This window comes from Corvus moneduloides, chromosome 7 (genome assembly GCF_009650955.1).
Source record: "Corvus moneduloides isolate bCorMon1 chromosome 7, bCorMon1.pri, whole genome shotgun sequence".
Taxonomy (NCBI): domain Eukaryota; kingdom Metazoa; phylum Chordata; class Aves; order Passeriformes; family Corvidae; genus Corvus; species Corvus moneduloides.
Genome location: NC_045482.1, coordinates 12,603,306 through 12,664,253, shown reverse-complemented (window position 1 = coordinate 12,664,253; position 60,948 = coordinate 12,603,306). Strand labels below are relative to the sequence as shown.

Here is a 60,948-nt window from a genome sequence, read left to right as displayed (position 1 = left end):
CTTCCATTTTATAGCATTTGGAAGCAAAACAGGATTGTTCCAGTGGTGTTAGAGCTCCTCTTCCCCAGGAATACCTAAATGGTGTTCCTTGAGAAAATTATGTGAGTGAGAAAGGCATCTAAGGGCTATGGTTTAAATCTTCCAGAGTGTGTTGGCAAGTTTCCTTCCCCAGATCCAGGGAAAGAAGAAGAGATGTAACCAACAACTTTTTTGGTGGCATTTGGGAGTGGTTTTAGAGGTGACAAGCACAAACATGCTAAAGCCTGTATGTCTCTGCTCCACTAACTATAGTATTTCTGTTGTGCCCGGGGCCAGGAAGCCCCTCTCTATGGCACAGCAATTCTCTCAAAACACAGAGGGAACAAAGAATGTCAGAGTGAGGCAAAACTTCTGACAAGAGAGGAAAGGTCAAATGGATTTGTTGCTACACATAGTTGCTGGCCAAAACTGCAAGCCAAACTAGTACATAGAAGCAACACCAGCTTCTATGGCACTCTTCACAAGAGTGCTCAGTAGTTAAGAGAGCTCCTTCTCCCATGTTCAGAAGAAAGCCACAACTCTGTAGTATGGGCAGGCATTGCAGATTTCAGTTGTTTGTGACATTCCCAATGACTCTGCGCTAGCATCTGGTGTCCTGTCTTTGACATCCAAGTCTTGTCCTTGATATACATCACATATCCATCAGTGCCACCAATATTCCTGAAAGATCAAGCACCTAATTAAATTCACTGCAAGGCTTCAGTTTTGAAGAGGCTGTTAATGCAAGAAGAATCTTTCTCTGTTTAATCCAAACTGGTCCAGTCTTGCTGGGAGGACCACAGACTTCATTCCAAGTTGCAGAATACAAGTTGCAGAATACACAGCACTGAAAGTCCAGGAATCTCTCCTTCTCCCTTCATACAGTCTGAGATGCTTTAACTTCATGCACTCATGTTGTGGCTGGAGAGTCCCAGTTACCCACACACAAAACAGATCTGTTGTGGCTATTCTTAGAAAAGAACAGCATTGTGCTGAGCAGAAACACTGCACCCTCTGCCACACATGCCTACTGCCCAGGGCAGGGGGAAAGACAGAAAGGGTGAAGTGCAGGGAAATCAGCTGATGTAGAAAACCAGGTCAGGCCAGGCTGAGATAAGCACATGTATATCAGTGCTGATGTTCCAGAAATGGTACCTAATTATGTTGGTAATTGCTTAGCGCTCATCTACATTTAGAACTTTGGCACTGCCTCTCCCTTCATTCAGTGCTACCTTTTCTGATGTCTTACATGCACCATCTCACAGACCCCCTGTCTATGATTGCAGGGGCCTCCCCACTGCAATCCCTCTCTCTCCATTTGCAGAACAAAGCAATCCCTGGATGCTGGCTAATACAAGCTGAAAATGAATTTTTGATGTCAGTTGAAGAAAACAGTCACTAATGATTCACAATCCAGACCCTTCCCAAGAGTTTGGCTTTACAATTCACTGAAGACTGTCATTGATTACAGCTGCTAGTGATTTTATTACATTTCTTAACTTTCAGTATCTAATTAGAATAAATCCTCTAATTCTCCTATAATGCCAGCTTGAAAACAGCTTGGAGACTCTATTCTCTAATCAAAGGTAAAAAAAATCAAATTTCTGCGTACGTAATTTTAATGTAGACTTCAGTGCCTGCTCAGCACAGAAGCAGTAATACATGGTAACAGCCATGCTAAATGTTTAAAATTCTTTTAACATGCAAGCAAACCACCTTACACTTCAGGAAATATGAATTTTTTAATCACTGTCTTTGTCAAACTGCTGTACATTCTATAGTTTCTAAGGCCTTATTGAGCTGTCACATGAAAACAAGCTATTTGCTTTTCATAGGATGACTGAAAGCAGCTTTCTGCCAAGCTCTTTGTAGCAGTTACTGTTAACAAATTATGACATAGTTACATGTGTATTGGATGTGTGTGTGCACTGCATGAGGCTACACACACACACACACACAAATCTCAGGGGTTTTGCAGCCTCCAGAAGCAGAGTTACTTCCTAAATTTGCCATCTCTCGATGTGTACAGAGCAACCTGCTGCAGAAAGAACTGGCAGCATTTACAAGAACAGCTACTAATGTTTGGTGTCTGAGCAGGGTGCATTTATCCAACATCCATCTCTTCTCATAACCTGTTGGCCTAACTGGCATCATCCCTCCCAAAGCCAAGAACTAGGGAATGGATAGCCTGGGCCAGAATATATTCCTTCCAAACAGCCTGAAGAAGACTGGGAAATTATCTTCTCACTTCTAATGCTACAGAAGTAGCTGGATGACTTTGTGGAGTTCAACCAGATGCCATCACCAACCTCCCACCTCTGCTTTCTCTTGCAGTGCTGCTCATGAATTCCCCTAGAAATCTTTTGATCTAACATGGTAACACCTAAAAGAAAAACAGGGCTCACATCCATCTTCTATTTCATTCCTTGTTCTCTCATCTGCTGGATATAGGGATGGTGGCTGTGTCCCCAGCCAACACTCAATAACTGCAGCCATTGTTTTCCAAACAGCAGCACCCTCAGCCTATCTCTTCTGCTTGATTCGGTAGATGACGAAAATTTTTCAGCAGGGCAAAGACCTTCCAAGGAAGGAGTGGGCTCTTAATTATTATTGTCAGTTATCTACTGCCACTCAAACAAAAATCTGATAAAAGCCAGCAGAAAGAGTTTTGGATGCCCCATTCTGTGCTAATTCTCTACTCCTGTCTGACACTGCTTGTCCCTGTGTTAGTGATAATGTTATAAATGTGGATTAGAATGTCAAGATGTGCATTACCAATGAGAACCCACCATCAAAAAATCAAATAATTGCCTGCTTTCCTCATACAATATATTAAAATATCAGTTCACATAAATATAGATAGAAAATTTAAAAATAAAACAAATTAGAAATCCCCAAAAATGGTATTTTTTGTCCCAGTGGTTTAAGTCAATATGAGCACTCCTTTCTGGCACAAATTAATCAGACTATTACCTATTACACTAGGTAGAAATAGTCAGGTAAATATTATTTTCCCTCTGTCTCCCTTCTAATGGAAAACAGGAACTACAGATTTGAACAGAGATTCAATTTTTCAGCTTCTACTTTTAAAAAATGGAGCTTCAATTTTTGACTGCATCGTTTTTAGACTGCTTTCTCAAGCAACCCATTTAAACTGGGATGCGGTAAAATGACACTAAAAATTACCTTTAACTGAGTATGTGGCCCAACTAGAGACTTCTTTTCTGGCTTGGACTGAACAGGAACAAATTTGTGTGTGTGCTGCTGAGAAGGTTTTGGAGGTTTGTGATAGCATGTGCTCAGGTCCACAATGCCAGCTTGGCAGCTCATGCTCCAGGATTTAAGAACATGTTCCATGGGCTTCTCAAAAGCAAGAGTTAGTTTTGGTGCACATTTTCTTTGTGGTACAGACTTTCCTAGATCTTTCTTCAGTATTTTCCACTGCTTCTCTTTTAGAAATTTCTGACACAGCTCATTGTCACCTAGAAGAGAGCTAAAGTACTTGGTTGTGAAATTGCACTTCTCATGTAGCCAAAAGTTAACCATTCATTCTAAAACAGCAAGAAGGAATCAGAGTCAGTGCTGGTCAAATAGTCAAGAACCTAGTTCAGTTCTTCCTCTGTGGGCAAGGATGGTAAACTCTGGCTGACCTGTGCAAAGGAAGTTCTGCTTCAGATATCAGCCTTGGTGAATGCTATGCTTCAACAATGGTAACATCAAAAAATTGTTCCCCTCATTCCTCAAAACGTCAGTACTCACCATATTATGCCAGCTTTGCCTTCTCAGCAGCCTTAAATAAATCCATCTCCAGAAGACAAGGTTTTATCTAGACAGCCAACTCTACTAACCTTTCTGTAAATCACTTAAGTAATGGGAAAGAAAATTTTTTCTGACTAAGTTAGTAAACAATACTACTTCAACACAGTGGAAACAGCATGCTACTGGAATATACTGACAAAAATTCCCTGGAAAAATTAAGTGACAGAAACTGGAAATCTGAAAAAAGCATCCAAATTGTACTATTACCAATCTGTAATATTATTAGCACTACCTGATCCTGGATCCTATAAAACTCGGCAAATAAGCTTAACATTATCTTTTGTTACCAGACAATGCTATAGAGAGAGAGAAAAAACCCCAAACCAACAACTTTTTATTCCTCAAATATCTCAAGACACTTACCAGTGTAAAAATTTTAAACATGCCAGCTGTTGCCTCTGATTCTGGGTTTAAATGAAACATTTATCATGGACTCTTCTTTTATCATCTCACTGGTATGTCAGCAGCAAGACACTGAATAATGAACAAAGTATTCTAGGCATCTCATAACAGAGCAGGAAGCATCACTGCCTCACACCACATGGCTATGATGCCAGTCAGACTTCTCTGGAAACCTTGTTTATCTTTGTAACATTATGCCCAAAAAGTATGTTTCTCTGAGTGCAGAGGTGGCTCCAGCATCTCTTCTTTTTGGAAATTCTGGCCATTCAAAATTAAATACAATCCTGGTTTCCCTACTTGAAACCATTTTAGCTGCAGTCAAGAACCTACAGTCCATTTCAAAATAGTCATTTTATTGCTAACAAATGCTGACAACTTCAAAGAAATGGTAATTCATCAATTCCGAAACACAGATAAAAAGAGTGAATACAATGTGAAGTCTCTCTGAAATGTCTTGATAATTATCAAGAATATTCAACTTTTACTATTTGTTAGAAAATATATGAAATATCATATCTTGCAATGAAGTACTTGTGTCTTATGCTCTAAGTATTAACTATTAACTTATTTTAACTTACTCTGCATAAGAGATCAAATAAAACAGACCCTACACTGGATACACAAAGGAATGAACACCAAGTAAAAGCTTGACAAAGCCAACAGAAACCAAAACCACCACAGACTGACGTTTTACAAAGTGCTTTATTTCCCAGTTATTTCTGCAATGGCTCATAAACATTATTTTTGTTTGCAAGATCAGAATAAACATCAGTGTACGACCAAAAGTATTAGCCTGTGGTTAATCTCTGGAAGATCTTACCTTACTAACGTTAATGACGCTGGCTGACTTTATGGTACATTTTGTTAGCACCTGTCCACAGGGAAACTTTTCCATTTTTGCAGTTATTAGCTAATCTCACTAGTGATCCCTCATTCTGCAAAGGAGTTCAGAAGTCTGAAATAAGAGGAGACACTTTTGTTCATGGATTAAACTAGATGAATGAAAACATTTCACTATGAAAACATCAATCTTTTTACAATTGCAACTGATGAACCCTAGGTCACAGCTCCTGAAGATGCTAAATTTGGTTCCAGTGTAGTCTGCCTTTTTTTTTTTTTTTTTTTAAAGATGTCAGATTCACTCTGCCTGATCCAAGGAAAAATCACAAGATTATGGAGTACTTCAGCACAAAAGACTTTTGGGTAGTTATGGAACACGGATAATCATGGACTTTTCCAGAGCAGCTGGTGGCTAAATGCAAAATGAGGAATTCCTTTCCTTTTTATAAAACTTCCAGAGAAAAAAGAATTGCCATATGTATTATTTCTATTATTTCTTTTCTGACATGGCCAGAGAAGTTTAATGAATAAATTATACAGCAAATAAACAGTAAGACAATAATCAACAGTGAGTGATATCATTGGAAGAAATTACTTGATGAAGTTACAATGACAGTGCAATTCTTTCTGAAGCTCATCTAATTAATTATCAAAGAAGTCCTTTTCGCCCAACTCTTCATAAACAGTTTTATGGACAACTAACAATTCACCATGTTCCTTTTTTCTCTTTATGGTGAGATGTGAAGAAAGCGGAAGAAAAAAAAAGAGATTAATTTAGCTAACGTTAGGAAGCTATCCATCAATTTTGTATTCCAAACAGAGCCCCCAGTATAAACCAGTAAGTGTGTCATGTCACCTAGTACCCTGTCTAGATGCCCTTGGTGTCCAGTGCCAGGTATTTTCCAAAGGTGGTGTAAGAACATAGATATAAAACTATGGAACTCAAGGAAGTTCCCTTCTTATTCAGGAAAATAATCTCTGAAACGCACAAGAGTATAAATCTCATTCCCAAACTCTGTGTATTTCTTTTCCCAAAGTTAACAGCACTTTCACCAAAGATGCCACTCACTGCAAACTTTGCCCCACTCTGAAGCACTGCAAGACGTAACACCAGGAAGATGCCACACCCTTAACACCTGTAAGAACAGCTTTACCAAAGTAGATGAAGTAGAATCTACTGCTACAGCACCCTTGCCTCAGAATGATTCTCCCATGCTCAAAGCTGTAAAGATATGGCTCGTATTCTTTTCCAGCTGAAATGTAATGGATTACACATGTTCCTGAGTTAATTCTCCAGCTCAGAGCTACTCTAGTGAAGAGGTGAGTAAGCTGAACTTGAAAGGCCTAACCAGAATACATCCAGAAATGCAACTCCTGATTCAGACATGGTAAACTACTTCCTACACACAGAATGAATTCTTAAAAATCAAAATTTGATCAATTTTTTGTCTTACTTAAAAAATTGAAGGCAATAGTGACTTGCAGTGATCAAACAGAAATCAGGATTTTTTACCATGACTTGCATCCAGATGTAAATTTCAGTATTTGAATCAATATGAAGAAAACTAATTTATTGCCAATTAAAACAGATTACATCACTGAGAAACAAAGGAAAATTAAAAAAACACATTCCCTTCATGTTGCCTTCTTTCCTCAGACTCAACTTCACACTTTGAACACCCAAATTCTCTGTCTCCCCTTGTCCAAGGCAGCACAGGGCAAAGTAGGGTCAGTCTGTAACAGCTTCTTCCTATCGCTCCATCACGTGTCCTCTCCACAGGCCACAGTCCTTCAGCAGAAGCCTGTTCTGGCATGGCTCCTCTTCATGGACTGCAGTTCCTTCAGGAAAATCTGCACCTGCTCTGGCATGTGATCCTCTGTGGTCTGCAGGGAAAATACCTGCTCCAGCACCTGAGGCAACTCTTCCCTCTCCTTCTTCTCTGACTTTGGTGCTCAGAGGACTGTTTCACCTTCTTCCTCACTCCTCTCTGCCATGCAGCATTTTGCCCGTTCATACAGACACCTCCACAGAGGTGCCCCCAGCATCACTGACGTGCTCAGCTGTGTCCCGTGGTGGGTCCACTGCAGAGCTGCCTGGAACCAAATGTGTCCTGCACAGGGCTACCCACACCAGGGCACCTGAACTCAATACAAAAGCACAAACTAAAACCTGGACATTAAGAACTTCCTGGGGCCATCTCCTGTGCTCTCTTTCTTGTGCCCGAAGAGTCATTTGTGGGGACACAGTGGGGCAGACCCACAGACTGATCTGCATTCACAACAATAACTTTGTACTGATAATGTGCTGGTACACAAAGTGCAAGACACTGCTCTCATCAGCACAGTTCTGCAGTTGTGCTGGCCTGTGTGGAGATGCAGGTGCAGGAGCAGAACCTGTGGCAGGTGCTTCCTCTGAGGACTTCTGGAGTGAAAGGGGCAGTGGAGCTCACCCCAGTATTTCCCACTCCTTAAGCAAAACACAATGATATCTTACAGTTCAGTCATGTAAGAAATCAAACTCCAGCACAATAAAGCAGAGAGGAAATTAAACTCCAAAACATGAGAAACTGAGGATAGAGAAGTTTTTTAAGATCAGAAATTTGTTTCTGTGCTGCTCTGGGTATGAGAAAGAAGCAACAGAAGAAAAGCAGAAAAGTAGAAAATGAGAACATGTTAAAACGATTTCCCCACTCCCAAAATGCAATAAGCATGAGTACGAGTGGTACGAGACAACAAAAAATAAGGCTAGGCCAGTGAGAGGTAATTTTATGGCTTGTATTATATACAAAGTTAGACATACACTAGCACCTAACATGAAAAACCTGCACACCCACCAAATTATTGTGAGGATATTGATTTTAAACTGGTAAAGCCCTCTTTCCACAGATTATCTGTTCTCAGTAGAAGTAAGGTCAAGAAGGTTCCCACTTCCTCCATCTCCTTCCATGTACAGAACACCTCAGATGTGATAACAGCTTTGTCAACAGCCAAAAACATGGAGTTGTCAGACCAGTTTGCATTCAGAAGATAACTAGTGCACTGAAGATAAAAGCAAACATACAAAATTACCATTCTAGCTTTTATTAGATGTGAGCTCAGAGCATAAACAATAACAAAATCAACAATTAAAAAGTAGTATATTAAAAAAACATTTACCATCTAAACTGAGCCATTTCAGCCATAAGAAATTGCAATCTTGAGCTGTAACTTTGAGAACTTTCTATCTCCTGCAAGCAGCTTTTTGCAAACTTCTCTTCCTCTTCTGCTCTCTGCTCTGGTCTCTTGACAGTTATCTGGAGTACTCTCAGAGGTAAGTGATCCTGAGAAAACAGCCAATACATAGTGAACTAAGAGCTAAAAGTGGAAGACAAGGAGGAAACACCTGCACATTTCAGAAAACTGAACAGTGTCGTGGAAGAAATAAATAATTTCCAATTCTCTCTCACATTTAATTTTAGCTTTAAGAGAAATAGCTACACAGAAAAGTTAAATTTATGTAACTTAACAGTGACCTGACAAAGCAAAACTGAATTTAGATCTAAGATAGATTTTTTAGGCCAAACTTGTGATTAATTTGCAGATGCACTATTGAACTGTAGGTTGGCAGTGGGGAGAAACAGATTTGTTTTCTTCTTGCTGCTGACCAGTGTTTGTCAAGAAACATGTTTAAGAAAACGTATTGTGTAAGGGCAGTGCTATGTAAAGAGCAAGAATGCCTACTTTTACCATGATATTCTCCAGTTGCTTACTCCTTCTACCAGCTCCTATTCCTAAATTAAGCATGCTTGAGGGTGACTGTTCTAGGTGCTTGAGGGTGACTGTTCTAGGTGCTCCCAACTCTCTATATACAGCGTCCATCAAGTTTTTATACACAGGGACTTTATCTTCCCTTAAGCTGGAAAGCAGAATTCCATGAACCATCTTTCAAGAGATTAATATGAGCAGCTTTGCATCAGGTAGAAACACAAATGCAGCTGCTCTTGCAAGCTGGAAGGTTTTTCTTCTGCTCAAGTACTGCAGAACACAGGGGCATAGCGTCAGAATTTGTCCCTAGCTCAGACAGAGCTCAGATTAAGATCAAATTCACAACAGTTTGTGAGACAATTGTTTTTGACACCACTGGTTTCACCAAACCAATGCGAATTCCATGCACAAAGAAAATTCATCGCATCTAGAACTGATGTGATACAGATGTTAATAAACAAAATATGGTTTGCAGATATTTTAACCGACATGCTGTCAAGTGACCAGGTAGATGATGCAAATGAAAGAGTGTCCTCACATGATGGGATAGGTCTTAACTATGGATTCTGGTGTTATAGGCAAGACTGATCTTGCCTTGTAAATCACTGAACACAGTGATTTACAGCACAGCTGGAAGATCATCTACAAAGGAAGAAAAGTGCCAAACCTTTCAGGCTCTGGGCATGGTGGTTTTGAGGGGTAGTTTGGAATGCTTCATGTTCTGGATAAAAAGAAAAAAAAATTGAAAAGGCTTTGGTTAATTTAGGTTATTAAATGGTTAGAAATATACAACATTAGTATGTTAAAGCTTACTCTGTAAAAAGTACATATCTGAAAGGACTCTAGATAAAAGCTCTCTACTGTTTCTTTATAAAACAAGCTTTCATTTACTTTAAGAAAATGCACACAGACAATAAAAACGATCAGGAGGTGCCACTGGCCTACAGTTTCAGTATGACATGCAAAGATGGCAAGGTATGAATTAGTATTCATTACCATTTTGGGACACACTCATAAAAACACTGAGATCTGTCCAAACACTAGGCATCTTGTCGAGCAGGTCAGAGAGAGTCAGCAATAATACTAATATTCTGGAAAGGAAGATTTACTTTTATTCTCTATTGGAAAATCCTCTTCCTCCCACCAAAGAAAGTGTATTACATAGAAGTCACGTCATCAAACTTTAATCTCCTCTGTTCCATTCCTGCAGGTCCTCTCATAAAATCTTACACACCTTCATGCTCTCCATGTCCCTTGCAGGCTTGTAGAACTTCTTGAGTGGGCAAGCAGAAAGAACAGCTATGTCAGCACACAAAGGCAATCACTGTTTCTCAAGGGTGCTTTCAGGACTAGCACAGAGAATGTTAGTCTGGCACAAGGACACTCTGCCAACACACACCTCTCTGTTTCTGGCTCTCCTGCTACCATCTGATTGCCACACTTAATTACATTTTAAATAGTATCTACAGACAGAGACTGTTCTCCAAAGTGCAGAAGAATTCCTATGATCTTTCCTGGAGCCACTGAACTGTCAACATTTGACCAAGGGATAGAGCTGAAATTTTAACATTATTTTAGTGGCAGTTTATGCTGTATTGACACTGTCCTGCTATAGAAATCCAAGTACATTAGAAAAATGTCCAAATGGCAGATCCAGTAGCACGTAAGCTTTTGCTCTCTAGTTCCTTCCTAGTGAGGACCCAGAAATCAACTCTTATGAAAGCACTATACTACAAACAGATTTTCATGATGAGCCTTATCAATCCCTATTAGAAAAATGATGAGGAAGAGTGAGAAATTTAATTTGCCTAGAACAGCATGCTCTTGTTTAAACAGGCAGAATGTCATTAACAGAAGCCAGTACATGCCAAATGACCAACTGAGCTGTGCTGCAGAGATGGTTGTAGTAAGAACATGAATTCCAATTATCCACATTAAAAGATCTGATTACATGTGCCTGAAAATAGCTGCATCATTTAACCACAGCTAAGTGTAATTAAAACTGTTTTAAAGAACTATGTGCAAACAATTATAGTCCTGTCTCCATATGATTTTGCAGTACATATATATATATGGATATGTATTTTAAAACTATTAAGTATCCAAAGGTAACTTGCATAAAGAGGCTATCATATACGTGCTTGTTGCAAGGTTTCTTCTATCTAGCAGAGGCTAACCGACTACTGATGAGAATTGCTCCCACAGCTCCTATTGTCCAGGGAAGAGTCCTTAGGACAAGGACACTCAGTACTTGTCCTCATAAAGCTTTCCATGCTTCTAAAACCCCTTCTGTACAAGAACAGGAGGGGTCCTAGATGACAAACATGCACTATTACTTTGTATGATACAGCAGTACTATTTCTGCCCACTCCTTTGAAGACTGTCCAGAAAACACATCATTCAGAAAATAAACATGTCATTTGTCACGTGCATCAGAAATGGAATGGCATACTAAGATGTAAGAGCTTATATTGGGAAAAAAAAAAAAAAAGGCATGCACATACACTCTTGTTATTTGCTGCCCCCTCCTTCTCCCCACAATTCATACCTCAGTTGCTGTTGTTGGATAGACCAGCTGGATAGCTTCTGACCTAAAAAATCAACACCACCTGTTTTACACAAGGCTTGTTTCATTCATTAATGAGGTGCACTGTTGCTGGGAGAAGATAATTGTTACTGATGGAATAGGCTCTGAAGTCTATTCTATGAAAGCTTTGCTCAGAAAGGCAGGGCAGATCAAAGATGATTTTCTCATCCCAGACCCATAAAGAGCAGTAACTTTCCCCAGCACCATCCTCAGCTATATCACACTTTCTATCCCTAATGGAACAGATTCCTCCTACCTAAACATCTGAGAATGTATCTGCTTGAATAGGCTTAAGGGAGAAAACTGTACATTTGCCAACAGACAGACAACTTAACAGGCAGCTACCATCCACAGCCAGAATCAGGAATTCAAGTGGTATGAAAGAGGCCAACCCTAACAGCTGTCAGAAACCATCCTTTCCTCCTTGTTTTATCAAATCTTTTCCATTGCTGTGAATGTAAATGGCCTGTGAAATGGGGCTCCTTCATATTCATTCCAGTAATGGTGATAAACCCCTAAGCAAGCAAGTAAAAAAACTTCAATTTAAAGTAACATATCTACTTATGATAGTGGGTAAAGAGGGAGAAAAACTGATGGGGCAAGGCTCACCAGTGTTTACCTGTGCAGTGAACGTAGCAGCTCCTTCAACAGTCCAACACTGAAACACTGAGAACTGCAGGGCCTGAGGGCATGGGATTTCTGTGGAAGCCTTAAGAAGTGTGAAGAAAGAGACATTTGGGCAGATGCTGAGCTGCAGTCAGTGGGATGAGGAGAGCAGCAAGGTAATTCAGTTGGGAAGAAAAGGCTTGTTTTCCTTGGTAACAGGTAAAGAAAAAGTCTCTGGCCCTGAGCTAAAGCTCCAAGAGGAGTTTCTTCTTCATATTAGAAGCTAAGAAGGGGCACCTCAGACTATGGGGAGTCATTTATCTGCCTCCAGTACTCACCAAAACTCAAGCAGCTTTTTTATTTTGAAGGGCAGGACAAGCTTCCCTTTTCTTCCATACCTTTAAATTCCTACCATGAACTCACACTATCCACTACTGGCATAGAGATAGACTCAGGAACTGCACTAAACCTTTGGGCTCTCAACCCCAAAGACCCCCCCCACAGCACAGTCCCCATCAGCATTCCCAGCAGGACCCTTGCTTTTCAGGAACTTCTTCCACCTGGTCTCCCTGCAGTTATCCTACTTGTCCTCCATCATCCCTAAAATCCACTGCCCTGAAGGAGCTCTTGGATTTCTCCCCACGAGCCCCCATAACCACAAAACAGACCATTACTTTAAAAGAACAAGTTGTTAACATTTGAATAGGAATATTATACATTAAGTTACTATAGAAAAAAAAATATATATACACATACATATGCAGACATTTGTGCCTCTAAATTTTGTAGAAACTGCAATAATTTTGTACCACAAAAAGCACTCATTACCAGTACTGGTTTCCATCCAAGAGGCCTCCAGCCTTGAACAAGAGCTATGGATGTGTACCTTCTTACATCTTCTCTACGTTTTACCAAAAGGTTATTTTTGCATGCACATACAGAAGCACAGCTCTTCTTGTAAAGCAACAAATCACTCTTACAGACAACCAACAACAGGGATAACTGGAGAATCAGTTGTTCATTTACAGTACTGTTGAAGGTCAGGAATTCTAGGTTTGCAAAATAAGTGCTTGCACACAACTACCACAAGGAAACAAAATAAACATCAGAAGAACATCTACAATTCCAACACAAAGTAATAACCAACTACTTTGCATCAAGCTACATAGCTTATGCTGAAAAATCAGCCTTGAGTATTCTGTTTAACAACTTTAACCATTGAAAGTGGTAGCATTTACTTCTGATTTTTCTCATATACATAGCAGTCTTCTCTGTAAAATTTAGATGGATATTAGTGAGCAAAGGCATTAAATTGAATACAGAGACTGGACATGGGGGATGAGTTCATGTTCCTCCTTTAGCAACATGCACAAAACAAATGTAAACATACTCTTTGAAAAAGAAAGATTACATTAAATTACAAAAAACCAACACAGTAATAAACCGAAGTATGTATTTGGAAGACAAAGAACTGAAATTCTGTGAAAATGAAGAAAACTGAGGACAAAAATGTGAGTATTGGCTGAAGAATCATCTAAAATAAATTTTTCAATAAACAGAACTGCAAGTCTAATCCCCAGCTTTTAAAAACAACTAATTCTTTATTGCTTCTTTAAAATTCTTCCAACTTTTTCTTCTATTGTTTTCAGACTACCATACAAATCAGGATTGAATACAAAATTCTTTTCAGAGCCTGCAATTCAAGATGGACTAAAAGAGTGTTTTCTCCAGCTGTGTGCACTAGGTCAAAACCAGAAATACCATCAGAAATACTGTTCGGCACAGGATGAGACTGTAGCTCATGATGGAAAGAACAGGGTTAAAACCCAGAACTGTTAATGAGGGAACTAAGCAAGAACTGATGGAAATGTAACTTGTCTTTCCCTAAGCTTTTACTCCAATCACAAATGTATTGTCTGCTTTGAAGAGAACTAAAATGGAAATAACCTCTTGCTGGTAATCTTTAGCTGTAATTTATTCTTTTGGAAAGAAGCATTCTCAACAATGAGGAAAAAATCTCAAAAAAAGAGCAATATAGGGAAAGAGAGTATCATTTGGAATGCACTCATTTAAACTTTCAGAAAACTGATGGTGATGGATTATTGAATACAGCAAGGTGATGGATTATTGAATACATACAGATGGATTATTGAATACAAATTATTGAATAAGCTGACATACCATTCTGGTATGCAGTTTTTGAGTTGGAAAAGAGAAGGGGACTGCTGGCTGAGTACTCCAGAACTAAGACTGCAGCAGAGAACATCCATTTGGGAGATATTTTCACAATTAGCAAAACAACCAACCAAAAAACCAATGAACAATCAAATAAAACAAAACAAAAAACCCCAACCAAATAAAAAAAACCCACAGGTAAGTCTTGGGGGATTTTTTCTAGCCAGAAATGAGTAAAGTTTACCACAAAACAAGTCAGTGTTGATACCAAATATGAGAGGCTCCAAAAAACTGGAGACTTTTTTGCACTCTTGCATGATAAAATACTGGCTCTTATTTAGTAAGAGCATGGTCCTGTTGGAAAATTCTAATGGGACCTAACCCAGAAACATGAGCTTTAAACAAATAGTGTTTACAATGTTACTTAACCTCAGAGAAGTTAATATATGTTAAGACTAAGATATAGGATCTAACTAACAGATTTTGCACATAAAGGCATTTGGAACACAAGTTTAATGTAAGATTTCTGAAAGCTTTAGCTTTAAATACTCAAAAGAAAATGAAAAAATCATTTTAAATGACCACTATTTAGAAGATGTTTGTGAATGCTTGATTGTAAGTTAAATGTAACAATTTAAAAATGTTAATATTTTGGTTCATATAATATTCACACCACTTTCTTCTCTACATAAACTAATAATTTTCCTGGGGTTCTTTGCTTATTTGTTTTCAAGTCTGAAAAACAGAAAAGTCCTCACACTGAATTCTTCCACAGCATGCAGGAAAAAAAACCCTAATTTTATGATCAGGCTCTCGACCACTTAGTAGGAACTAGTAACAGAAAGGCTCCTACTGCTGTATACAAACTACTCTGAATGTTGCTCTAGGAATTCAACACCTGAAGCAAACAATGCAATTGCTTAACTTGGTATCTATGTTGGCATCAGTTTCATTTCATTTCATTTACAGCTTTAAATTGATTCCAAGTTATTTGTAGGTGCAATTTTTTTTCTTAAAGAAACGTCTGTCACACATTACACAGCTCAGTGCTTGTCACTTGTTACGGCTTTGATTTAAATATTTCTGAAAGATAATTTTTATCACATTCAATTTTCTGAAGATTCCTAGTAAATATTTTAATTGTATGGACCACATTAGTCCTAGAATATGTCACTTTTGAAAAAGATGAGTTTGTTTTCTGAGTGTTATGGTGACAGCACACTTGGATATATTGCTTTGATTACTTCCTTTGTTTTCTTAGGTTTCTCTTTGTTAGGAATGTATCCAAAAGCCCTACATCACAAACAGCAGCAGGTTAAATCACATTTATCTGAGCTGATAGCTTTAAGTGCACAAAGCAAGAGGCAGATAAGCTGAAATGGCAGCATCAATCATTTTCCACGAGAAAGACTCCTGCATTTAGTTGTTATGACCAACTGCAAAGGAAGGCTGCATGCATCAATGAACCTCATTATAAAGCCAGAACTTAAGTTCAAAGATGTCAAAGTCAAAAACATTCACCATTACAATTGACACACTTTTCTTTATCATACAACCTTATGTTCACCTACCAACCTCACCTTTCTCCTCTCCTTGATCTTCACACCATTAACATTATGATCAGGTCAAAGTTGCATTTTCTTAAGCATCCATGTCCTTCATCACTTTGAAGTTTAGCATCCTGGACCATCCTTTTGTCACAAAACCATGGCCATACTGATCCACTTTGCTGTTGGATTCTGTGATCTTGGAGCTGACAGATTCTATGGTCTCTGTAGTGCAATAAGAGTCAAGGGTCTCAAGGAGAAAATGCAATCCCAGCATTGTGATCCACATTCTAAAGCTAAGGAATTAAAATGTGGAAGACCTTCAGAAACAATGAACAAAATGGGCCATTTGGACAGAATCCAAATTACTCAAAACTTGAAACAGAAGAGAGAGGTGGTGTTCCACAGGGCAACTGAATGACCTGGAGTTGGCAGTGAGCCACATCAGTCAAACCAAAACAGCTTTCTGTCAGAACTACTATAAAATATGCTTAGTCTGAATGTCATAATACAATTAAAAAAGAATGGCAGTACTTTGAGAGCACCTGCATTTCCTTCCAAGACATTTAGAGTTCTCCAATTTGAAAAATCCTCCCAGGCTTCACAGGTGAAGGCGAGGAACTATGGTGAGGAACTGTGGCAGTCTCTGATTTTACCTATTTTCCATAGACAATGCTTTTTCTCTTGGTTCTTGTTTAACTTGGCTCACACAGGTAACAACACCCTCTGTATTTTCTTCAGCTTAAAAACAAAACAAAAATCAAACATTGAAGTTCAAACTCCATTGACAATGCTTCAGCCCCAATAACTGTGCATTTAAAAGAAAAGTATTTCAGGAACTCAAGCTAATAGGTAAGGCACATAGGAAGTTTACTGCTTTTTAGCTGGTCAGCCAGTTGTGTCACCTACTGTGCTCTAAGCCATTGCAAGTTGACATGAACTTACTGGAGTAAGGCCCCCCTCAAGTAACAATATTTAAACCAATTTATAAAAAAAAGTTTGGAGATATAAAATCACTTTCACACAAAAGGTCTTTCCTCTTTCCCATGGAAAAATAAAGCTGCCATCTTAATTCTTGTTTTTGTTATGAGGGACTTTTTTTTTGAAGGGGAATGAAGAAATAGGGGTGCTATTGCTGAAAAAATTGGCTCTAAAGCACGCTGGTTTACAGAATGACTTACACTTCAGGCACAATTGGCCACTTCTTTTGAGTAAAACAGGATTTCTTTAAAAATTCACTTACAAGAAACATTTGATAGGTTCTCTGAAATTCTTTTACTCTGCAAAAAAAAGAATTTCTCAGGAGAGAAGTCAAATTCAATTATAAAATGGAAAGCAACCAGTTACACAAACTTTTTGAGTACAAGTAGAAAATGCCTTAAATTTAACTTTGACAATACTGTCACAGCAAAAGAATCCATTACTACCTTAACACATATAAGTTTCAGTATATTTCCTCAACTACCCTTAATTTATACTAAATTCTGTAATATTCTGAAAATGAAAATCTAAGAATACATGAAGAAATAAAAAGGAATAAAGTTTTGCTGACCTGCAAAAGTCATTGGTACTTATCGAGATGGTAATTACTGCTATGTCATTATGAAGGTGTAGCTATGATCTAGAACATCTTTACCTACATGTTCCTGCAGAACTACTCAAGATCCATCTTTTTAGAAGTCACAGATGACATGAGAAAATAATACAGAAATAACAAAGCATTGCACACAAATGTTTCAGACTCTGGGTAGGTAAAAGACCATGTTGTGCTGATTTCTATGTGCTCCATATCTAATAGGTCTTCTTCGTCAAGAATTAACAACCAATCTGTGAGAATGCAAGCACCCGTTCCCAATCAGTTCCTATGGCTGAGAACTCAAAGACTGTATTTATATTTGATAGCAATGGTTTTAAAGAGCCTTCCATTTTCACATAAAGCTATTTATGGTGTTTATTGTGTAGTTTTTAAAAACTGTTTTCAAGCAGAAGTTTGAAATTCCCAGCAATTACATACAAATTTATCTGATCACTTCTAAAACATACTGATGACTACAGAATACTATTAAAACATAATTGAAAATTTTCAGAGATCTGCTGGGATTGTGTAAACAAAGAAGCCTTCAAACCCCCCATATTTCTTTCCAAAGAGTTCTAACTAGATTCAATATCCATTATTTTCTATTCTTATTTCTCCCTAAAAAAATAATTTTGAAGATCATAATTACAGCTAAATACTAGGATTTCTGGCAAAAATACTGTGCTTAACATAGGAGTTGGTATTTGGTCAAAGAAACTGACTAGCATCTTTTTACAGCAAAAAATAAGTTTGGGGTTTTTTGTGGGTTTTGTTAATTTATTTTGGTTTGTCATTTTTTTCCTTTGTTTTAACAGTAATAACTAATTAGAATTGTCTGAAAGAAGTCTGTGTTGGAGTTCTCCACTATCAACACATTTATCTCCTATCTTCAAGATACACAGAACAAAATCCACTGTATTTTCTATATTTACATATTATTGAGAAAACTGCAACTTACTAAGTGCTGGATGGCTGTCCACAATCTGTACTGGAATAGTCTGTACATCTCCTAAGAGAATCTGATGGACTCCTCCTTCAAGGTTTCTGGAGTCATCCACCCCTCCAGCTGGTACCAGCTGGCCCATGGCAACCAGACTCTGATCAGAGCCAGGCAGAGTCCCAAAAGCAGGAGCAGCAGCACTACGCTGTGTTAGGCCAGCACCTGCTTGCAGGCTGTGCCCCTGACTAAGTGCTAGAGAATGGCTGGTTATTGCACTCCCTAGGGAATCCAGGAAACTCGAAGGGCTGGGAGGGGAATGGTTATTTACAGCTATCAGGGCCGTTGATCCGTTTGTTGAGGTAAATGTTGACTGCAGCTGTAATCCCTGTGAAAGAGAAGGCAGAAGTACCAACATACCAGTATTTACAGCAGAAGCAGCTTGCATTTAACAGCATGTATTGTATTTATTGGAACTAGATAGCCTCTGACTTTCTACTTATTATCTCTTTTGAACACTCAATCCTAGCAACTCTAGGCTCAAAATGTGCTTGAAAACAATTAAGACAACAAAATCCAGCAGCATTTAGAAGACTGCTGATGACCATAAAGCTCTAATTTTGGATTGATATGCAGTTTCAGATCACTCCCCAGTACTGCCCATTCCCACAAGAGATGGGTATTATAAGCTAAGCACGCTGCTTTAAATAAACTGGTGTGAGGTAGAGCCAGGCTGTCCTCAAAAAGAAAGGGAAACAGCAAGTAGAACAGAATCTTACTACAGACTGTACTTCTAGCAAAAAGATCATGCATTTTATTGGGTTTCAGGAAATATGAAGGCAGCTTTTCAAAGCAGTTAAGGAAGAAGGATAAGAGAGCCAGCTTCGAAGGGAGATGAGCTTTAGAAGAAGCTCTTTTAGCACGACATTCTTATCCCTCTCTCTTCAGCCCTTCAACCTGCAAGTTTAAAGCTCTGAGCTAGGAGCAGTTTCAGGATTTTAAGGTATTTTCTTGAGAGGCTGGAGAAGGATTTAAAAGGAATAAACAAGACTGTCTCATCTCCCCACTGTTTTGCAGCATTTTCATTATAAAATGACTGGACTGTGTGGAAAATGAATAGGTACTTGGTTTGAGGTAGAAACCCACTACCTTTATCCTCTTGGTTTTGCCTTCACAAGGGACCCTACCTTCGAAGTGTCAAAAGATAGTAGTGGGATCCCCTGTACCACAGCTCTGTGCTAAATGTGATGTGCAAGAGCGACCAGACTAAGAGCTGACAGCTACCTCAAAGTCCGTGTTATCCAGCTATTGTCTGGCATCAGGTGAGAGGGAACTTGCTGTTCTCAGCTCGCCTTCAGCACTTCCAGCACAGCATGTTTGATGTTCTGTAAATGACTTGACTGTACCTGAAGTTGTGCAAATATCTTGGGCTGAAGTGAAGAGAGTGAAGACAACAGCTGAGCTGTTTCTGGTGTCAAGGACTCCCCACTCTGGTTGGATTCTGCTTTGGTGATGACTGACTCCCCTCCTGAGCTCCCTACAGTGTCAAAGTGAGGAAGCACACAGTTATGACAAATCTCTTCTGTTTAATAAAAGCCACCCCTGTGGACCAAACAAACTCCCTTCAATCTCAATACAGATATCCAGAAGACACATATATACATACATATATATGCTGTTCTCTTTGCAGAACTTGGATGCTAAAGAAAGAAGACTAGGTATGACAAAAAGACAATACTGCAGGAAGATTGTATGTATCTGTACAGACCAAAAACCAGAGGCACCAATAAATCTGTTCCTGAGAGCAAAGTAATTGCACCCTACACCATGCTTTGAATTTGTAGTTGTAACATAAAAGCTGAAACATTTCTAGCAAAGCAGCAAATAATTTGACAGTATCTACACCTCAGTAAGGGCTTAATAACAGACAGGTATCAAAAGAAAGGATTGTCTTCCAAAATAAAAACCTACACAGGAAATTTTCTGTCTCACCACTCCCTTAATATCTTTGTGAAATTAGCATAACTTCTATGCAATATCATCCAAAGTCCATCTATCTGGAGGTCTTTCAGCCTACAGATTACATCATATCCTCAAAATTCTTATTTAATGCAAGAATGATGGACTTCATTTCCTGAAGGTTTGTGAAAACTGGGATTTGCTTGTAGCGATTTCTGCAAGAAAACTTCTCATGAGATCATTCCATTTCCTGTCTGAGCCACCCAGAACACTTTGGTTAAGATTTATACAGATGCAAGCAGACATTGCTCAGCTTCTTACTTCTCAGTTTCACTGCTATGGAGGTAAAAGAAGAACTTGTCCTGTGAATGCAGATTAGTCTAGTGAATGCAAAAGATTTGAGAATGGTCAATGGCAAACACTATCAGAAAATCATAGAGAAAGTTTCCAGCAGTCTGAGTGGATGTAGATTTTTCAACATACATACTGATCTGCAGACTCTTAACAATTGTAACTGACTGGAAGATACATATAAATCTATAAATCTTCTTGAATGCAAGTACTTCAAATATTTACACTCTTTTTAATATTATACAGAGATCCCATATGCATATGTGAATGTTCACATGCAGGAAGAGATAGTAGTTCTCTCCCTAGGTCGTACTCTACAGCAACAAGCCTAGGAAAAAAGGTAATAGTTCAACTCCTCCTCTACCCACTACAAAGAAAGTTGTATCACAAGGAGATAGGGAGTTCTGCACAAACAAGTTCTGTTCTTGCCTGATTTCTTAAATGTATAGTTGTCTCCATCTGGCACAAGTTGAAATTAAAAAAAAAAAACATATACAAAGAGAAGTCTGAAAAGTTAATGCTGTTCTCCCTTGCTACCTCTTCACAAACATTAATGAGAGCTCATTTTTAGGAAGTCAGGCTTCTTTTTTGTAATACAATTATAAACATGTGTTGAAATGTCTACAAACACATACCCACACATATAAGGAGAGAAGAGACATGCTGCAATTAGAGTTTCTGTTTATATTCACTGAGCTGGTTCACATGTGCAGAAAACTAAACAAATCCCATTCTTTTGCTTCCTGTAAAATTCAGTATGTCACTGGATGGATGTTTACACATTTGATAGGCTACTTTGTCTTAGAAAATTATCTGTGTAAAACAAAGAAAGCAAGAATTGGTCTCTTTCTGAATGTTCTCCAGCACTCCGTTCATACCAAAAGTCACCCCTGCTGAGCTCTATCACTGTTGAAGCTGTTGAAGGCACAACTATTCTGTGTCTCTCCATAAAAACACAGTAATGCCAATATTAACACAGGCATGCAAGCTTACGCACAGTAAGTCTGTTCACACTGCAAATTTCTTTTTTTCCTAAAAAACAAGACTTCCTTAAAAAAGAGGGACACTGTTCAAGCTGAGTCTAAACCTCTTGTTCTCTCACAGTTGTAAACACTGGAATTCCTCCCTAAAGCACCAAGCATACATAATGCTTTTCAGTTCAAATTAATCCATTGCAGCAGCAGCCAAAATAAGAGTTAAAAAATCCCAAACAAAACAGAGCCCAACCTTGGCCTTGTTTTAAACAGTAAATGCACTGGTGTATGGAACTGTTTCACATAAATCAGGTAGACCAAGTCATTTAGGAGAACTCATGCAGTGAGCCAAACCTCTGGGGGTTTATATTTCCTGCTACAACAAATAAGAAATTGGCCCACGTCACTCCCTGACCTAAGGGGAAAAGGACACAAATGCATCAGCAGGACTTCTTCAGCAAGAACCACAGGATAACTGTTGACACAAGTAAATCCTGAACATGACAACTGTGGCAGTGCCCCTTTGGTCCCTGTAGACTTCTCTGTCATCTGTCTAGAACAAAATGTACCCACCACCATGTATCAGTTAAATGCAGAAACCAGCTGGCTCTGCTACTGAGATTAAAAACATCTGTGAAGTCTGCAGCATCATCTGAACGTGTGCAAACCATTAGGCTCTTCCACCTCACTTCAATCATATCCCTGCTAAAAGCCACAGATAGAGTTCTGATGAGTTTCACATCAAACCTGTTAAACAAAGGATGGGGAAAGCATCTACAAACATGAAGAAAAGTTCTTTTGGTGTCACACTAGACAAAATGTCCTTGAAACAAGGGTGGGAAGGACAGAATAATCTAATTATTACCAGCCACCATAATCCAACAGAACATCTTAGCCTACGTGTAATTGTAACTATGTGGGTAGCAAGTAGATCTAGTTACAAACACCTGTATTTTGTCTTAGTACGTGTTTTGAAGTTGAAGTAATAATAGTAGCAACCCACTTTCAACAAAGGAAGAACAGCGTAATATCTTGAAAAAAAACAGTCCTTTGACCAAGAATGCATAAAAATAAGTTTATATAGAAATCTACCATATCTACATTCTAGTTTTGCCACAGACTGGGAAGAAGTTTAACTGTGGCTCAGCAATCACTGGGAAGAGATGATACTTGGGTGCCACATTAATAAAGAAGTTACATCACAAAGAACTGAAGAAACACATCTCTCAGCCCTGCTGACACTTAACACCCGTGTTTCTATTTCTATTCTAAGCATCAAGGAAAAATGGAAAGGAGCGCTCTCAATTCCAGCAACAGAAATATAATGTTTGTTGTTCAGGGCCTGATCCTAGCACTGGAACTCATCAAGCCAATGACTTTGTGAGAAGCAGGAGTCTCAATGTGCATCGAAGTCCCTTTCAGCAAGATATTTAAGCATATGTGTAGCATGAGACATGTGGGAACTCAAGTACCCAGCTGGATCCTGGGTGTTGTGTCCCCTGACAGACATATCTGTTCAGTAGTAACTTAATTCTCTCTAAACAGGTGTTATTAGCACCCTCATCCAAGGTAAAATGTTCTTTCCAGATAACCATCCCATTAGAATTTTTGGTAGCTTGAAGATACTAAATAAAAGGCAAATTTATAATTTTAATACTTCTGCCAACAACATCATGATTATGCTCATTTTTTCCACACATGCAGTCAAATAGTTAAAAAAAAGTAAACCCACATAGTTATAGCAAAATAATCCTTCTTAAGTTCACCTGAGCAACGGGACATGACAGCAACCTCCCTGGAAGGAAAGTGACTTTCTGTGACATAGCTAACAAAACACACTTAGAGACAGACAGGTTATACATGCAGTCCTACCATCTGAAGGCGGTGCGGCAAACGCAACAGTCACTGTTTCTGTGAGGACATTCCCACTGTCTGTGGTCCATTGCAGCTGAAAGGAAAAATATCTCAGTTCTCAGAAAGGGTACAAGCTTGTCTACAGGAACACAGGCTCAATATAGGACTGATGGAAAAGTGTCTAAAACTACACTTTCTTATTTTCTTATAATTATGCATTTTTTGAGCTCTTGATTCACACACACAAAAAAAAAACTACTGTAAAAGATTTTTAAACGTGCAGTGTATCAGGAAGGTTAATCTGCTTTATCTGCTCATGACAGTTTAGTGACTTTAAAGTAGAAAATAGTCAAACTATTTGGCTAACTAACAAGCACACTCACTCACCTGGGCTACAACAGTGTAGGGAGAGGGAAAAGACTGATGACACAGCATGATTTAACAGTGCTGTTTGTCAAAGCTGATTTTAAATCAGCAATTTCTGAACAGTCAGTCTCATAACTGAGAAAACTAGGATCACTGTGTACCCTTTATTACTCAATACATGGAAGAAAATTATGGAACAAGATTTAAGAATTACTGAGCATTTGGAAGACTCAACTCCAAGCTTACTTCACTGGCTACAAACTGCATTTATTACTATTTACACATCCAAAATGTATTGTAAGTCCTAATTTAGACTGCACCTGAGACACACTTTTTCCCCATTTTTCCAGCTACTGAAAAGGAGTAGTAACTTCTTCAAAACACAGACAGTGGCAAAGTAATGAATAAAATTTTATGCCACATGTCAATTTTTCTACACCAGTGGCTTCCAGTTCATGCAGTCATCAAGAAGTGCTAGTACTGTGTAATTTGTCAATCAACTAACAGCAATCCAATGCTGATGAGATAAATACCGAATAAGGTCAGAAGGTTTTATTCACATTCAAGCCAATCTTGCTCAGCCAGAGATTCCACTGAAAATATTGCTGCTGGAAATATAAAGTCACAGAGAATTCTGGATGAAATACAGCTAAGTGGTAAAAATTAAGATTTCCAGTATTTAACTCCAAAATCCAAAAGGATACACAAAGGCCAACATACCGTTGCTGGGATACTTTCTGAATTATACACCATCTCTCCATTCCTTAGGGACTTCTGCACTTCATGAATGTGGTTCTTGATGTCATTCACAGTGGGGAAGAAGGACAGGTTATGTCTTTCTGGCACTTCATCAGGCGTGAATAATTCTCTTTCCACATATTTTCTGTCATATGTTAAAAGACATTTATTACCATATTTAAATATATTCTGCTATTTCCCACTGTTAAGAGACACTGCTACATTCTCCCTCCCCTTGCTGCAATGACAAGACAAAAGCAAGCTAGATGATCTTCTGAGCCAGTTCCTTGTGCATCTGCTACAGAGTTTGGAATTTAAAACCTCCATTTATTCAAGTAACTTTACAGAGTACAGCAGCTCTTAGTGGCTAACTACAATGATATGGAGAGATATCAAAGGCTGGGAGAAACAGACTCATGACATCTGGGAAATAGATTCAGTAATGCATCAGCAGTGCCCTTTAGCTGGAAACCAAATTAATCAAATGCAAAAGTAGATACAGTACTATAGACTGAGAGCATTGCAGACAGTTCTGTACCTTAGCTGCTTCCTCACTGCATAGACCTGCTCTATTCCCTGAGACACCAGTTCTCGGATCTTGTCTGCCACTTGAGGATGAAGTCGAGAAGGTAGAGTACTGTTCTCATCTCTAACAACTTCCTCCTCCTCCTCAGAAGACACAGAAAAATGGGAGGGCGAAGGAGGGAGGCAGGAAATTTCCATTTCATGATATTGGTGGGCTTGCTGAGTAGGTAACTGTACATACCACCTAGCAAGAAGGAGAGAGTTTATACACACAGTTCTCAAACAAAGGCGAAAAATTAGTGTCTTGGGGGAACAGTCTGACAACTACCAACAACCTAGTCAGGGCAACTTAAGATTTTACAGCCCCTGAGACAGAAGATGTCTTTGAGAACTCAGGGCCCTCACACACCTTTCAATGCAAAATGAACTAGATCAAACTCCAAATTAATACAACTATTTCTATCAATTCCCTGCATGGAAACACCTGCTGAAGTTCCATAGCTTAGTGCTTAACACATTTACTGAATTAATACTTCAGTGCCACAGAAGTCTTACTGACACTGTGAATTTTTCTTTACTTTTAATAAGTGACTAAGTGAAAAAAAAAAAAAAAAGAAGACCAAGTAAAATACTGCTCTTTTCTGCTTCATTTGTGAAAATAAAGAAAAAAGTGGAAGTTTCACCTGAGGACTCCTCCAGCATCTATCAAGTTTTTCTTCAGCATGTTGAACGCTTTCTCCTGCTCCATTCTTATGATTTTCTTGTCAATTTTAGGGTCAGTAGGAACCCTGTATTCTGGAAACTTTTGAACCTTTTTAATATAGATCCTTCCAAGGAGGAATAAAAAAAATTCTCCATCAGTATACTTTGGCCTTGGGAGGGGAAAGGCAAAAATCCCACTTCATATCAGGCATTAATATGGAAATAGTTCAAGCAGAGCCATGTAGGGTGTGAGTAGTCTCTAAAAGAATGGTAAAATTCTTAAGGGTAAAATTCTTAAGGATGCAGACAGACACACTTCTGTTCTGGTCTGGAAGCCACTCAGCCAGAGTGATTTTACTCCTCAGCAAAAGCCCTCATCCCCCAGTATAGTAAAAGCACAACACCAATTGTGAGCAGGCTGCAGTTCACCCAGCTATGCAGAATTGAGCACATACAGACCTAGCTGCAACTATTCATCAAACGCACTCTTAGCTCAGTAAAAACTGAACAATCACCCAGGAGAATGCTCAAGGGTGAGGAAAAAAAACCCAAAACATTAGTGTTGAAGGAGGAGAAAATCCCCAGTGAACAGGAAGAACTGTAACTCCTTCAGCACATAGGACACGTGCTAGACTAGGATGACTGACTGATAACAGAGCAATTAAAAGCCTGAAGAAGAAACAACAAATAAGATGACAAAGTTTTAGGAGCAGAAATAGTCACTAAAGGACACCACAACAACTCATGAATGCTCAGGTAGATAATGAATCCCACTTGTATTTCATTAGTGATGTACTGCTACTTTGCATCCAGGCAACCTACCAAATTTCAGCCTGATTCAGTCAAACGGGACAGCATTTTCCTCCTTACCTCTAAATAAGTATCAACCTCAAGTTATCAAGGAGATAAAGCTAAGAGAGCTACAGTGAGTATCAGCTACCACCCCAAACCAGTGCTCTGTCACGGCTCACAGAAAGAATGCTTTATAGATAATTCTCACCTTGCCGGACAAGTGGCTTTGTACAGCTGGCCAGAGGTGCTTTCCTGCTCACCAGCTTTTTTAGGCTGAAATCCTTTCCTCCTTGGCCCATATTGGCACTCCATTACAATGGCTCTGCTTCCTGGAAACAGGAAGTAATACACTCTGTTCAAGCAATCACTGAATTCATTACAGTGAAATACTAACCACAGAAGAGATGAGGGTTCTGAAGCAGTAACTTCTGTTTGCCATCAGACTCTTCAGAAGGCAGAGCCCTAGTAATACAGTGCAAATGCTTCTCTCCCAGCATGTAAGAACACATAGCACTTTAAACCATTTCTCAACCTTATTACACCTCACAGAACTTCTGCAACATATGTGAAGGCAAAATACTGGACTTTGCCCTGGTGAGCACCAATACTTTACAAGATGAGAAGTCTCGCAAGTTACCAAAAGAACACAATACTGGTAATAAACACAACAAGCAGAACCCCCAAAACAACGGAGAAAACCCCCGGCTGAAATCAAAGGTGTGATGGTTCTGGTTGGGATAGAATTAACTTTCTTCACAGTAGCCAATGTGAGGCTGTGTTTTGGATTTGTGCTGGAAACTGCTGATAACACAGGGATGTTTAGTTACTGCAGAGCAGGGCTTACACAGGGTCAAGGTCTTTTCTGCCTCTCATCCCACCCCAACAAGGAGGAGGCTGAGGGACACAAGAAACTGGGAGGGGACACAGCTGGGACAGCTGACCCAAAATGACCAAAGTCATATTCCATACCATATGGAATCATGTACAGCATATAGAGCCAAGGGAAGCAGGAGGAAGAGGGGGACATTCAAAGTTAAGAGTGTCTTCCCAAGTAACCATTACAAATGATGGTGTCCTGCTGTCCTGGGGATGGGAAGTTGTGAGTGAATCCTGATTTTGATTTACTTGTGTGTGTGGATTTTCCTTTACCTTTTAAATAGTCCCTATCTCAACCCATGAGTTTTCTCATGTTTACCCTTCCAATTCTCTCCCCCATCCCACTGGAGGAATAAGTGAGCAGCTCTGTGGTAATTTCCAGCTGGGGTCAAACCACAAGATAAGGTCAGCAGCCATTTCCAGCCTCCTGGCTTAGATCAACACTTCAGACCATGCTGTCCCATAAAAGCTCAGCCTTGCAGTTAAGAAGTCATAACTGCTAAATAACAGTTTTAGCACAGCACACCCACGCAAAGCCAGACAGGCTTAAATAAATACTGTTTTGCTCTGAACTCGAATTAAGTGACTTCTTCCAGTCAGACCTCTAATAAAAGGGATTGACAAGTAAAGCACTGAAGTGGTCAAGAAAGGAACATCTTCCAAATTTCTTCCACATCACATTTAGTTACCTTTTATTTATAGTTCGCATACTCCAGCATGCAGACAAGGAGCTGCCTATGCCACAAGTGATAAACCCAAAAACTTTTAAAGTATTATAACAGCAACATAATGTGTTTCCATAAGATACCAAATGATCTAGATGAAACTAAAGACGTCTGATATGCATGTTCAGGAAAAGAAAGGGTATGTTGCTTTGATTTTATTCTTAGTTTTCTTTTATCTCACAGTTTATGGCTGAAGCTTTAAAACTGGTGCTAACATTTCCCTTTTTCAGTAACTTTCAGGAAAAAAAAAAGAAAAAACCCCAAACATAACCTACATTCCTGTCACTCATTTTCTCTATGCAGCAATTAAAGCCCGTTCATTTTATATCCAAATTAAACTTAGTAATTTCACATATGCACCGCATGAGCTAAATATGTAATTACCAAGCTGTGAAGTTTGCACGTACATTTCAAAAAAACTCCAACACCAAAAGTCTCTCTGCTGAGGTCTGTTGATGTTTATGTTGTTTGGCTTTTTGAATTTATTTATTACTTTAAAGGTTGCAATTTGAATAGTTTATTGACTCCAGTGGAACAAACTCTTCTGAAGGTATTCAAGTTTAATCAAACAAGCTCTTATCCTTGGGAGAACTTTCATGTCCTAATAGAGCAAGATGGGACCTCCGCCTAAAGACCTCATCACAAGAACCCCCATCAAATGGTACTTAGCTAATTTCTAAAGGACAAAAGGAAATCATCACAACAAAACATAAAAAAGGAAACAAACTCCTTCAGACGCTCACAGCAGTGTCCCAGCTGCTCCCTTTTTATGTTTGTGTCTTGACCTTATCAAAACTAAGGAACAACATGAAGCTGCTTCTTTATGGCCAGTTGGGAGCTGATGTTGAAATTTTGAAAGTAGTTATTAAAATAAAAGTTAGTTACCTGCATTGACAAAGGGGATCCCATCATATGGGACATACTGAGATTTCCACATCAACCGTGTGGCAGGTTTGGCTGGGCTTGGAGACTGGCGCGTCCCCCACACACTTTGTGTTTGCTGCTTGTGTAGCGTGAGAACACTCTCTAACTCTGTCTCGCTCACACAATAGCCGCGGTACGAGTCCCCAATTCTCTGCATAGAAAGGACGGGAAATAATAGGATTATTCACCCACCTGACTGCTGAACATTACACAAAAAAACAAAAGCAGTCAGGGACTCCGGCAGGTGAGAACATAGGCCCAGATTTTTGCATTCCATGATTTTTGTCCCCACAGTAGTATCCTCATAAAGAGATTTACTACAGGATCTAACACAAGAGCAGTCCCCACTGAGGTCACGAGTTTGTCAGCCATCCAAGACCCTAAGAACACAAAGAACCCCTGAAAAGGTTACAGTCACACACACTACAACTCTGATTTCCAGAGGACAACTTCACTCCTGAGGTTTACCCCCAACACACACTTCAGTGGCAGTCACTGACTAGACAAATTACTGTTAGATGAAGTTTTTCACTTGACTGCCATAGAGAATCTCTGAATCACTAATAATTGTCTCTGCATCTACTGCAACACACGCACACTGCACCAAGCTGGAGCAGAATGCACCCGCCCACAGCACCAGTAACTGTCTCGCCTACTTAGTGCACTAACTTTGAACTGAATGTCTCACACAGCATCCCTCCCAACCTTCGAGGCACTCTTGATTCTCAACATTACACAACATAATATACCAGATTTGCCACGTGCAAACTGATGAGGATGTCAATGAACTCTGCTAATGTCTGGGCAACTCCACAAAAACTGCATCTAACTTGACTCAAAGTAGTTACCCAGCTACTCAGTGCCATCACAGTTGGTTCAGTGCTGGTCTACCAGGGCCAGCCAGCAAGCAACAAAATTACTGGGACAGAGAAGAACTTTCCATCAAAACCCAGAATTCCATGCTTGCTTCTGTTCATATGCAGCTCAGGGTCAGGCTGTAACCAACTGTAACAGCCACAGTAGTTTGCCAGCTCAATCTTACAGTGTATCTGTGGGATAAACACACGGTGAATGAGTACTAAGGTCTGATAGATTTGCCACCTTCAGTGAAAGAACAGCCAGATGTTTAACTAATACTGACAGCAAAAGGAGCAATGGTGTCTCTCCAAGATTAGCACACAGATACCTTAGTGACAACTGCTTAAGACCAGCCTCATGCCTTTCTAAGAAAAACAGAAGGTCTGTGGTTAGCAAGACCTAAAGTCAACGAAGAACCAGTGAAGATCTTGTGAATGAACTGGGCCAGCACAGTGCTGCTGATAGTGCAAGGCCAGACGCAGAGGGTCGTGTGTGCACCAGGTGTGAGTCACTGAGACATGAGCTGCTCACACCTCAGAGCTCGCTGCTCTGCAGGCACTGCTGCAGCAGCTAACCAAGTCAGCACAGGCTCCACTCACGGCTGTGGGGAGCAAGAGACAGTGGCAACTGTTTAGCCAGAAGTTATAAATAACACTTCTGTCCAAAACTTGACCTGAAAAATTCAGGAGAAGCAAAGCAGCCTGAGAAGTACCAGAACTTTGTTCTTTCCAGAAACCTGGGACACTGCCTTTCAGAAGAGGGATTACAGCACCACTGTACATAATAAGTACTGCACAACCCAGATGTGATTTTTTTCCCGTATCTTATACCTGTCACTATAAATAGGTCACTGACCTTATTCTAGAGAGATGAGAAGACTGATAAAACTGTTCTGCCAGAAAAGCAGCAAAAGTTAAGGCACTCTCTCCTATTCTGGCTTTACTTTTGCACAAGTTAGATCATTTCCCCTAAATTGGTGGGAGAGGAGGAGGAGGAGAAGAAAACCATAAAGCATGTAAGATTCCTGCTTTCTACAAGCAGGGAAAAAACAGACAAATGAGACTATCTTCTTCAGACAAATAAATTAACCTTATTTTGTACAGTTAATTAATGCAGTTTTCAACAACATTTTATTTCAGTATGCTGATACATGCAGGAAATGCATTCTGATCGGACCACTGAAAACTAAATAGGTTATTGAAAGTAACTGGTTTGAAATTAACTCTCTAACAAGTAATTACCTTGAAGTAATTGCATTCTCTCCAGCCCTTTAACTCCAAGGTTCAAGCCAAAAAACAGGAGCAATTCCTTCCCTCTCTCCTGGCCTTGCCTCAGCAAAGGTACATACAAGCTTACCCTAAAGTACACACACCAAGACTGCAGTTTTCCTCAAGGAAACTAACAGCAGCAGGGTAGCAGAGGCATTTTGCAGCCCAGACACAGCAAGTGTAAGCTGAACTTTTCAAGGCAGTAGGGAACTGACACCAAACACAGAGCTTGGTGGTAATTTGGATGACTGCAGCTTTTACTGCTGTTTGCCTGCAGTACTAACTGCTGAAGGAGTCACTGCCCTTCGGAGTGCAGCGGCTTCACCTGCTGACATCTTGTGTGAGTCACAGAGACCTCAACACTGTTTTAAGTTTGTTTCAGTTCCGGCAGACAACTGAAAGAGTAGAGTTGTGAGCTGATGTATTCACCGGCATCTCTCCAAACTGGATCTCCAAATTCAGTAGGACCCTTCAATTCTGTTACTAGTAACAAAAGATTTTGACACCTAAAAGATAAACAACACCTCAAAATCCCAGTGTCTCCAGTCTGTGCCCCAAAAAAGGCACATACACCCCAGCTCTCTCCGGTGGATCAGGGAGGATTAGCATATACAAGCAACAGTTCTGCTGAGCAGCAGAGGGAAATGTTTGTGTCCTCAGAACACATTCAAACAGACATTACTTCTATTTCCTTTTCTTTAAAAATAAGATCTTTTCTGTAAATGCTGCTGTGAATTTTAAAGCACAGCAGGTGAAATTTCTTGTAATAGATAGACAAAGCAGATCATAAGTCCTCCAATAATACAATACCAATAATAAATGATTCAGATAAGCCACATTGATGTTAAGACAGGAAAGAATATACCACATAATGCTAAAAACACTGTGAACTTTATCAACTAACTGGCCAACTGAATTAAGAAATTGGTTCTATAAAAATGGTGTTTCCACCATGGAAAAATTCATGCTATTAATTTTCTGACTTCTTAACACTTATGTGGACATAAGAGTGGACAGTACCATTTGTATTAAACAAATGGCATAACACAAGAGAAATAGATGAATATATTTATTTTAAAAATTGTTTCTAAGTAGATTGAGAGAAATTCAATTTCTAGGTCCCTCAAACTGCAACTTCTAGTTATCAATGGCCAAGCCAATAGGAAGAAAAAAAAAAGAAGTGGTAGAAATATCAAAAGAGATTAAGCAGCTAGAGAGTATGAGCTTTCCTTCTAAAAAGTATTAAGAGAAAGTAAAATAAACATCTATCAGGAAGAGTTTGATAGTAGGAGGAAGGGATAGTTGATCTCTCAGGAAACTTCCCATCTCCCCTGCCTTCCTGTTAAGTGACTTATGATGCATTCTAGCTGCTGATAGCATCCTAGTCATCTGGACAGTTCTGCAGACACCTAACAATACGCAAATAGAGGAAGAGTTCTGTTTAGGTCAAAAACCATCACACAGAATAAAGACTGAGCATTTTTTAACAAAAGAGAAAACAAACACATGTAACCTAACCTGCTGGGACCAAAAAAAAAAAAAAAAAAAAAAAAAGAAAAATCAGCAAGAATATCTAAAATAGGAATCCTTAGTAAAATATTGATATTAGGGTGCATTAAGTCTCAGACTTGACACTGGCCAGTCATATGGATTTTGATTTCTATGGGATAACACAAACCAATATGAACAGTTGCAGAACTCAGCAAAGTTTGCACAGTAGCTCAGGAGCAAACTCTACCATGGCGCACAATGGCTCTTCCCAGCACTACAAGGTATCAGGTTTTCAGCAGCACTTTTTTTACTTCAGGAGCTGGTAGTGGTCAGTTGTTCTAAAATTCTCAAATTAGAAAGGGATTTCACAGCATTTTATGTGTTTAACTGTTCTAGCAGTCCCGGTGCTATATACCAGGAAGCTTGAACACTTCTACAGCTATGACCTATTCCTTTCACAGAATAGGACCATTATCTTAGAGCTAGATGATAAAACACCAAGTCATAATTCTTTGTGGCCCACCTCACAGCTCCTGAGACGGCGCGCCCATGCAGGTGTGTTTAGTGGCAATGGTTGAAGAGGGATAGGAAAAGGATTTTCCACTACCCTGAAAAAAACAAAAAAAAATAGAAGTTTATACAGACATTCAGAAAAGCTACAATTTTGACTAAACTACAGGTAACATCAAATCAGTGTATTACGTATAACCCTAGAGCATATGATCAAACTATGGATATTTTATCAATATGCCTTAAAAACCTGTGGTTCATTTTCTTCATATTCTATTTCACTGTTAAAATAATTTACAGTGAATCAAAGTATTAAAAAAACCCACTGTTTTCTACATTCAACTTCTCCAAACATTCAGTATTCTTAGTACTGCTACCTGACAACAGCAGACAAAACATGGTGAAATAGACCAGCTGATTGTCTTGATAATTTTCTTATGCAAAATGATGGTAAAATGCTGAAGATTAAAACCAATATCCAACACTTGTCGCATGCTGCACATTTTAATTTACTTTAAATTACTGAAAAACAGTTCCAGTAACTATTTAAACCTAGTTTCTCCATTCCCTAAATTCTGGGGCAGAAACAATGATAACTCACTGCTTATTACTCCAAAACAAGTGTATTGCCTCCTGTCTACACAAATATATCTCACTTCCAAGATTATTTTTCTGACATGCACAGACTGTGTTCACACATCACACATTCACAAACTTCTCTCTTTGTTTTACATGTTTCTTGAATATATATAATTTCTGTTTTAGTGAGATTACTCTGATCTTTTCTACTACTTGATTTCTAAAGAACATAAACCAATGCAAACCCAGCTTGCAGTCCACAGAGCAAATGCCTTCTTTGGGAGTTTTTTGTTGTTGTTGTCACTTTTCATTGTTGCTGTTCCTTTATTTGGTTGGGTTGAGGTTGTGAGGATTTTTTGAAGTAAAAAGGAATTCCAGAGTATTCAGAATTAAAACAGTAGGCAACATTTAGCATGGGGAGAGATTTGAGTGGATATCAAGTGAAGAATACCTAACAACTAACAAACTTTGGAAACTTAGCTGATCAATCTGCCTAAGCATTTCACCAACACACACCATTAGCAGCAGCTTTCTCATATTTTATCAGAGGACACTGAAGAAGTTATCCAGAGAACAAAGATGAGGCTCTCAAAGTTAATGACAGCTATTGAAAACTCCATCTAAAAAATTCACCTCTACAAGTAACTGTTCTTGTGGAAGCATGGTTTGTATAGGTTTTAGTACATTCATCCAAGAAACTCTACTCCCTCAAACATCAACTTTCCCTGCAGTTCCTTCACTCGGTCACTTTCAACTCCAGGCAGGCAGTAACAGTATCTGTTTAAAGTCATTTCAGTAATTGGCATTGATTTACTTTAAATGTCCACCTATTGCTGTGGTCAGAATATATCTCTGGAATACAGGTACTTGAACTGCTTTCCCTATTGCGCCGGCACACACAAAAGCTGCCTGGAAACACAGTTAGCTACACATCACTCACTAACACTGCGGGTTCATAACCTCTGTTCCATGGTAATTTTGTGATAACCACTGCAAAAACAAACTGCAAGAAAAAAAGGCAGTGGTAGCACTGGATCAAAGTGATTGTTCATCCTTTTAACCCCTGACCTACCTGGTAGTTGTTTTTTTCGATACAGTGAGAGATGCCTGTGGATGTAGAATGTAACTGCTTGCACTGTCTGCTATAGAAGCCACCACCACAGTCTGCAGATTCCCATCACCACACTTCTCTTCTGAAATATCTTTATAAAAATAAAGCAGCTTCTTGGTTAATAACTGAATGTAGAATGGGGAAAAACAAGCTATGATTAAACTTTGTGTGCTGTTAAAGCAAGCCTTTTGACATAGGAAATAAGTTTTATAGGTGATAAAGTAATCTAATCGTTGTGAATCAGTGCTCGAACTCCTGGCACAAATATGAAGATACACTTGATAAGGTTGCTTATATTTAAGGACTCCGATAGCTGTGCTACTGCTTATGAATCCTTCCACAACAAAGCAAATAATCAGAACAACTTGCAAATTACTCTGCTTCCAGGAATCCACATACGATTGCCCAAGTATTTTGTTCAGCTGCAAGTCACATACTGGTTGCTTTTAAAATAAGAAAAAATGAGATAATGATACTGCTTTGTACTTAGAAAAGAACACTTAAACAAGAAAAACAGGCCTCTTGTAATTGAATCTGACATGCTGTTAGAACAAATGTTTTAGCCTTTCTTGGTAATAGGGAGCAATCCACAAGCCAAAAATTGCTCCTAAATTGAAGGCTGTGTGTACAGTTAAACAAAAACATAATGGAAAACTGTGAAAGCAGACGTTCAATATTTTGGTCTCAACATAAACACACAAGGTCTCTTTAGATGAAGGATTTTTGCCCTTCAATTATGAAAGCTTCCTTCCCTCATCCAGAGAGAGAGTGGTAAGCTATTAACACAGTACAGAAATGGATCCACAGGAAAGCTCTATAAGAAGATTCATAAGTGCGCACTCGGATTAACACCACTCTGGCTCAAAGCACAGGCTCCTCCCACAGAGACGTGCCCTTAAGACACTACAGGCTACTCTGAAGTCTGCACCCTTCCATGCATTACCACCATGTGCAGACAAGTGAAACAGGCTGACAGGCCATTCTCCTTCCTCTTTCACCTCCACAGTAAACTGCTGACCAGTCTTCCTAACTGTCTTTTAAAGACCAAATAACTGCAAAATCTTTTACTCAGTATGTCACAAAAAGAACCAAACAAAACAAACAAAAAAAAAATCCCACAAATGACACCTGTATCACTGTTGTAGAACATGTATTCAAATACTGGGATAGCAAACCCCATGTTGAATGAAAAATGGAAATGCAAAACTGCTATTTAGTACTGGAAGTTAGTGCTTTCAAAGAGTAGCAGCAATTGTTTTGTAACTAAAGGCTCACAGTTGACTTCAAAGTAATGTAAGAGTCTGCTGTAACCAAACTTGGTCTTACCCCTGCAAGAGCTGGAGACGGAGGGAAGGTTGAGCATTAGGGCAGGAACAAGCCTTTCAATGCAAGGTCATGAAACGATATTGCAACCCTAAATGATCACGCCTTGAACCTCAAATCTTTCTTCTATCCACCCAGCACCAGGACTCTAGTCTTACTGTGAGCTATCATTCCACAGGAACACTCAACCAGTGCTCAAATTTTGAGAATTTTATAGAGAGAATGAAAAACAGTTTAAAAAACATTTGAGAGTTTAACAAAATGTGACCACCTCATTCTCAGTCTTACTCTGTGAACGCAAACTAGTACACAGTGTTCTGCCATCCAGCAAGGATTGCAGATGAATAATCAATGCTTTCAGATTTCAGTACGTCCATTTTCTAGAGAAAACCTGAAAAGTTGCACTTCTAGTTGTGCACATGCTTAAAATGTGACAATTAACACATTCCAATGAATGGAAAGTTACATCTCATTTTCCTTGACTGGGAACTGGATTTCTACCTAAGTGATTCATTCCTAGCTTCACAAAAGATGCATCATCACCAGTGATCTCTGGAACAGAAGATTTAATGTTCTTCTGGCCTGTCTGCACTACAGGAATTAACGACTTCATTCAAAATGAAGTAAACAAATAGTGAAAATTTGAAGCTGATAGGACAGCCAATGGCACAAATATCCTTATTAATGGTAAATAAGGCAAGAAACAACTCTGTGCTTGATATGCCAATCTACCCACCACGTGCCCTTCAGAAAAGTGGTATAATAGCTCTTCTTCAATAAGGTTTTGCCCAACAGAAAGTGTGGTGTGTGAGGTACCAGATTCATAATTCAGAAAGCAGAATCTGTGTGTATTTTGTCTTAAAACTGACCAAGGAAAGGAAACAAGGTGCTTAAAAAAGACCATGCAGGATGTGCTTACTCACAGGAGCACAAACCCTCAAGTCCCACAGGTTAAACTCACCCTGTGTGCTGGTCACATCCAGAAGCTGACCTGGGGGAATAATCACTTGGGTCACTCCTGGCTGGGCAGAAGGAATGACATGCAGCACCTGTCCATTTTCTGACTGGCTGGCAACAATCATCTGTAAGGCAGTCACAGAGAAGCATGAATGGCATTAGTTTGTATGGTGATCATGCAGCACAACTGGGTTTGATTATTACCAGAACAGGAAATATTTTGCTTAGAATTAGGGCCTGTATATTTACTTGATTTTACATAATAAAAAAACTATCTCTTTATTGTCCATTTCTTAAAATCAATTTCCCCTTTTAAAATAGCCCTTTAATTAAGGAAAGAATAAAACCACACAACCTTATCCGATTCTACAATGAATTACACATTTATTTGAAACTTACAACACTATTATTAAAGCTATCAAACACCTGAAAGCCATTCATAGCTGGATTCACCGTAACCTCATTCATGGACTAGCAGAACTACTCATAACGTAAAAATTTTGACCTTTACTCCTAAGAAACTGACCTCTATGGGCAGCACTTCATGCAAAAGCAGAGGAGAAGAAAAGCTCCAGGACTTAAAAAAAAATACTAATTAAATCACATTGGATTCTGAAAAACTTAAACAACTCCTTATGGTATATTTACCCGTAATTACAAAGGACTCTGGGGGAGAGAGTTATGTTTTTTACAAAATAGATGTTACAAATTACAAAGCAACATTTTAAGAAAATTATTTGAGGGCTGGGGGAAATGTGAGATGTAATGACTTAGCTTACTGCTAATGTTCTGATTTCCCAAAAAAAACCAGAGTGACTTATCCAGGGAACATAGAGAAAACAGCAGCAGCAGAAGTACAAGATCTTATCACACTACAGCATCCAGGCTTGATACTGACAAAAGACATCAGCTGTTGTTTAATAAAATTAGTAATGGCTGCAGACAGAACGTGCCTACCTGAAGAAGGGCAACTGGAGCATGAACTGTACCACTGAAAAGCTCCACCTTGTTGCTAGAGATAAAGTCTGAATCAGCTGTTGCTACAACAAAGCACCACGTAAGAGAGTTCTTCAAAGAGCTCCCTCATCTGTGAACACAGCCCCAGCCCTGCCTGCAGACACACTCACCATGGGTGCACTGGGCCCTCCCAGGGGCTGCAGCTCACAGAGGGGCTGCCTGGGCTGCTCTGCCAGCTGGAATTCCTCTGCACAATGGGACCGTGGCTGGGGCGGCCGCGCCGGCACAGCCAATGGTGGAGAACTGCCCGAGAGAGGCACTGCGATGGGCAGGGCTGTGGGAGAGTCGCTCTGGCCAAACAACGGATCCCTGGAATCCATGCACGTTAGTTGCTTTCACAGAGGAAAAACAGTAAAATGTACTTTGAGTAGCAACCTCTATGAAGAAAAAAAAAAAAAAAAAACAACAAAACAAGAAAGAGAAAAGAACATTTAAAACCAGTGTGCTATACAGTATACTCAGAGGGAACTCTTGTCCTTCTGATCAAGAAGCCAACATTAGCAGCTCTACTGTTGTTCTCCATTTCCATGCTGAAAAAGTATTCATACTCCTGCTTCCTAGAATGAAGCCTCTCTACCAAGGCAAAAGAAAATCCCTTTTGCTCAAAATCTACTTCCCAAAACCACTTATCACTTTAAAATGTCTCAAATCTGCCCAGAAACTGAGAAGACTTACACCAAAACCAAAACTGTAAAATATTCACCAACTTAATTTGACTTCAAAAGAAATCCCAGATACTATTCCACTTGGCCTTTCCATACGTGCATTTAGCTATGAAGAAAAAATCTCTACACAATTTTTACATTCTTTACCACCACAGAAACACAAGCAACACAACCTCCAATTCAAGGCCAAGAATGGTACAGCACAAGGCCAAGAACCAGACAAAATCTTTTAAAAATAGAGCTTATCCTCATCAAATTTGCAGAACCAAAGTCTTAAAGTACCTCCCATTTTCATTAAATTTAAGTGCATAGGCACAAATATTTGTGTTGTTGAAACTCTGACAACACAAACATTAAGCATGTAAAAATAATGGAAAAATAGGCAGTCCCTGTGTACAATAACATGTCAGACTGTCACCTGGCCAGTGCAAGAAGGGCTGCAATTTGTTGTATCTCTTGCAGCAACTGCACAAACAACTCTGTCATTTTTGTGACAAAAATTAATACACTACAAATCAAAGAATGAGGAAAAATGTTTCTAAATTTTATATAAAGTCAGATTTGATCTAAATAACTTAATCAAAAATTCTGCAGGTATAAATTTTCTGTGCTGAAACTGTCTGCTGTGAACTACACCAGAAAAGCAGCAACAAACAAATGGCACTTGTTGTGTTAAAGACGTTGTGCAGACACCATAAGCACACAAATCACTACCTGAGTGACATTTTATGTTAGAAGAACATTCTGCAGAAGAGCATTCATGCACAGAAATCTCCTTGAATAGAAATATCTGGCAATATCTGATAAAAAATACATGGAAGACTCCTCTCCCCCAATACCTACACACATCCTGTGTCCCTGGACTCTTTGTTGGTGACATTTGGTCACTAAGCAATGTGACCTCATTTTCACCTGTTCTGAACCTCTCCTACTCCAACACGTTATAAAGTATTCTTTTTTTTAAAGGGTTGACAAAATAAAACATGCATTTCTTCAGCACTGTAACAGGACATAATTACTGAAGGTTGTCATTACATGTAACATCTGGGTATGCATCAGTTCAAAACTGAATGGCACAGGAATCCAAGGGAAGGATGTACATTCTTAAAAGACATGATGTATTACTCTAAAGGCAAGAAAAGACCCCTGCACTGATGAAATAGCATATTTTAAACTCATCAGAGTGGATGTAAAGGAAGCATCTAAAAGGACAAAGCATTTGTACCTCACCTGAAAAACCTGATCGTTTGTTTCTGAGTCTTCTGTACCATGACAGCTGCCTATGAACAAATCGTTAGATCCTTCCATAGCAATGCCATGGTCAGCTCCACTTTCTTCCATTACAAGGTGACCTGAAAAGGTTATAAAAGGTTATTTTTGCCTCCTGCCAAGAGATTGCCATAGGTGTTGTCTTTAGGTCTTACAAATTTAGTGTTACAAGTTCTAATGCTGTTGCAAGATAACAGCTAAGTTCTCAAGAAATCCTTGCCTCCTTATCACTTTATTACTCACTGCAGAAAAATTTCAGCATGTTGCTCCAGGAGTACAGCTTAGCCTTTTATATGAGACAATTTGCTTGATTTGTCATTGCATACACAGATACAAAACACACATACACCCTCCCATCATTTTCATCTGAGTATGTCCAAAAGCACTGAACTAACAACCACACACATCTAGAAAATACTTGATATTTAAGCACATGCCAGCAGTGCTTTATAAATATATTAGTCATCTTCTTACACAATCACCAGACAGAATTTGCATTATGCAACTCTGTCATGCAGACATCTTGAAGTAAATCAATTTGTTTTAAAGGCTTATAAGACAACATATAAATGAAATAAAATTACTATTGTTAGTCTACAGTAGTATGCTTCGGGCAGAAAAAAACACCAGATATGTGAAACAAAATTTGGCACTAATCACATGATGAAATTCAAAAAGACAGAGCTCCCGGCATTTTAGAAATCTACCTCCTATCCCAAAGAAAGCTTCAAGATGCTCAGTTGCCCACTACAACCCTTCAGGTAGACAGATAGTATTGGACAATGAACTGTCACAGCCACATGATAATGCTCTCATGCACACAGCACATTCTTTAAAGCAGCGACCAATCCCAAATATTCACAAGCAACAGGACAAAACGACAATTAACTTGGTCCCTACCTAACGAGAGTATACATATACTAGACTACACACATAACATACCCAACTGAATAGAAGAAAACTTAAGTCCTGACATTTGGGAGGAAGGAGGGGGAAGGGTGGTCAGGATTTTTCCCTTCAGTATTTATTTTAAAGACAGGCTGCATTACATTAGCACATGACTCCTACCAGCTGTATCTTCTTCACCACACCACGCAAATAAATTCCTCAAGATGGACCTTCTTGGCTGTGGTATTTCAACTGTTTACAGCTTTAGTAAGGAGACTGTAACAGGCTAGAGGGTAACTTCAAAAGAACTGTACAACTCTTAAAGCACAGATTTATTCTGCTTTGCAAAGATATAAAGGACACAGGCAAAGTAAATCCACATCTCCTTGGCTTTTGAAGCTGAATAAAGCATCCTGCTGATACAAACAACATTGAGAAGTTAAGCTGCTCATATGCTCAATATATTAATACTTTAATCTAAAGCAGATTTATTTTTCCATTCAATTTTCAAGTGATGACACTCCAGACCAAGTTCCAAATGAAGTTACTTCATGTTTACCAAGTACTTTTGAGCTTCGGATCTGAGAACAACTATAAGATGTTTCAGTTAAAATGTCTGAAGCATCTTAGCAGCAAATGAAAACAAAACCCAGAACACTAGATTTCATCATCACTCAACCACTTCCTCTCAGTTCAAAGATGCAAAGAAGACATGACAGTTTTGCAAAAGCAGCACATTTAGTTCTTTGAGATAAACTGAGTTTGTTCCAGAGATACTGATGACACGGACTCTGAGCATGCTGGAACCCGACAACAGAACACAAGGACAGCTCTATGGGGACAGACCAATGACCCAAGCAGCCCAACATCCTGTATCTAACAATGATTAATAACAAAGCTCAGGAAAAAAAATCCAGCAGTATGGTAAATACACGGTGATATTTATCCAGCTTCCTTTCATAAGCAGCCCAGAAATATCTGAATTTTCATATTTGTGTTTAAAATAATTCCTGTGGTACAATTTTGCCCCATGATTTTGTCTAATCACTGCTGTAACCCAGGCAAACCACTGGCACACACATCACTTGAAAAATCGACTTCATGGTTTAACTATCCAGTTTCATTAACCTAAGTCCTTGTGTGCAACCACAAAAAATTATTATTTTTTGTCTTAAAGAAATATGCTTCTACAGAGGTGTACAAATACATACACAGTTAACAAATCTTACACTCATATAAATATTGCTAGCCAATTCCTCAAACAGGAAAGTTAAATCCTGTACATTTATGTATAGGTATGGATGTTTTGTCATTAAATAACACATAAGTATCTCTTCATAAACACTAAGTGAGCACCACAAAAATTCCCACTGCTGTATTACACATTTAACAGTGGGCTGAAGGAGAAATGTGGAAGTTTAATGTCAGTATAAAGTAGGAGCAAGAGCTGCATCCTCAGAGCACACAAGCAGCTCTCTATACCTCAGATTTAGCTTTAACACAACTCCACCCAAACCACTTTACAGGCTGCTTCCCGACTAAAGCACTCAAGGGCCATTTCCAAATCATGGGTTAGCGTATTTTAACGCCACAGGTCAACTTCCTTCACCCTGACTCCATTTGGGAAGAACTTTCCTCAAAATAAAGGGAAATCTATGGCCATTGTTGTCCTTGGTTCACCTCTACAAAGAGAGCAAGCAGGCACAGAAACTGCTAGCGCAGGCGAACACAAGTAACCACCATGAGCACACCATGCAGGGTGTTGGTTATACTTAACAGCACATACATACAGTTGAATGCTTCACCATCAATCTCTTTTGGGTCTTCTGTGAAATGTCTCAGAGGTTTTATAAGAAGACTTAAGATAATTGCACAGCTTACTACTATGAAAACACACTCTCTGCAAGAGCTCCCTCTGAGGGCATTTCTCTACAACCATCCACAGTGGCATAAATTCACAAGAGCATGAATTACAGTAAAACATATCAGGGAGGAAATTAGGGCAGAGTGATACTCTCCAGTAAAGGAGTTACACTTAACTTTGCTAACTTGCACCAGGTTTGAGATTTAGCGTTATCTCTATCATGGAAGAGGAGGCAGATGCGGTTAAGAATACACAGAAGATCTGGGCACTCCCACTTATAAGGTTTCTCAAGCCATTTTTTTCTAGACCTGTGTCAATTTCAATGCACCTGTGTCAATTTCACTGACAAACAATGTCAGGTCTTTGAAGCATGCTTAAGAAATAGATGAGATTTCAGAGTCTCACGAAACAGCAACATTCAACACCCGCCCGCCCCAACAGGGGAGTCACCACCCAGGGAAATCCCAACTGATCCCCTGAGGCCAGGAAGGACTGTCAAACAGGTGGGGGGGAAAAAAAAAAAAGTGTGTACAACGCAAGCACAACAGCAGCTCCTCACACAAGCAGCCTTCTCCCAAAACACCAAACTCACTTACAGCTTCTTTTAAAGTCCACCGCGCGTTGGGTTTATTACTTCTAGTAGGCAGTTTATTGTGGGTGTGTCGCTTGACACGCGGAGAAACACAACCCGAGTGACTCCACGCGGAGAGCGCCACTCCAGCGACCCTGGGCGCCCCACGAGGCACTGCCCCGCTCGGGCACAGCCGGGCAGCGCGGGCGGCCCCCCTCAGGAGCCGGCACAGGAGCCGCTCCGGCACCAGCGAGGGACTCCCGGAACGCACCGCCCGCTCTCTGAGGAGCGCGGAGGGCGCCTCAGCCCGCGCCCGTCGCGCCCGTCGGCGCCACAGCCCCGCGGCAGGGGCGGCGGAACGCGCCGGCCGGGGCCACGTCCCGGCGGCCCGGGGGGAAATGCCGGAGGCGCGTTACTCCACCTGCGCTCGGCTCCCGCAGCCGCGCCGCCATGCGCGCCTCCGCTCCGCGCACGCGCGCCCGCCCTCAGCGCGGAGCGGGGCGGGGGCGCGCGGGGGGCGCCGGGAAGGCGGCGGCGCGCGGCCTCTCGGGAGCGCGGCGGGCGCGCGGCACGCGGGCGGTGCGCGGTCCCGCGGGGGGCTCGGCCGGGGCGCGTCGCGACACGTGGTCGGTGCCGGTATCGGCGACAGCAGCGGCGGCGGCGATGGCGCAGCTCACGGCGCGGTTCCGCACCGAGAACCGCAGGTGAGGGGCCTCCCCTCCCTCCCGGGCCGAGGGTGGGATCGGGAGCGGGTGGCGCAGTAGCGGTAACGGCGCGCTGTGCCCGCAGGTTCGCCGTGGAGGATGTGCCCTTCTCGGTGCCCGCGGCCTCCGAGACCACCGACCTCAGCCACCTCATCAACAAGCTGCTGGCGGCAGGGCACGGTAGGTCTCGCGGCGGGGGCGGCCCCTCGGAGCCCGGCGTCCCTCGTGTGCGGCCGGGCCGGGCCCGGCCCCGCGTGGGCTGTCACAGCCGGGCGGCACCCGCAGGCCCTCGGCGGGGACGGCGACAGCCCGAGCCGGCCCTGCCCCGCTGTTTTGGCCTGGCTGCCTATAGTAAGGCACTCCTGGAACTTGATCTGAAGCGCTGCGGGTACTGGGGCTGCTGGGCATTCCCAGGAGAAATGCTCCGAAGGCTGGAATACTGTGTGTGCCCGGCGCCACAGGCCAGGCTGCCACAGCAGATGGGAATGGAAGCGTTCCCAAAACCTGGCACAAGATCTAATGAAACCAAAGGTTTGGGTTTTATGACAGCCTTTAATAAAACGTCAGCCATTCTATCAGTGCTGAAATGGGCTGACTGACTTGAAAGATTATCTGGGGAAAGGCACTTGTGCAATGTTGTTGGAAAATCCCATTTTCCATAAGAAACTGGGTCAGTGGTATCATACCCTGCTTCTTGAGGCTTTTGCAAGTTGCTTTTGACCCATGAAATTGCAAACAATCTGGAATAGAAAACGAATGCACAGTGCAGTGCTTCTGCCAAAATGCAGGGCCTTTGTCATTTATGCCATTACAAAGGGAGAAATATGAACCAAAAATTCTTAGGATTTTCCTACTGCTGCCACAAATACAGGGCTCTAGCTGGTGGTAACAAGTGGCAAGATCCATACAGAACAGTCAGGAAGCACCACTGGGGTTTGATTATGCATAGCTACAAAGAAAATACAGTAAGAGGCAAACAGCTCTTTGAACCCCAACAGCAAATTTTCCTTCCTCTTAACTTAAATAATCCTGTGGAAGTAATGGGCTGCCCCCTTAAAACTGGGAGAAGAAAGCAAGGGGTTGAGTTTTTGGTTCTTGTTGTCATTTGTTTTGGGCTTTTGTTCTTGTTTTGGGGAGGGTTATTTATGTTTGGGTCTTTTTTTAACCTCTTCCTGGCTCCAGTTTCCTGAACCGGTCTCAAAATGATGCCATTTGTGATGGTATCAAATAAATAGTGACACCTGAACGTTGATTTTTCCCTGATTCGTTTCAGCGGATCACAAGTATGTGGAATTTGACTTCCTTATCAATGGCCAGTTCTTGCGATTGCCGTTGGTCACACACATGGAAATGGAAAATATTTCCACAGTAAGTCATACTCAGTTTCTCCCCTTCTAGGACAGTAGAACAGACTTAGCCAGTTTACTTCAATCTGATTTAGGTATTGCACTGTCAGCTAGGTAGATTTGCTTGTTCAGTTTTATTTCTTGTCTGACCACTTTTCCAGGAGAATTCCATGTATTTTTGAATCCATTATGAGTGTGATTAGAGTGATTAGAGACAGGGCAGTGCAAGGAACATAGTTATCCAATCTGTTGTCTGTATACAGTTCAGAGGGGAAATTCTTGTCTTACTCAGTTCATCATTAATATATATTTTTGTCTCTTATGGTGGGGGATAATGGGGAAGATTAATATTACCTCTAGAAAATGTTGCAAAGTGTTTTAGACACTTTAGTTTTGTACTAGTAAATATAGAAGAAGAGGAATGTAAGAAGAGTGAAATCACTTGGTTTTGCTTCCAGCTTGCTATTAATAGTAATTTGATAAAAATATGGAAAGCAATATAATTCACACTTTTTTTTCGAAATACTTTAGTTCTACTGATGTGACGTGGATACCAAGACCTTTGCTCAATAAACTTGCATATTTGTACCACACTACAGTTAAATTTTACTGTTATTGATTAAAAAAACCACACTACATCACTAAATAAGTATTTTGTCTGTGAGCTCAGGAAGAAGTGGTGGAAATAGAGTACGTGGAGAAATACATGGCCCCTCAGCCAGAAGAATGCATCTTCCATGATGACTGGATCAGTTCTGTTCAAGCCACTGAAGAATGGTACCACACTAAGCTAATTCTAAGTTTTGTCTTGCTTATTCGTGTTCCTCCATGGTGTTAAATGGAGTGCTGTTCTCTCTTTAATAATCCCTTGGCTGGGTTTTTCTCTCCTCTTTGCTTTGTTTCTTTTTTTTTTAAACTGTCAAGTCACTCAGCTACTTGCTTTTGTAAGCAGTTCACTGACAGTGACTTTAACACAGGTAGAAAACAGCTAGAGACACTGAACAGGAGATACTGCTTATACAAATGAACAAAAGAAATGCTGTTTAGTATCCTTTCTCTTAAAGGAAAGCAAGTTTTCCTCATCTCTCTTTTTTGCTTAAACCCATGACTTCCAATGTGACGCCCATTAGCAACAAATAGAATAGCATACCTTTCTGCAGAGATTTTCCTTAAAAAAAGCCAGAGAGCCATAATTGTCTTTTTCTACTGTGTTTTCACATTCATTTTCCAATCAACTAGGTGATGTTTATATATTAAGTAGAGGTTTGAAAATGCTTTGAGAACCTCTGGCAACATACTACAAACAACAAATAAAGTTTTAAATTATGTAAATAATATAAGTCCACTCAGGTCTCACCTACCAGAACATGCAGTATTCTCACTGCTTGTTTTTCTGGCCTGTACTCCTGGCCTCCCAGTTGCAAGGCTTTAATGAAGCTTTGCTCCGTAGCAAAAAGATTTTTTTACTCTTTCAAGCTATTTTTTTAAAACAGCATTGTGCTAATATTTTTCCAAGTTTCTGGTTGAGGCTTTATTTCATAAAAACATTTGTTGGTCTTAAAGACAATGATGCTTAAAATGCTGTACCCTGTAGGATATTAACTGGCTGCTACGATCAGACTGCTCGGATCTGGTCTGTGGAAGGAAAATCCATCATGACAATAGCTGGGCATACAGAAGTGGTGAAGGATGTGGCGTGGGTGAAGCAAGGTCAGTATATATAGCAGGGACATAGTAGTAGTTTGATTTACTTGGGGAGAAATGCTGGCATTCCTTAACCACAAATATTTAATTATCTAAATGTAATTATTTCAGTCTCTATCAGTGGTGTCAGAAATGAAGTCATGGTGTGCATAAAATACTTCTTTAACAGTAATGAATATAGTTACTTTAAGATGGTTGTTGTCTATCCACCTTGCAGTCTCCATTTGCAAATACTGGTGTATATAGTTATATTAATTGTACTTGCAGGGTAACATGTTGTAGACTGAAATACATACGAGTTTCTGTCTATCTGCTATTTCTTCTAGGATTAGAATAATTATTTATAAAGACTTTGGAAAGCTGAGCTGGGCGTGAGTGTAACTTTTTTCTACCTCAGATAGTTTATCGTGCCTGTTACTCAGCGCTTCCATGGACCAAACTGTCCTGCTCTGGGAGTGGAACGTGGAGAAAAACAAAGTGAAAGCCCTTCACTGCTGCAGGGGACATGCTGGCAGTGTCGAGTCTGTGGCTGTTGATTGTACAAGAACCAAAGTGAGTGACTCCTCCTGGAAAGGAACCTTTGTGATTTGGGATTTAGCAGCCTGTACCTCAAAAATCCTCTTTTTGTCCCTGCATGGGTATTCATCATCATGATTTTATGACACACTGATAATTTTCCAGTCTTGTTATAAGTGGTGGTTATTTAGAATTAGGTGTGTTATATCAGTGCTAAGCTTTAGAATCACAGAATCATTTAGTTTGGAAAACAAGTTAAATTTTAAAGTATATTTTACTTTAAATGCATGCTAATTTTGTGCTATAATAAATATTTTCAAATTTGACCTACATTTTTGCGGTGGTTGTGGTGGGAAAAAAATTTCCAGAGTACTTGGAAAAAGCAGGTGGTGAAGAGGTTCTTTCCCTTCACCCAGGAATTCAACAGTTATGAGCACTCCCACCAAAGGTGGAGTCAGTGCTCCCAGCTCGACTCACTATCCGACAGGTTAAAGTAAACGTTTTAGTGTTGAAGGAAATAGATATTTTGTAGATATTTTTCCTACAAAGAAAGTAAAAAGAATAATCTCTTCCAAGGTCTCTCTGGATCAACATTTAACAAAATGTTTCTATTCATACAGTTCTGCAGTGGATCCTGGGATAAGATGTTAAAGATCTGGTCTGCAGGTAAGATGTAAGTTTGTAGGGCTATACATCACTGTGCTGAGTTACTGGTTTGGTTAATTACATGATTTTAGATCTGGTTATCACCTGCATGATGGTTGTAGGCACCACAGATACAGGGATTTGTTTAATTACTTACATGGAGATGGAATTCAAAAACCTCTAGCTCAAGTCTGCCTGTCTTTTGTCACAGTACCTACAGATGAGGAGGATGAAATGGAAGAAGCAGCTAACAGACCACGGAAAAAGCAGAAAACTGAACAGCTGGGACTAACAAGGGTAAGATGAACTCCAGGTTTGTCCAGGATTTTTCTTTAGAAGTGTAGCCACAATGAATAATTTCTCTTTGCTAAAGCTGACTTTAAAATTTCTGCTGGTATGTCTCAGGATAATCGGACATTTTCATTTGTTGAAATAATAGATTTTTTTGATGATAACTCACTCAAATCTGTCACCATTAAATTCTAGACTCCCCTGGCAACCCTCTCTGGCCACACAGAAGCCATCTCCTCTGTGCTGTGGTCAGATGCTGAAGAAATTTGCAGCGCATCATGGGACCACACCATTAAACTCTGGGATGCTGAGACTGGAGATCTCAAATCAACTTTGGTGAGATCATTGTACTCTGTCTGTAGATTCAGCTGCAGTCCAGCTCACAGAAAAAAAAAAAAGCTGTGTAAAATTGTAGCTCCTCTCTTACAGTTATTATTTTCTTTACTGACAGACAGGAAACAAAGTGTTTAATTCTGTCTCCTACTCACCCCTGTGTCGACGTCTTGCATCAGGGAGCACTGACAGACATATCAGACTATGGGATCCTCGCAGCAAAGGTGAGCTAAAACATGCATGGTCTCTTTAGTTCTTCAAAATCAGAACTTTGTCCTGTTGAGAGACATCTCACAAACTCTTCTGGTCCCTCTGCTTGAAACTAGCCCTTTGGGGCTTTTATTAAATACAAAGGTTACATCTATTTTCTGTATTCTGGTGCAAGACTCGTTTTAATTTCTTACCTAATAATTTAGAAATCTAACTGGGCTTAGGTTTTCCTTTATTTTTAAACTTACTAATAAATGTGCAACTGTGCAGTTGCAGAACAAAATTTTTTTTGGTAAGGTTCAGACTTAGGCTAGTCTGATAATCATTAAAGTGAAATAGTAGTCACTTGGACATGGTACTGTGTATCATAAACAGATGGAATTGTGGATATTATGACTGAGCCTATACCAGATTTATTTTCATAAACACATTTCATAGAATGGTCTGGGTTGGAAGGGACCTTAAAGATCATCTAGTTCCAACCCTCCTGCCCTGGGCAGGGCCTCCTTCCACTAGAGCAGATTGCTCAGAGCACTACCCAGCCTGGCCTTGAACACATCTTTGTTCTTTCTTTAAAAAGAAAGTTTAGTGACAAGAAAATACATTTTGAGGGGTTTGGAGTGGGTTTCTTTTTTGTTTGGTTGGGTTTGTTTCTTTGGGTTTTTTTCTTCCCCAGAACTTGTGTGGCTTACAGTTTTGTTCACTTTAAATAAAGTTCACTTAACTTGAACTGCAATCACACTGGATTTTGTGCACATCTTAAAAGTGCTGGGTTCAGCATCTGTCTTTTTTCCTCTTTCTATTCAGATGGCTCCTTGGTTCTCCTGTCTCTGACTTCTCACACAGGCTGGGTGACATCTGTGAAGTGGTCACCTACCCACGAGCATCAGCTGATCTCTGGTTCTCTGGACAACATTGTGAAGCTTTGGGACACAAGGAGGTAAAATAAACCTGTGTTTCTTGCTGTTCAAAGGCATGTAAGCTTACAGGGTGAGCTACCCCTCATGAAATGGCAAAAGCAGTCAGAGACATTCATTGGAAACCCCTGTGACATTTGTGAAAATCCTCTAGGTTTTGGAAGTCAACCATATAATGAAAGGAAGAAAAATACTTGTAGTCTACCAGAGGGCTGGAAAACACACACAGCTGAGCAGCATCTACATGTGGAAGAAGGAAATTATAACAAATTCTTCCTAACAACTGATTGAATTTCAGTCTCAAAGTTGTTTGCAAGCAGATGAAAAATGTTGCTGCTTTTCTCTTTGGGGATGTAGGAGAGGATAATACCAATGTGATCGGCTCTGGAGAAAGCAGAGGAGTACAGACATGGTCGATGTCTGTACTCTCAAAGTGTTTGTAACTGCTTGACCACATCTGTTTGATAGCACTGTGATAGCATTTCTTCCTGGGACCAGTTGTTGTTTGTGATTGCTCACCTAACTTCAAACCTGTTTTTCACCAGTTGCAAAGCTCCTCTGTATGACTTGGCTGCTCATGAAGACAAGGTTTTGTGTGTGGACTGGACAGAAGCAGGGGTAAGAATCTGAAGAGCAAGTTACTCGATTTATATGCATGGTGTTTAAGAACGGAGCTAAAAGCAGTCATGGATTGTTTCCTTATGCTCAAAGCTAGAAGAGAATAGGCAGTTGTAGTTGTGCTGTCTGGGTGGTGTCACTTTGTGTGTCCCCACACTCTGCAAAGGGCCATGGTGGGAGCTGAAGCCCTGTAGCATTAACTGAGCATTATATTGATGTTCCAAACTAGGAGAGACAAGAACAGCACTGCATCTTACTCAGAAAACACATGTTCCACAGTACTGCTGTCTGCCATTGGGACTAAAGCAGCAGCATGAAGGAACAGCTGGGGCATGGCAGTCAGTACATGTAGAAGGGGGAAACTATATAATCCTCTATAGCAAGCTGTTCTGCTACTGTTGTGGTACACACGTATTTAAAATTACCAAAAAACCCCATTCTGTGAATGTTCAAGATTCTCAGTAAAAGTCAGGAAAAGCTTAAGCAACTTCTCTACAAAAATTTCACTTTTAATTTTAATAGGAGAGTAAGGGACAAAGTTGCTTCTGCACCTTGATTCTGGGTTTTAGTCATGCATTAACAGTTCATTATTCACTACTACCTTTTAAAAAGGAAAGAAAAATTGAGTCCTTAACTTTTGTGTACTTACTTTGCTTAATTGTGATATTAATCCCAGTTTCCTTCTTTCATCAGTTGTTACTGAGTGGAGGAGCAGACAACAAACTGTATTGCTACAGATACCCAGCTACAGTCTCTGATGTTGGGGCATGAAGGTCAACAGCCAGAAGACTTTTTTTTAAAAACAAAGATTTTTGCAGCAGTTGCTCTCTATTAGCATCTCTACACAATCAACTTCCGAAGAAAGGAGGAGTTTGTTGCTCAGAGAGCTGTTTCTGGTTTTGTATTGGTAACCTATATCCATATTTGTCACAGAAAAACAGCAAAGCCCAAATGGGATTAATGTGAAAGGTCATTTCCTCCCTTTTTGATGGCTTTGAATTAATGTCTTTTAAATGACTATTTGTATAGCCCTTTTAATAAGAACTAAACTGTTTACTGATACTTACAGAAAAACTACTCACTGACTAAATTATTTTTTGAGTTTACCTGCTTTCCATTGGAAAAAAAAATAAAACTTTTATCAACAGTTCATTGGTTTACTGTGTCATTTCAGATAAAAATGAGATTTCAGCTCTCCTCAGTCTGGGTGTTGGCAGTTCTTATTATTTGGTCCTTAATTAACGAACCCAGGCTTCTTTCTAGGATGAAGACTTGGTATGTTTGCAGTGTAAATAGCACGATATAGAGGAACTTGACAGATTTACTGGCAGATGAAATATTCCGTATTTTAGTAGCTCATAAATAAGGGCTGTAGATTATAAGAATGCCAGCCTTGTACCACAGTACTTGTTGTGTTGCAGTACAACTAATGTGGTGTCTTGGTCCTAAAAGCATGTTTGTAGAAACAAGTGATGGATCACAAACAGAATGCAGAAGAAGTAATTTGTTCTTAGAAAGAGCAGATACAAAAAGTTGCAGTAGCTTTTAGGTTGATAGAGAGGATAAGAGCTAGTCAAACATGCTCAGTTTCTCTGCTGGTGGTTTTGCTTTGAGTTCAGCATTTAAATGAAAAAGCTGTTGCTGCCACTTGTTAGATGACATATATGTGATGTTAAAGCAGCACACTGGTAAACTGCATGGAAACCACACTTGAATATCCTCACCAGTGTCTTGGCTTTCGATCAGTGTAAGACCTGTCTAGCACAAACAAGTCAAATGCTTGAATTAATAATTTTTCTTTGAAGAGTGAGAACTCTGACCTCCAGGTTCATAATATGTATTATTATATATAGACTATATATATAATACATATATAGTTCTGAGTAAGGAGTTTTAAGAAATACCAAAGAGCAAAACTGGTGAAAATGGCAAAGGACAGGGGAAGGATCTCTGATCCCTTTGCTCTGCAAGTGAAGTACTGCAACTAATAACTTACATGCATATGTCTAAAGATTCATGAATGCAAGATAAGTAACCTTAATATGGTTTTCTTGCCTTCCCAGAAAGATTTACAAAACAGTTTTTAAAAAGACCGTGTCACTTGAAGTGTCAGCTTATCTTAGACTAGTATTATTTAGACTTAAGAAAACCCAGCTGGCATTAGTTGTTTCAGTTTCAAACAGTGAATCCATTAGATCTACTATCACCTGTAATAAATACACAGATTGTATCTGAAAAAGTAGGTTTTGATGGACTACAGTTAAAAGCAGGAGCATTTTTACACCCTCCTCTTATTTGGAAAAGTACTGTGGCAAAAGAACAGACCAAGAAGGAACTAAGTAAACCATATTAACATGAAGTGATACCGGTGTAAGTACACTGTATTTTTGGAATATATCTGTATTACCACAGTCTATGAATTATCCTGAAACCAATGCTTTTTACATTTGGCTGACAGTTCTTTGGATAATCTATAATCCTAAATAAAATGTTTAATGAGACTTTCAAACATGCAGTCCTTTTGTTTAAAATGATTGTGTGAAATTACAGGGGTCAACATGAGTTGATTTTAAAACTGCAGAAGAGCTGAATCAAAAACACGGTAATGCACAATCAAGGTGCTGATGGTGACTCTACTCACAAAAATTAGGTTTTTTCCTCCCCTAAAAACCATTTCTGCATATTCCTGGTACCCTAGTAGCATAATACAAAACAGTAAAGAATCTTTATGTACTAATTGCTAGTTTTACTTAAACATAAAAGTGATACTACAAGTGAGGGGAATAAAGACAATAATCAGCTACTGCAAGATTGACCTACATTTGGTTTTTTATTGATGGGAGGTGGGGGTTGGTTTGTTTTTGAGAGGCTGTGCAATACACATTGTTCTATTTCTATCTTTTCATTCTGCACTGACACCTGGCATAAACTGTTCACTAGCACACATGTGCTGCCTCTAAGTAGAGTTCAAACACCACCATGCATTAAGACACACATTAAAAGCATTAGTTTAAGACAAGGGTTCACCTGCTTGGTCCTTGGCTTAGTGTCACACTTGCATTTTCTGTTCACGTGTTTCCTTTTATCCAGCTGGTTCTTTCAGCTTTCTTCTTGCTTTGAGACTTTCATCTTTGCTTCTGGATGGTTGCCATCCCTTTCCTACAGCCAGCCCTGGCAGAGCACTGTTTTTTCTCTCTTGTTGGCATTTGGTTTATTTTTTTAGTCTCAGTCTTCTCTCAGCTAGGAGATTGAATTAAGGGAAAAACAAGGGAAGGGGGAAGGAAAGAGTAAATGTTGCAGTGACACACTACCTGAGCAGGTGTGTGTGGATAATGTGGATATATGAGTTCGGGCCAACAGTGCAGATCTCCAGCCAGTGCTGCTCTGCTTATCCCTTTCAACACTCAGTCCAGAGCCCAGGGTGAGGTTTGTCCTTAGTGAAGATAAACTTACTGAAGTTTAATTTAGTTTTGTATAGGCTGATAAATTTCCAGGATAAACTTAACATACTCCTCTAGATTTTAGCATGCATACCTTAGGAAACAGATCTAACCACATATGCTTAAAGTGACTTCTACAATTGAAACAAAAATATTTCACAGAGATTGGAAGGAAACACAGAGAAAGGAATACACTTCTAATGAAAACCTCATATCTCAGGAGTTTTCTCCTGCATTTTCTGACATTTCTGCAACAGAAAGCACTAGATAGGCACATGCACAGATTCCCCAAAGGAAAAAGACAAACTTTTGTTACACTCTTAAAAGTTGATTTAAATCTTGTTGATTATCAGCTTGTTACTTAAATGTGGATATAACTTGAAGAATTCCAGAATTTTTAAGGTTTTTCTCATTACTGAATTAATGGAGGGTACAAACTTATCTCCAAAATTGTGTGATGATAAACATGATTCTTAAAAAAGCAAACAACCCCTCCAAACAACAACAAACAAAAGTCCCAAACAAGTGGTGGATGTGATTTAGGCTGATCTGCTCCATGACCTCACTGAAATTTCAGCATGTGCTCTTTTCCCTTGATGTGGGGAAGGCAAAATGTTTTATCAGATAAAAACTTAATGAGAACTAGGTCAACACACTTCAGATTTCTACTCTCTGTCATAATGGGGCTGCCAAGCTGGCCCTCACACACCCCAGTCCAGGGGTAAATGCAGTTTATGGATTATCACCCTGCTTGAATTTGAGAAGCACAAGGCTACAGTGAGCTGCACAGATATTTCATTAGCAAACAACAAGTTGTAGTAGCTTACACTGCAATTTATATGCCAAAAAAAGCCCAATCAAGTTTGAATCACCAATTTTGTTTGATGTAAGGTCATTGGCAGAGATCTCAAATTACAGGCAAAACTCGGGTTGAAATTAATTGCTATGAAAACCAATTTAAATTGTCCTGTAAATTGCATGAAATAAGTGGTTTTTAAGTTTGCCAGTGAGAAGCTGGCTAAGTCTGGTCTAGGAAAGACAGCTGCTCAGTCTGGATGAGTCTATCAAGCCATCCAAATCAAGACATGTACTGTATGGAATACTGAAAATGTAATTCAAGCCACAAAAATGTAAGTTTCTGTACCAATTTCAATATTCATACTTGAAACTTCAAAATGTTGATTTTCCATGTCTTTGCAATTTATTCCACTGGACACCTAGCAGCCTGTGACCAATGGGGGATCTCTGTACAAGTTTAAAATACTGTAGAACTAAATAAACATTGAAATAAATGCTCTGTGATTAGTACTGACACTTTCAGCCTATAATGTATCATTTAAGCAAAGAAATTTCTCCAAATGTTTGAAATGACCTCTGGATGCAAACCAGAACTCACAGAAACAGAATAGAAAGCTGTATGGAGAAACACGATAAACCAATTATAGTAAAACATTGCAATAATCTATATTGCTTATCCAAAAGGGTCCCCCTCATCACACTTCCTACTATCTACGGTCTTTAAATTTAGAATAGGGAAGTAGTGATCTTCAGTCAGACCACAGCTGTTCTAAACTGCATGTGAAAGACAGCTGAAATCCCTTGGAAGAGCCTGCAGGAAATGCTCAGTGAATTAATTCCTCTCCTTTAACTCTCTCTCTATCCCAGTTCTTGAAAACTGTTCAAGTCTGTTACAAACACATGCACAAACCAGAAGTCTCTCATGGATTTCTGCTCTCAAGACAGGTCAAAACAACAGCTGACAAAGTGCAGAAGAAATACTGGAAATGGAAACATTCACCAAAGAATGAAGATGAGTATGTGGTAACATCTGATGCAGAGCTGGATGTCAAATTAATGATAAACCTAGGGACCATGAGCAGATACATGAGCAGAGTCAGTATGAATCGATAGGTAGAATATGAATACATGAAAATGGATCGTTCTCCCTGCCAATAACAAGTACTAGTTACTTTCAACAGGGCAGCCTCAGTCTCCTGTATCATTTAAAAAGCCCAAAAAACGGCATCAAGTGTTAGAACAACATTACTGTTTTCTGAAGCTGTTCAGCACCAGAGAGGAAGACCATCTCAAGGCATTTTCCACTCTTGGTGTCACCACCATATCTGCACACACATCCCTGCACACACTTACATTTGGTGGAACAGCTTAGCAGATCTGAGCTCACTGCAGTAACCAATCTGGCAGCCAGGCTGAGAATTCTTTGTCATATGGACTTGTTTGGGAATTGGGAGGATGACAACAACAAATAAGCTACACTCTCCTTTTTTAAAGCACTTGCAGCATTGAAGGCTGCTGGGTGACACGAATTCCTCATTTGTGTGATTCCAAGCCTTTGGCACACCGCTGATTGAACAGTGGATGCGGACACCCAGAACCATCTGCTCAAAACACGGACTTTGAACCAAAGCCTGAAAGGTGTGGCATGGGTGTGCACTAGTGGGAAGTGTTGCTCATACTATAATGCTTGGGATTCACAACAAACATGTTTTCTAATCTCCCCTGTTAAAGCCACTAATTTGTTTTCTAATTTAAAGAGCAGAAATTTCCATCTCTCTCCCATTCTTTTCATCTCAGGTTTTGCACCAGCTTTAGCCCAAGTGTGCAAAGGTTTGTGCAAATTTGAAAAAACTTTTTGATCTTAAAAGAAAAAAAATGGTCAAAATTTGACAGAATTTCCCTGAGTTCCACTGGAGAGATCTTATCTCTCAGGTCTTGGATTGGTAGTTTGTTATTCTGGTGGACTCTGAGCATAGGATGAGTTGTTAGAATTTGCTGGAAGTAGTTTTTTAATACTTGCAGTAGGGATCAAGAATACTTCTTGGTGTTACACAAAAGATACTGTTTCCATCTTACATCAACATGCAAATAGTCCTCTTGATATAAGCACAGCATTTGAAAGAACCATGGATTTAACAATCATAATGTTTTGCCTTTAGGTTTAAGAGCATACAGAGACCTTCAGTGGATATTCTCTGCTGCTTCTCAGAACAGTACTTATCTCCTGCAGCTACAATACCGAACAAAGTGTTCCCTAGATCTAAACAGCACAAATTTAAACAGATCCTGGTTTCAGTTCACCTGCTCTAATTCCAGTTAATACAGTGAAGCCCATCCAAATCAATGGCATTAATACAGATTTACAGAGGAACTTACATGCAGCCTACCTGCATGTAATTTACAATAATCAGATCTTATATCTTAATGTAGCTGAAAACGGAGTCAGAACCAGCCTCCAAAAAAATCGAATACTCCATGTCAGTGAAGCCTTTTCTGACAGGAAATAAATAAGATTTGTCTTCTTAGTAACTAAGCTTTGGACAGAACGGTGAGGGGGAGGATATGATGGTTTTTCTCCCCTTCTAATCCAATCTATTTAAACAGAGGAATCAAAGTAACAGATGTTTAGTATGGCACTGGCGCCACAGAATCCGGCATGAACTCACCGAAGATAAGGAGACTACAGTTTCCTTATTTCAGTTTTCCAGTCTCTAGGCTTCTGTGATTTAAATGTGCAAGTCCAAATGGTCCTGTTAAAAAGAAGCCATGACTTTTGCAGGGAGAGCAGTTTCCAAGCTGTGCACCACCCCACCATGATGAACCTCTGCAGTATCTATAGGTATTGCTTGCTACATGTAAACAGAGGATTATGAGACAAATCAGACCAGGTCATTCTTGAGAATAATAATATTATACTACATACCAGAGAAGTTCTGTTTTAATGAAAGAAATCTCTATTTCTAATATTTTCTCAGCCTGCTGCAGTTCAGTGCAGCAAAAGAAAAATATTTTCATTTTTGGAATGTCTGAATTGTAATCTCTTCTTATTGGAAGGTAATAATTTTGCTTAGCTAGCTCGAGTATTGCTTTTGCCATTTCCTACCATCCTTCTGTATTTATTTTTTATAATTTACAATACAACAGTGTGTTAATAGGGCTGCTATTTTAAAAAGTTAGAGAATAACATAAGTTTTTGTTTCCCTCTGCAGCAGTTTGTTCTTGCCATTTACCCTCCTTATTTTGCTACCCACTCCATGTTTTACAAGCAAAGTATCTAGTTTCTTATTCATCATAGGAGTATCAAGAAGGTAAAAGTCTTCCTCTTTTTAAAGAGAATTTTAGGCTAACACTCCAATATAGAAGACACTCTGGGTTCCTAATGCATTGCCACTGCATTTCTCTTCCTACACACATTTCTAACTCCATTGTGACAGCAGGGCCCTGGCAGCAGGCAGTATTTGCCTTTGACACACCTTGTTGTCATTTACATTTACTCTGCATATGCCTGTGCTGTTAAGTTTTCCCCCCATCCTTAGAGGAATTCCAAGCACCTGAAGGACAGCGGTGAGTTAAAAGGCAGCACAGCTGATGCTCAGTGATTGAGCAGCAGCCCGGGCTGCTGCCATCAGTCCTGCACCACCAGCAGGGCTCTGGGAAGCATCACCGCCCGCAGTCAGGTGCCTGCACACCTGTGGCTGAAGCCACCACCCCCATTCTCCCGGAGTCAACCCTCCCCCTGTGCCCGTGCTCACAATTACTCTTGATGAAAGGCACAGGGAGCTTGGACCACCACTCCTCTGTGACTTTTGTCTTGATTGCACTTCATAAACTGTATACAAGTAGCACTCAGCACTTTTCAGTAGTTAAGTTCGACTCTTGTTTCTGTTCTTTTTGTTGCTGGGAGGCTTGATTGCTATGAGATAACAGAACGTTTCTGTATTTTAAATTTTCTAGTTTTACATTCATACTGCTTATTTACATGCTTACATATTTAATAGTTTAACTGATTATGTCCACAAAATAATAAATCAACAATTTGCATCTAAAAAGTGTTATTTTTTACATGATCTCTCATTCAAATGGCCTGTATAGATATCCACTACTGAGTGGTGAAATACTGATGGGGACTTTATGGTACAATATACAGCAAAAAGCTTATCCTTGTTTCAGGTTCTTCTTTCTTTTCTCCTTCTTTTTAGCATTCTTATTATTTAAATAAGTACTGAATATGTAACATTAGGGATATATAATAACTCTCTCTCCCTAGATAGATATTTATATAGTGTATAACATCAGGGTACATCAAAACATTTATGGTCTCCTGGGGCAGTCACTGCTTCGGATTGACCACTGAGAGATTAGGTTTGAGATTTGATGAAAAAATTCATTAATGCTGTCTTTTCACAACTAGAAGAATACAAAGTCCTCTGTTAAATATTCAATCTAATTCTATTTTGCAGGGCCTACTACCAAAGCTGTAATTGTAATGAAGAAGGAATTTTATAATGCTTGAAAATTTCAATAGAACATTATACTGAAAAACAGTAATTATGGATTAAAAAAGATTTTATGTCTTTCCAATTAAAAAATTAAATGCCAGCATAATAATATGTAATTGCTCATGTGCTGTTCATTATAAATGATACAGTGAAAAATGACTACTAAAGTGGAAACTTTGTGGAAAAGAAATTGCACCTCCATTACACCTTCACCTCTTAATCTTTAAAAAAAATAAAAAACAAAACCAAAAAAACCCCACCACAACCACCTTGGGATAGCAAAATCAATATTTTGCAGATCTACTAAGAACATTTATGGGAAATGGGTTTGAAACTAATATTTAAAACTACATTACAACTGCATAGCCTTCCCAACTGCTGCTTGCTGTTTGTAATGGGCATTTCAAGTGTTAAACATTAAAAATTCTTTTAAAATGCTTTACAACATATACATAAGTTTATATACACAAGTGGTTTCTCATTTATTTTTAACTTCTTGCATTTTGTGTTATTTGGGGAATTATTTAGATATATACTATAATTTACATATAAATCTATTTAGATATTATAATTTTTTCCTAAGCTTCCATAAGTCTCAAGACAAAGAACAGAAAATTTACCTTTATAAAATTCCTGGAAACATTACTGGGAACATCATCTTAAATGCCAGAGTTCAATTAAAGACATTTTAGTGGAAACCCAGCAAAACCCACCATGTTTAATAAAATGGTAAAACACTCACATTCATCTTCCTTCATAGCATGCCTATATATCCCTTAACCATTTTTTCTTCCCAATGCCTATAATTTCACCATTGTTCCATATGAAGTCTGATATGTACAGTAGTGACTTATTTTTTTAATTCACTCTTCCCCCAACCCCAGGTACCCCACATCTAACTGTAAATGTCAAAATCTGAAGGTCATCTTATGCAGCTTAGCAGTTTGAACATGGTGGTTCTGCCACCCTCAGAGTTCTCATGATAAAAATAGTCAATAAATTGGAATTGCCACACATTTTATTTTTCAATTACTTTTTTTTATACCCGCATCTGAGGAAGGAAATAAGGTAGGGCTTTTATCAATGTCTCAGGCAGATCACAATGCAAGTGAAGGTGGAAAAACGACAGGTGTCAAGGGCAAGGTTTTCAATTTTATTTTTTTTAGTAGTCCCCATTCACTCAGTTGAATGCACTGCTGTTAATTCAATTGAAGGTATGATTGCAAGTGCAGGATGCAGAGGTATTTGGAGGGACACATGTCAAAAGCAGAAGCCATTTCATACTTGAAGAGAAAACCACTTTGCTAAACTCTGATGTCTGTCAAGACCAAGCTCACAGGTGTTGAAGATGTGGTGCTAAATGGGAGCTCTGCCCCTCTCTTCCCCAGCTCCCGCTGTGTGCCTGCTCTGTGTCTTTCCCACGCATCCTTCTCCTGCTCAGACTGGGCTGCGCAAGCACATCAGAACAACTGCCAGTAAAAACCCACCCAGAGATGCATCAAATCCCAAACTCCAGCCC

The 60,948-nt window shown here is 39.6% G+C and overlaps 2 protein-coding genes across 27 annotated transcripts; one reads left to right on the top strand and one right to left on the bottom strand.

Annotated features, from left to right (window-relative positions):
• Positions 1 to 4,922: 4,922 nt before the first annotated feature.
• CARF (calcium responsive transcription factor) lies at positions 4,923 to 43,879 on the bottom strand. Of its 26 annotated transcripts, none has more exons than XR_004241171.1 (20): positions 43,830 to 43,879; positions 40,047 to 40,168; positions 38,262 to 38,483; positions 37,139 to 37,259; positions 34,816 to 34,945; positions 33,178 to 33,262; positions 28,999 to 29,188; positions 26,721 to 26,841; positions 25,702 to 25,845; positions 25,032 to 25,262; positions 24,476 to 24,638; positions 23,408 to 23,483; positions 19,658 to 19,788; positions 18,273 to 18,639; positions 15,772 to 16,479; positions 11,372 to 12,119; positions 10,058 to 10,096; positions 9,491 to 9,544; positions 8,236 to 8,399; positions 4,923 to 8,118 (listed from the first exon to the last, which is right to left on the bottom strand). XR_004241171.1 is itself a non-coding variant. In XM_032114100.1 (15 exons), the coding sequence occupies exons 1-15, from the start codon at positions 43,858 to 43,860 to the stop codon at positions 16,391 to 16,393; spliced, it is 2,223 nt and encodes a 740-aa protein (XP_031969991.1). In that variant the 5' UTR covers positions 43,861 to 43,879; the 3' UTR covers positions 14,914 to 16,390. The 26 variants fall into 26 exon arrangements, 1 of the variants encoding a protein (XP_031969991.1); XR_004241163.1 differs by having other exon boundaries at positions 9,491 to 10,096; positions 11,372 to 11,414; positions 12,030 to 12,119; XR_004241173.1 differs by lacking the exon at positions 10,058 to 10,096 and having other exon boundaries at positions 11,372 to 11,414; positions 12,030 to 12,119.
• A 39-nt stretch (positions 43,880 to 43,918) lies between these two features.
• WDR12 (WD repeat domain 12) lies at positions 43,919 to 51,842 on the top strand. The gene is made up of 13 exons (XM_032114978.1): positions 43,919 to 44,112; positions 44,198 to 44,292; positions 45,386 to 45,480; positions 46,129 to 46,235; positions 47,053 to 47,168; positions 47,560 to 47,714; positions 48,299 to 48,344; positions 48,535 to 48,620; positions 48,810 to 48,950; positions 49,066 to 49,171; positions 49,965 to 50,097; positions 50,620 to 50,692; positions 51,386 to 51,842. Exons 1-13 carry the CDS (start codon positions 44,072 to 44,074, stop codon positions 51,461 to 51,463), a joined length of 1,272 nt encoding a protein of 423 aa, XP_031970869.1. The 5' UTR covers positions 43,919 to 44,071; the 3' UTR covers positions 51,464 to 51,842.
• The last annotated feature ends 9,106 nt before the right edge of the window (positions 51,843 to 60,948 follow it).

What these genes read in the sequence shown, in the direction of transcription:
- CARF (XM_032114100.1), bottom strand. Translation starts at nt 43,860, where the DNA reads ATGGCGGCGCGGCTGCGGGAGCCGAGCGCAG. An exon ending in CAAACGATCAGGTTTTTCAG is followed by an intron (nt 38,484 to 40,046) that starts GTGAGGTACAAA and finishes CCTCTGTGAAAG; the next exon opens with CAACTAACGTGCATGGATTC. An exon ending in GGATGTGACCAGCACACAGG is followed by an intron (nt 34,946 to 37,138) that starts GTGAGTTTAACC and finishes ATTTTTATAAAG; the next exon opens with ATATTTCAGAAGAGAAGTGT.
- WDR12 (XM_032114978.1), top strand. Translation starts at nt 44,072, where the DNA reads ATGGCGCAGCTCACGGCGCGGTTCCGCACCGAGAACCGCAG. An exon ending in AAATGGAAAATATTTCCACA is followed by an intron (nt 45,481 to 46,128) that starts GTAAGTCATACT and finishes CTGTGAGCTCAG; the next exon opens with GAAGAAGTGGTGGAAATAGA. An exon ending in GAGATCTCAAATCAACTTTG is followed by an intron (nt 48,951 to 49,065) that starts GTGAGATCATTG and finishes CTTTACTGACAG; the next exon opens with ACAGGAAACAAAGTGTTTAA.